This window comes from Lampris incognitus, chromosome 20 (assembly GCF_029633865.1).
Source record: "Lampris incognitus isolate fLamInc1 chromosome 20, fLamInc1.hap2, whole genome shotgun sequence".
NCBI lineage: Eukaryota > Metazoa > Chordata > Actinopteri > Lampriformes > Lampridae > Lampris > Lampris incognitus.
The window spans coordinates 29,425,282-29,486,883 of NC_079230.1; the positions used below are offsets into that span (position 1 = coordinate 29,425,282).

The following is a 61,602-nucleotide window of genomic DNA, read 5'->3' on the forward strand; positions in this document are numbered from 1 at the left end:
TTGGTGCTGGTGTTCTAGTTTGGGCTACCCACGCAGGGTTGGGGTTAGGCTACAGTTAGGGTTAGCTACTGGTAGCTCATCCTGTCAGACTAGTCTGATAAACTAAGCCTCTCATTATGATCTACCCTAGCAAGAAAATGTAGGGAATATCTATAAGAATGGACTACTATCTCTGTAAATGTGGTTATAAGCAGAGTAGCTAATTCTGTCAGGTAGGAAATAGTGGTGCTTGAAAGTTTGTGAACCCCTTAGAATTTTCTATATTTCTGCATAATCAGATTTTCACACACGTCCTAAAAGCAGATGAAGAAAACCCAATTAAACAAATGAGACAAAAATATGATACTTGGTCATTTATTTATTGAGGAAAATGATCCAATATTTCACATATGTGAGTGGCAAAAGTAGGTGAACCTTTGTCTGTGAATGCTCTCATTCATCCAGGTCATGGTTATCCAAAGGAATTGAATCGAGTGCAACTGGATTTGGTATATATCCGTGAAGACGTTTCGCCTCTCACCCAAGAGGCTTCATCAGTCCGTGCCTTTCTGACTAGACCAAGCTAGCAGACCAAGCTAGCAGACTAGCTTGGTCCGACTGATTCCACCGCAAGAAAGCTGGCTGGTTCTCGGCTAGCCCCATATTGCGACGCCACCTACTGGTAACCTTCCGTCACTCTGCGATGGGGTCATGTAAGCTTATCATAAATGGACACAAGGAATAAATCAAAGAGCTCTAATTTCAACCCGTCTTCAACCAGCTCCATTTCCAGAGGTATCATTGTGATTAATATTTCCACAGCCTCTGTTGATTTTAAGTTCGATTAAGGCTCCGTCTGCTGCAGGTATTTGCTGTGCATTACGGTATCGTAATGTAGCGAATTCGGGGGGACAACGCAACCACAGAAACTGCCGCGGCCGGGACGCGAACCCGTGTCGCCCGCACCGCAGGAGACATCGCCGACCGCTCGACTAAAGGGTCAGACCCGCCAGCCAGCGGCCAGCGTGTGTTCTTATCCATGCGCGTTACAGTACTAAGAACTTCGAAGATGGCTGATTGCAGCGGTCTGCTGCGTCTACGTTACCGTAACGTACGGCGTAGAAGTGCGGGATGTGTGGTTCCAGTTTTTGTTCTTCAGAAAACTGGCAAAAGAAGCAAAGCGGAAAAAAGGACAAACTCAGGTGTTTTTGAAAAGGACATGGGCCTTTCCTGCGGCTCGGTGGGTTCAGCTGTGGCGCATCCCAAGCCTAGTAGGAGCTCCTCACCTGCATATTACCACTGCAAAGTTCAGGTGGATTTGAGCAAAAGTCTGACCCCTGCTTCCGACCACCACAGGTCAAAACACACACGTTTGTACTTCTACCTTTGTGAGGGCGCCTCGTTGACTACATCCATTCCCTAAACCCAAACTTAACCATCAGAACTAGATGCCTAACCTTAACCCTACCCTAAACCCAAGTCCTAACCCTAAAACAGACCCTTGAAGACAGTGGTGGATCTAGAGATTTTTTCCTGGGGTGGCAAAGGGGTGGCAAGACTGTGTCCCAGAGGTGGCAGCTACCACCCCTTTGCCACCCTGTAGATCCGCGCCTGTGAGGGGGAGGGGGATTCTAAATCGGCGACTTCTGTTTGAGATGAGTTTGGTGCGGGTCTCATTGACCTTCACCATGCATGTACATAAAATATACTTTAAAAACATATTATCTGATTTATGAATGGGGTGGCAACAGGGGTGGCAAGACTGTGTCCCAGAGGTGGCAGCTGCCACCCCTTGCCACCCTGTAGATCCGCCCCTGCTTGAAGAAGTAAGGACTGGCAAAAATGTCCTCGTCCTGATGGTCAAAAACTTAAATTGGTCCTCACAAAGATACAAGTACAAGTACACACACGCGCACGCACACACAGGACCGACGACAGAATTGATATATTTGGCATAAATCACACATCTTTATTTGATATTTCTTTAACATACACCATTCTTATCTATCATGGCAACAATACACACCCGTGGCCCAGTGGGGTTTTCATAAATTCTTAAGATAAAACTAAAACAGGGGCGTGGGACAAATGAGACTAAACCAAACAGAATGAGGTGTGTCTGAACGTTGTCGGAACTAACGCAGTTGTAACCGTGTTACACCACAATATACACCATGCACAAAGAGCTGTGTCTTCAGAAGAAACAAAGTGTTCAAAACACCACCGTGGATACCTCAGGAAACCCATTTTCACAGTGCAACAACATTTGACCTTCATCTCAGTGTACTTATGTAATTCATCTGTGGCCCCCCCTACAGTGTAAATAGTGTGTTAGCGTACAGTTATTAGCCAGTTTAGCATTAGCGGTTGGTAGTTCCCCCATACACAACCAGAAGACGAATTGGCTCATTGGCGGAGACGCAGGGAAAGAGGAGCAGGGTGGGCCATGCACTTAACAGGGCACTGCACAGGGTTCAACTCTAGTTCAAGCAACATGGCAAAACTGGGTGGAATTACATTAAGGGATGAAGGGGTAACCTACTGCAATAATCACGATATAAAAAGTAAACAATAACAATGTAGCCAATAAAATTCACATAATTAGATCCTTATGAAAATATGATTTGACTTTAAAAGCATTCCAAGAATCAAATAATGGCCTTAAGTATGTATATGTACACAATATATCTATAGTTTACATTCTATCAGACTGTTTGTACACACACCTCTGTAAGGATGGAGGAAAACTCAGACGGGATAGACATATGTTCAGCTTTCACTTCCCTTTTGCACATGGACTCAAAGCTTCTAGTAATCATGTTTAGTCTCAACTGCAAACATAAACAACAGATTGGTCTGAGAACCTCGTTTGAAGAAGTTTAAATGGTTCCTCTCAAGATAAAACATGGACATAGCAGTTCACGTCAATCACCAAAATTGATACAGCACCAAAACAAAAGCAAGCTTGTGCCTAGAATCTTTATGGACTGCTATTTTGAAAAGATGAAGCCATTAAAAATAAGATATTGATATTGGTCATTGTGCCAAAAGGTAAAACATCAAAATATCTTGTCAGATGATACGCCGTCTGTAATATTTAAACAGAAAATTGTCCTAGTTGAAGACTGTAAGGTTTCAGTACACTGTTTCACCAGTCTGGAGGTCCAGAAGTTCTACTTAAAGAGCCTGATCATACAAGTGGGACGTCATCCCTGGCTCTTTTGAAACCTAGCTAAACTTAAAACACATCTAAAAACAGGCCATTACAACTTATTCAGATAAAACATGCTTCAGATCTTTATATCCTGTGAGGAAGCTGTAATTAAACACCACGCATTCTCACTATAAAATGATATTTTTAAGATTTTTAAGTATTCATTTTTTCCCCCACCAACGTTTACAGAAATCTTCAGTCCAGCAGCGACGATATGTAAACAACACTCTGAGAGGGCGGAGTTCTAGCGATGGGCAGGGAATGGATGAGGGGGTTGATAGACACTTGGAAGGGAGCAGGTCTGGTCAGCTGACTGATTTAGGCTGGAGGGTATTGGGGTCAAAGGTGGTCCTCTTAACTGAAACAGAGATAAAACAATTAAATGGATATTGATATACTGCATAATAAATCTCATTAACACTTATGTTTCCGAGTCTGTGCCTCTTACTTGTGGAGTGCCCCAGGGTTCTATCTTTGGCCCTGTTGTGTTTTCCTTGTACACTTCCCCTGGTCACTTGATTGGTAGTTTCAAACATATATCCTACCACTGTTATGCAGATGATACACAGATGTACGTCGCTTTTAAGAACTTTATATCTTCTTCCCAGCTTGACTGTTTGCCAGCTCTAAAAAACTCAATGTCTTCCAACTTCCTTCAGTTAAACACAGATAAAACTGCAATCCTGATCATTGGCCCAGAGGAGGTTTCTGATTAAATTAAACTGTTAGTCCGCTTGCTACACATGTCAAACTTACCTTACAACAACAAACTAGGTGTTGTTTTTGACCAACATTTGAGCATGTAAGGAAAGACCCTCAGTCTTCTTTTTTTTTTCAAAATTAAGAAACATTGCTGAGATTAAGGGATTGCTATATGTCAACAACATTGAAAATGTAATCCATGCATTTCTCTCTTCAAGGCTGTTGTAAGGTACCTCATGTTCTTCTTTGTCTCAACTTCAGCTTATTCATAATGCTGCTGCAAGGCTTCTGACAAATCCTCCACTGTGGGCGCATATCACACCAACTTTGGCTTTTTTCCATTGGCTTTCAGTGGAGCGTAGGTGTAAATTTAAAATTATTTTGCTACTTATAAGGCCCTGAACAAATTGTGACTAACCCATACTTCAGAGTTACTGAGCCCTTATTCTCCAGCAGGGTCCCTTAGGTCCTCTGACCAGGGCCTGTTGGATACACCTAAGACAAGGCTGCTATCCAGAGGAGACGGTGCATTTGCAATGGTTGATCCAACTCTCTGGAACAGTCTCCCGTCTAGTATTAAATCTGCCGTGTCTGTTTCAAGGTTTAAAATACCTTTAAAGTCCACCTTTACAGCAGGCACTTTCATGTGTAGCATTGTCTCTGCCTGTCTGTTTTGTGTCATACATTTGTCATATATTTTGTATTCCTACATTCAATTTCTTATTGTATTTGCATTTTTATCTGGCTTCAGTGCCTTGTAGCTTTTGTTTCAAATGGTGCTCTATAACCAAAGGCCTACTTACTAATATAATACAATAATAACTTTATTAATAATAATAATAACACACATATATATATATATATATATATATATATATAGATATATATAGATATACACATATATATACGTATATATAGCACTTTTCTAAAATAATGTTAAAAAGTGACTTGCAAAGAACTAAAACCAGACAAGACAGAAATAAGAAGGAAGACCAAATAAGTAAGAGTAAAAATAAAAACAAATATCAAACATTTGTAAAAGCTTTCATAAAAAGAAAAGCTTCAAAACGAGAGTTAAAAGAAGCTAGAGACTTGGTTAGTCTGGGGGTGGGGTGGGGGCTCTAACAGCAAAAGCCAGATCACCCTTTGTGATAAACCGAGACCTGGAATAACCAGCAGGGCTCCATCTGCAGGGGGCGTATACCAGGTCAATAAATGAATGGTGGAGGGGGGGTATACCAGGTCAATAAATGAATGGTGGAGGGGGGGTATACCAGGTGAATAAATGAATGGTGGGGGGGGGTATACCAGGTCAATAAATTAATGGTGGAGGGGGTGTATACCAGGTCAATAAATTAATGGTGGAGGGGGGGTATACCAGGTCAATAAATCAGAAATGTAAGTAGGTGCAAGACCGTTTAAGGCCTTAAAGGTGAGAAAATGTTTTTTTAAATCAATCTGAAATATAACAGGGGGCCAGTGTAGGGAGGCGAGCACAGGAGTGATATGGTCATGCCTCTTTGTCCCGGTAATGAGCCGAGCAGCAGCATGTTGTACCAACTGCAGACGGTGGAGGGAGCCCTCGCTGATTACTGAGTAAAGTGCATTGCAATAGTCAAGCCGAGAATAGATAAAAGCGTGTACAACTTTTTGCAGATCGGCAATTGATAAAAATGAACTAATGTTGGAGATCAGCTTGAGCTGGAGAAACATGACTGAACATGTTTGACTTGATGGTCAAACCCGAGGTTGGCATCGAATATTGCCCAAGATTCCCAGCAGCCTGCTTCATATGATATACTTAATATACATTCATATTACAAAAGGTATACATAGAAGTATACAGTGAGCTGTCTATATGGGAGTCATGACAACTTAGCAGGGAGCGTGCCTGGCTACAGGGGAGGTGGAGGAAGGACACCTGTATAGTCACCTTACTTGGTGGGCACGGTGGGCGATCCAGAGCGGTGGAAGTGTATGTTCTGCCACTTCCCGTCCCGGCGATGCCAGATGCGGGTCTCCTCGGACTGCATGGTGCATGGCTTGCCGCTGCTGTCAATGTATTGGGTAAGGCGGATGTAGGCGATGCATGCTGCCTCGTCGCCGATCAGGTGGACGTGGGGGTTGAGCAGAATGGTGTGGATGGGGTGCTTACTCTTGGAAAGAGCTGGCCATGGAAAACAAAATGGAAGAAGGTTGGGGGTGGCAAACAAAATGGAATTCTCAAAATTATAACCTACCAGTAGGCTGATTTGACGCTGGCACCAACCAGCCAACATCTGATGCCTGGTCTGAGTAAAGGTTCGGCACTACACATAAAGGTGGCCGCATGCAAGTTCCTAACCGTTCTCAAAGTAGAAGCGATGGAAATCAGTTCCCTCCACCAGGTTGCCCAGAGCCTCAGGCTCAAAAGATGTGAGGCCGGGGTCACAGATTTCCCTGAGGCGATAAAGAGAACACACAACATTAAAAGTGAGGCGAGTACTACTTTGTATAGGGTGGCATCATAGGAATTACTGACCGATATACCTACTCTGCAAGAGAAATGATCAGAATCAGTCAAAAGATAAGTAGAACTGAAGGGAACTAACATGTAGGCGTCCAAGTCTCCATTGTTGATGGCCTCAATAAGATGCTCCGTGACCTTGATGATTTCCTGCTTGCGAGCTGAGAGAGACAGAGAGGCGGAGAGAAAGAGGAAAGCTTAGGTTGGTAGTCAGAAGGCGTCAGCGACTCTGCTAAAAAGCGATAAAACCACTGGACGGGGTGATGAAGTGAGACGACGTGGGACACGAGGTCAACAGCCACCCAAAGTCACAACACCAGGAGACTCCGGGAGTTGGATTCAGACAACACACAGTAATGAACACACACATACAGACACTCTCACACATAAAGGGAGGTGAGGAATGACGTCTATGTTCCAGCCTGGGAGGTCAGTGGTTCACGTCATGACAACATCAACATTACCTTTTGCACTAAGTAGGTAAGCTTGAAACAACAAATGCAAAGAACAGATTTGTGGATTTAGCAAACTGCATCGAGTGGTGACAGCAAACTGCACACGTATGGCGGGCCTGAAGGCAATGATGCGCACACACAAATGCAACACAAACACAGGAATGCCGATCCTTTCCTCTTTACCTTCCAAAGCTGAGTCTGCACTACAGTTTGCAGCTAGCCGGACGCTTACAAGGCCACTGACTGTCTGAAGAGGCACCAGAAGAGCCACCAGAAGCACCCAAGAAGCTGCTGAGAGGTAGAACATGTTCCCTGCTAACTCTCCTGCCTTGCTGCAGCGCCCAACAGATGAACAACTCCGGCAGGACAGACTTGAAAGTGGTCGGGAGACTGTTAAGAGTCAATATAAACCCTGCTGCAGCCTGCTGTGATTGGCTATCTGGAGTCTGTAGCGTGCTGTGATTGGATATTTAGAGTCTGTAGATATTTAGAGTCTGTAGCGTGCTGTGATTGGATATTTAGAGTGTAGCATGCTGTGATTGGATATTTAGAGTCTGTAGATATTTAGAGTGTAGCATGCTGTGATTGGATATTTGGAGTCTGTAGCATGCTGTGATTGGATATTTAGAGTCTGTAGCATGCTGTGATTGGATATTTAGAGTCTGTAGCATGCTGTGATTGGATATTTAGAGTCTGTAGCATGCTGTGATTGGATATTTAGAGTCTGTAGCATGCTGATTGGATATCTGGAGTCTGTAGCATGCTGTGATTGGATATTTAGAGTCTGTAGCATGCTGTGATTGGATATTTAGAGTCTGTAGCATGCTGATTGGATATCTGGAGTCTTAGATATTTAGAGTCTGTAGCATGCTGTGATTGGATATCTGGAGTCTTAGATATTTAGAGTCTGTAGCATGCTGTGATTGGATATCTGGAGTCTTAGATATTTAGAGTCTGTAGCGTGCTGTGATTGGAAATTTAGAGTCTGTAGATATTTGGAGTCTGTAGCATGCTGTGATTGGAAATTTAGAGTCTGTAGCGTGCTGTGATTGGATATTTAGAGTCTGTAGCATGCTGTGATTGGATATTTAGAGTCTGTAGCATGCTGTGATTGGATATTTAGAGTCTGTAGCATGCTGTGATTTGATATTTAGAGTCTGTAGCATGCTGTGATTGGATATTTAGAGTCTGTAGCATGCTGTGATTGGATATTTAGAGTCTGTAGCATGCTGTGATTGGATATTTAGAGTCTGTAGCATGCTGTGATTGGATATTTAGAGTCTGTAGCATGCTGTGATTGGATATTTAGAGTCTGTAGATATTTGGAGTCTGTAGCATGCTGTGATTGGATATTTAGAGTCTGTAGATATTTGGAGTCTGTAGCATGCTGTGATTGGATATTTAGAGTCTGTAGCGTGCTGCGATTGGATATTTGGAGTCTGACACAGCGAAAACATTCAGGTCAACGTTCTTCAAAAAGGGATCTTTGCTATTTGCACAGGAATGTCCACATGTACAAACCTATGAACCCAGTAATGTTGACAAACCACGGCGCTGTGCTGTCTCGTCACCTACTCATCCTCAGGGGCTCAGTGAAGCCCTCTTGCGTAAGCAGCGCACTTTGTCCGTCTCTGAAACACTTGGCACAGACTGAAAAAATCATATCGTTCGACAGAAACGAGGGTCGATCGCTGAGAACTGGGATCTTTTCTGTCAGTTGGGTCAGTAAAGTGCTTCATGCCGTTTACCATTTCCTCCCGAGCGAATGTCAGTACCACTCAACGAGAAGCCAGTTACATCCGCTCTTATCGGCCGCCGCCGGCGGGCTGTACAGTGTCTCTGTGGGGTGGAAATAACCTACTGAGCAAGACAGGCAGCGTCTTTGTGGGCTGCACAATAGTCTCTCCATCTGGGGTCTTTCATGAAAGCATGGAAAAAAAGATGGAACACTGGCATGAATGCACGCACACACACACACACACACACACACACACACACACACACACACACACACACACACACAGTGGCAGAGGACTGAATGAACCAAATAGTAAATGATAAAAAAACTAAATGGGGGGGTCCGGGTGGCGCAGCGGTCTATTCCATTGTCTATCAATGCAGGGATCGCCGGTTCGAATCCCCGTGTTACCTCCAGCCTGGCCGGGCGTCCCTACAGACACAATTGTCTGTGTCCGCGGGTGGGAAGCTGGACGTGAGAATGTGTCCTGGTCGCTGCACTAGCGCCTCCTCTGGTCGGTCAGGGCGCCTGTTCGGGGGGGGGGGTAGCCTGATCCTCCCACGCACTACGTCCCCCTGGTGAAACTCCTCACTGTCAGGTGAGAAGAAGCGGCTGGTGACTCCACGTGTATGGGAGGAGGCACGTGGTAGTCTGCAGCCCTCGGCGGAGGAGGTGGAGCAGAGACCGGGACGGCTGGGAAGAGTGGGGTAACTGGCCAAGTACAATTGGGGAGAAAAAGGGGGGGCGCGCAAAATGGAGCCTAAAAGAAACAATGATAGTAAGTGAGTGGTTGTCAGTCCTGTAACTTCACTTAAGTCAGTGTTAATGACTATAATAATAATAATAATAATAATAATAATAATAATCATGCTGAAAGACTCTTGCCCTGCAACTCATACAGACACCGTGTCTGTATGAGTTGACATGACCCCACGAAGAGCTTTTTCAGGCTGGCAAAACAAACAAACAAATTCACCTTTTCAAAATGACTACGCATAATGAGCTCCCTGTTGACCCCAAGTCAACTCTATTCCCGACCATCTCTCTGACAGGGCTAGGAGGTGTCCTGACAGGCTGTGACCAGCAGAGGGCGCTACAACACAGCGGCAGTAGATGACACAGGTTTACAAAGGGGTGTGGTTCCACTGAACACACTATTTTTTTACGGCCTTTTTATTTTTTTACTGACTGTGGAGCCACTGGAGTTGTCACGTTGCTTTATCAAACATAACGAGATCTTCCAGGACTGGAACGACTTACAGATCACTACTGCCTTCCTTAAACAGCGGCTAGTGGACATGTGGGGGGGGGGGGGATGGGGCAGGGCTGTAGTTTGTAATGTTGTTGTTTTAAGCTTCAGAAGTGATGCAGCCAGCTCACGCTCAGTTTTTGTGAGAGGTTATTTTGTTTCAATGCGGTGATACAGCTTTTTCAACCAATGAGAGACTATCCTAAATGTAAATGATAATAAGTACACATGCATGATTATAACACTATTGCAATTTAAATATTGTGTGTGTGTGTATATATATATATATATATATATATATATATTATATATATATATAAATATGTAGTATATATTTATATAATATATAAATTATTTATTTATATATAATATTGAAATGTAGCATAATCAACACAATGAATCATAAGCATAAGTATTAAACATAAAACTACCACAAAGGTGCATTTTTGCCCGCCACGGTGACTGGTAGGAGAGCGGCGGGGCACTACAGTCGGGTGGCAATCTGGGAAGTAATCCTGCAGCCATTTGCCGAGCAACTGGGAGGACTTGCACTGTGGCTCGCTGAGCTTGGGGCCGGGCGGGGCCCTGGGTGTGGGTGTGATGGGGGCCGCGGCGGTGTGTGTCGGGGTGCGTGGAGAGAAAGACCAGAAAGGAACGAGTGAAGAAGAGGAGCAGGTTGCCAATGACCGGCGCCCGCAGGATGTAATGGCGGCACTCCTCCCCAGTGGGCAACGCGCTAGGAGAGTGCCAGCAGGAGGAGGAGGAACAGGAGGAGGGGAAGGAGGCAGAGGGATTATAATCAGGTGGATTTAGTCGGTAGGTTCGGGGACAGGCGGAAGGACACCATGCTGGGATGAGAAAGTAAGGGAATGGGTGAAACAGTGTGGATGGATAAGATGGATGAATGGACAGCTAGATGGATGGATGGATGGATGTATCCATGTATGTATGATGGATGGATAGTGGGTGGATATATAAAATGGATTGAAGGGCGGATGGACAGATGAATGGATGGGTGTGTGGGTGGGTGGACAGACATATGGACGGGGGGGCGGGTGGATTGACAGATGAGCGGGTGAATGGGGTGGACAGAAGTATAGCTTGAGGGATCGGAGGTGCAGGAATAACAGAAAAGACGAAATGGAGAAAAGAAAGATGAGTAGCACACAGGAAATGAGCATTTAAAGGCTGAGAACAAATCAAACCTGGGAGACGATGGCTGCTGGGAGACTCATCAGAGGGATAGTAAGGTACGATAACGGCGTGCGAGAGGCTCCTCTCCTCCGGCATGAGGCGATGATGTCATAGACTATTGATACCAGGTCTTTAACACTACTTCACTCACACTGGATAAAATGTCTCCCGCTAAACCCCGTACCGAGCTCCAGTTCTGTTCCAGCCACCAGAAGACAGAAACATCGACCCGCCGGCTTCTTTAATTGGTCTATTTTTAACCTCGGCCGCCTGACAGCAGTCGTGTATCGATGGACGCCGTATGGGAATGTCACACGAGCAGTCTGTGACATCATAGTATGTGAGCAGGATGTGCACGCTCTGCTTAATTGTTCAAGGAGAAAGACGCCCTGAAACACTAGAACAATCTAACCACTGAACGCCGCTCCTCCACTAGGAGGGGAAACGGTGCGACGCTTTAAAACTGCAATCGTAAGATTTTACATTCAGTCGTCCATTTGAAATTCAGCAACCATGTGGCGATTCTGTCGGACAGTCAGGCAGCGTCGCAGTCGAGCGGCGTTCCAACACAGTTGGACGCAGGAGGCAGAGACGGACATACCTGGTGACACTGATATTCCTGGACTACAAACAAGATCTGCTTCCGCTTCTTCCGCTTCCGGTGTGGGAAGGTGGCGGCGCGAATTCACGGCTGCTGCGGCGGCCTCACCCAGCACCGTCCATGCAGTGTCTTTGTCCACGTCTGCGTCCAAGTTTGGTGTCTTCGTTTGATGGCTGGGAGAGCTTGGTCTACTGCGTCCTGTGGGCCCAGGGACCACGGCCCTGCCTGGAGCTGCACCCGAAGAGGAAACACCAAGGGCGGTCTGACAGGACGCGGAAGCGGGGCAGGCTAAGCTAACTGCTAGCCCATGCAGATCGGCAGTTCTGATAACACCGAGGGCGGTCTGGCGGTGGTCTCACCTAGCCATGACTGTGTTTTCAGTGTTGTCGTGTGAAGTGCGGGGAGGTGTGTCGAGGGTGTCTGGCTGGGAGAGCTGGTGTTGGATCAGCTGAAGGAGCCTGGTCTGCTGCATCCTGTGGGCCCAGGGACCACGGCCCTGCCCGGAGCTGCACCCGAAGAGGAAACACCGAGGGCGGTCTGACAGGACGCGGAAGCGGGGCAGGCTAAGCTAACTGCTAGCCCATGCAGATCGGCAGTTCTGATAACACCGAGGGCGGTCTGGCGGTGGTCTCACCTAGCCATGACTGTGTTTTCAGCGTTGTCGTGTGGAGTGCGGGGAGATGTGTCGAGGGTGTCTGGCTGGGAGAGCTGGTGTTGGATCAGCTGAGGGAGCCTGGTCTGCTGCATCCTGTAGGCCCAGGGACCACGGCCCTGCCCGGAGCTCCACCCGAAGAGGAAACACCGAGGGCGGTCTGACAGGACGCGGAAGCGGGGCAGGCTAAGCTAACTGCTAGCCCATGCAGACCGGCAGTTCCGACAGTCATGCTGGCTGGCGTCCGTTCTCCTCTTTCTGCAGATGTAGCTGCCGCTGTGGCTTGCGTGCCCTCCGCTCAGCAGTAGTCCGCACCGCTGTAAAAATGTGATCCTCAGACCAAAGTCTAAACTTCATCAAACTACATCGTCTCACTGCGGTCATACTGATCGTCCGTCTGGCAGAAGCATCGCCGCAACGGCGTTGTTTTTCAGCCTTTAATCCTGTCGGAGTCGTTTCCAACACGTAGGCGTTCGCCGCTGCATCAGTGTTCGTCCTACCCGGTCAAAACATTCCAACAGCGGGACACGGAGACTGGAGCATCTCCAACCACGACGCTAAAGATGGCAGCTAGCGTTATGCAACCTGACTCCATGGACAGACTAATGACTCATCGCTGGAGACATGCTGCAGACGGCGGCTTTAAATGTAGGAGAACCCATTTTCTCTCTCAGGATAATACCTGCACTTTCACCTCCCCACCTCCTCCCACACCCAGCTCCTGTGTGAAAGGGACCGTTGTCGAATTTTACAATCCCGCTTTCAGCTTCGAGGGATTTATAACACTGTATATGAAGTAAAAGGGGACTGGTTAACTCTACTGGCCAAACTGACAGGCCGGGGAATGCGATGCGAGGCAGGGGACGAACGCCAGAAAGAAAGATGGTAAAATTATATTTCTTCCAAAACAAAATGAACAAATGCTACTGAACCCTGTCATCATCATGGCAGCAGCAGGTTGCAATGTGAAGGATGCTTATGATGACTGTCACTCAGTAATAAGGATGGGGCTGTGTACTGGCATAGCGGTGCGAGTGGCTTAATCACACCGGCTACAGGTGCCCGGAAACACACTGCAGGGAGACACACTGCAGGGAGACACACTGCAGGGAGACACTGCAGGGAGACACACTGGAGGGAGACACACTGCAGGGAGACACACTGGAGGGAGACACACTGGAGGGAGACACACTGGAGGGAGACACACTGCAGGGAGACACACTGGAGGGAGACACACTGGAGGGAGACACTGCAGGGAGACACACTGGAGGGAGACACACTGGAGGGAGACACACTGCAGGGAGACACACTGGAGGGAGACACACTGGAGGGAGACACACTGGAGGGAGACACACTGCAGGGAGACACACTGGAGGGAGACACACTGGAGGGAGACACACTGCAGGGAGACACACTGGAGGGAGACACACTGGAGGGAGACACACTGGAGGAGACACACTGCAGGGAGACACACTGGAGGGAGACACTGCAGGGAGACACACTGGAGGGAGACACTGCAGGGAGACACACTGGAGGGAGACACACTGGAGGGAGACAGTGCAGGGAGACACACTGGAGGGAGACACTGCAGGGAGACACACTGGAGGGAGACACACTGGAGGAGACACACTGCAGGGAGACACACTGGAGGGAGACACTGCAGGGAGACACACTGGAGGGAGACACTGCAGGGAGACACACTGCAGGGAGACACACTGGAGGGAGACAGTGCAGGGAGACACACTGGAGGGAGACACTGCAGGGAGACACACTGGAGGGAGACACACTGGAGGGAGACACACTGGGGGCGGGGAAACTTGTTTTAGCCTGAAAAAAGTGATTTCTAATTGATTTGGGGTAAATAGTCTCTAAAGATTTTTAACTTTTGCGTTGATAAAGTCTGTTTTCGGTTTGTCAAATGTCGATGTGAGGGGCGTCCGGGTGGCGTGGCGGTCTATTCTGTTGCCTACCAATACGGGGATCGCCAGTTCAAGTCCCCGTGTTACCTCCGGATTGGTCGAGCGTCCCTACAGACACAATTGGCCGTGTTTGCCGGTGGGAAGCCGGATGTGTCCTGGTCGCTGCACTAGCGCCTCCTCTGGTTGGTTGGGGTGCCTGTTCGGGGGGGGGGGACAGCGTGATCCTCTCACGCGTTACGTCCCCCTTGGTGAAACTCCTCACTGTCAGGTGAAAAGTAGCGGCTGGCGACTCCACATGTATGGGAGGAGGCATGTGGTGGTCTGCAGCCCTCCCCGGATCGGCAGAGGGGGTGGAGCAGCGACCGGGACGGCTCGGAAGAGTGGGGTAATTGGCCAAGTACAAAAAAAAAATGTCGATGTGAGTGTCTGTGATGGCACATACAAATGTGAACTCATAAAGACATGCAAAAACAGAGGGACACCCTGGGCGGGGCAGTCTGGAGAGTGGACCATCAGCGAAAATCCTCTAAAACTTGCACGTCAATGAACGAAACCTAAACATTCCCTCCCTCTCTCTCTCTCTCTCTCTCTCTCTCTCTCTCTCTCTCTCTCTCTCTCTCTCTCTCTCTCTCTCTCTCTCTCTCTCTCTCTCTCTCTCTCTCTCTCCCTTTAGCCCACATTGCTCACACTACTGTGTGTCCGGCTACAATGTTGCTAATGAGCAACAGTCCAGGCCGGCGGGTAGAGAACACAACACATGTTGAGCTGTTACACTGGGCTTCTGCACTGGAAACAAACTAACTGGAAAAAACCTGTCACCACGGCACCGAGCCTGGGAAACTACACCAGGAGCGAGGATTCATTTCATCCACCCACCCATCCAAACCGCTTACCCTGCTCTCAGGGTCGTGGGGTGCTGGAGTCTATCCCAGCTGTCGCTGGGCAGCAGGCGGGGAGACACCCTGGACAGGCTGCCAGTCCATCACACACACACACACACACCTAGGGACAATTTAGTATGGCCGAGTCACCTGACCTACATGGTCTTTGGACTGTGGGAGGAAACCGGAGCCCCCGGAGGAAACCCACGCAGACACGGGGAGAACATGCAAAGTCCACACAGAGGATGACCCGGGATGACCCCCAAGGTTGGACTACCCCGGGACTCAAACCCAGGACCTTCTTGCTGTGAGGCGACCGTGCTAACCACTGAGCCACCGTGCCGCCTGGTTCCTTTCACATCAGTTCTAAATCAAAATCAACACTTTTTGGTCTTTAGGATGAATTGTGACTTGTGTTCCAGTTCGAGACAAAGTCAACGCAGGGTGGATCGGCACGCGTTTAACACGACGGTGATATCTGAGCACGTGGTACCGTAACAGCCTCGTTTGCGAAAGAACAAAACCAACAAAGCGATACGGACAATGGAGATGACAGAACACATAAAGGGCATCAGGTACAGTGAATAACATGGACAACATCAGCCGAGATCTCCGTTCAGCATCAGACTGAAGAGTCCCGTAGAGCAGTGGTTCTCGACCTTTCTGGGGTCCTGGACCCCCCTGCGTATTTTTGATCTACCCTGAGGACCCCTCCACCTGATCTTGGGTGGAGGGGGGTTGCAATTTGATAGAAACAGTAGAAACTGCATTTTAAATTGCATTATAGCATTTATTCACTCTTTGGGGCAAAAATAAGAGCTTTCGGTTGTAACTTAGATATAGTTAACAAAACAGAATTCTTATGCAGTAACTTTCAGATATATGTAACAACACAGAATATGTATTCAGTAACTTTCAGATATATGTAACTAAACAGAATATGTATTCAGTAACTTTCAGATATATGTAACTAAACAGAATATGTATTCAGTAACTTTCAGATATATGTAACTAAACAGAATATGTATTCAGTAACTTTCAGATATATACAACAACACAGAATTCTTTATAGTTTAGGTAGATAAAGGTCTCAGTCACATTTGAGTAAAATAATCCTATTTCTACAAATGTCATAGGGTCTTTTTTTTAAAGCTATTTTATGTTCACGGACCCCTTGCAATTACACCACGGACCACTAGGGGTCCGCGGACCCCCGGTTGAGAAACACTGCCGTAGAGAGCCTGACATGAAGAGGACCCCTGGGGACCCACTCACCCTAAACCCTACTTATAACGTGTGTGTGAGTGCAACCCCGACCCAAGGAAGCCATTCACCTCAAGGGCAGGAGTGTAGATGATGCACATGGGCACCCGTGTTGTGTCGGTGAGAACCTCCCTACCTTTCACGTCCTCGTCTTCAATAGTTGTGTTGGCGCTCTCGCTGGACTCCTGCGAACCAAAGGAAGGGAGGCCCGTAAATAAACTCCACCCGGAACATTAACGAGGCAAATAAGCGGATTAAAACAGACACGGACAGACCCCTTCATCGGGCCACTTCCTCATCTTTCACATCAGCACCTGTTGAAATGGAATTTAAAATGGCGGGAAACGGCTTCCGGGGGTTCATCACTATCACGCCGCCGGAGAAAGGTCCCCACGCCGGGCGGGCGGAATAACAGACGTTCTTGGAAAGCTTTTTGGTTCGGTTCCCCTTTGGGTTTAACTGTTCCCGACTGCCTCTCCGTTCAGCAGAGACAAGGCCGTGGCGGACTTCGACACAGGGGAGAACTTTTGGATCGCGGCGACGGCTCGAGCCACGAGGAAATACCACACGTGGCCAAAAACTCCACTTTAACAGGACGGCGGCACGTGTTGGCAACGAGACGAGGGCGACGACGCGGAGCCACGCTGTCGTCGGCAGATCGTACCCGAGAACCCCGACCCACACCTCCTCTCAGGCGAGTCCGCTAAGAAACCAAGGTCTTCAGATCCTCTGCTGAGGACTGGTCTTCAGACAGGTTTTGCTCGCTTCATAACATGGCGGCGGTGACAGCATGCATAATCCTCAAGCCAAACAGCCGGAGCGCTGACGCGTCAGCAACGCCACGGGGACAAGGACAGAGCATGCCAACCAACGGATCAAGCAACGGCATGCAAGATATCATGAAAACAATAGCTTACCCCCCCTCCCCTCCCCCCCCCCCAAGAGAAACCATCGCAGGGCCTGGCGTGCGATGGCGGCTATACGGGATTACAGCTGGAGCGGCACAGTCGTAATAAAACACTCCAACCCCTCGGGCGGTGACGTCCGCTTCAAGCAAATGACCGCTCCTCGAGGCGCCAGAAACCTCGCCGGTCCACATACTCACACGAGGTCGCATGCAACGGCTTATGACAGCATGCGGTACTGGTTTAACATCGCCCACAGGCCACCGCTTCCCGACGTCGCGCCTTAACAGTAAAACGTTGCGAGACGTCCGAGGGAAAACGCACAACCAAGGACACACACACACACAAGGGACAACAACCAAAAAGGCTAATCACTCTAAATGGCACAAACAACGTCAACCGCGGCTTCGGACTGGCGGCCGATGTGCTGAGTACCTTGTTTCCATCAGCAGGGTTGTGGATAACAGTGGTTTGAGGCTCCTGATTTGGGGAAAGATGGTGAGCAAAAGAGAGGGAGAGAGAGACGGGTACAAGCCCAGAGCAAAGAGAGGTTAGACAGGAACAAGTTACGCTGAGTGCTTTGCGGGGTAGTGGAAAAGCATGGGGGGGGGGGTGGGGGGGACACACAAGGGGAAGGAGGGTAAGATTAAAGTAGTTGCAGCTGGAGGAACAGCGAGTCTTCCACTGGGGATGGAGTCACTGACGTATCGCCGTTACACACAAAATGTTATGGCGACTAGCAACCGTTTCCATGAGCACTGGACATTTCTGCTCAACATCTCGGAGCGCGGAGGGCTTTTATCGAGGCAGACAGCCGGGTCGCGCCCGACACGCCGCGCACGATGAAAACCCCCGGCAAGAGAGGACACACGGCTCGGGCGAACACGGCTCTTGGGGTGACGAAATGGTAGCTGGTCTATTGGTACGCTGCAGGCGGGCCTTCCCCGGCGAGCGGCCTCGGACCAGGGACCCGACGATTCCACGTCTCCACAAGTCAGGAAACGTTCACACCCGCGGACACAGGGCGACACGTTGACCCCTTACACACGGCCCTGATTTTGCTATACAATCACACTCCTTGGGGGGGGGGGCGGCGTCCGGCTGGCGTGGCGGTCTATTCCGTTGCCTAACAACAAGGGGATCGCCGGTTTGAATCCCCGTGTTACCTCCGGCTTGGTCGGGCGTCCCTACAGACACAATTGGCCGCACCTGCGGGTGGGAAGCCGGATGTGGGTATGTGTCCTGGTCACTGCACTAGCGCCTCCCCTGGTCGGTCGGGGCACCTGTTCGGGGAGGGGGGGTAACTGGGGGGGGAATAGCGTGATCCTCCCACACGCTACCTCCCCCCGGTGAAACTCTTCACTGTCAGGTGAAGAGAAGCGGCTGGCGACTCCACATGTATGGGAGGAGGCACGTGGTAGTCTGCAGCCCTGCCCGGATCGGCGGAGACGGGAACGGCCCAGAAGCATGGGGTAATTGGCCGGGTACAACTGGGAGTAAAAGGGGGGAAAGAAAAAGAAAAGACTGTGGCGAACTTCCTGCATGTTCCACCACACACGAGAGGGTATGCGGGTAGGACTTTTGCACAGTTGCATGAGTGCGACCGTGAGCCAAGTCAAGTGGATTTTATCTGTACAGCCCAATGTCACAAATCACAAATATGTCTCCTGTACCTACTCATGCATGGCCACTGACTTTGTAAAAGCCTCGAACGCGTGACAAACTCCGTGTTTTTGGTTGCCACGGTAACGGAGGGGACAACCATCAACCGGGATTTGGAAATGTGGGGAAAAGCAACACCCGCTAACGGCCACTGCAGTCATCGTCAACAAAACAGTAAGGGAAGTGCCGAGCGAAGGAGCAGTGGCGAGTCAACCCACCGACACTATACACATATATAAATATGTAATGCCGTGACAAGATGAGGTGGTAAACAGGAAGTCAGACTGGCAGGCAGGGGGAGCATGCATGGTGAGAGGCAGGCGGGCAGGCGGACAGTGTGTACCAGAGAAGGAGTGGGGACAGGCTCTTTGGGGCTGCTGACCACATTGGCCTTGTTGTTGATCTGGAGGGACAGAGTCAACAGACAGACAGAGAGACAGAGAGACAGACAGACAGGACAGAATTGACAAGGCTTAGTCTCCGAGAAGGCTGGTGCTGGAAGCAGCTGCTGTGGAGGAGAAGGCGGCACACACTCAGAGCTGATCGGCAGCCAAACAGCGGCGGAGAGACCGGTCCGGTCCGCAACCCACATGCGAGCAGAGAAACACAGCGGCCAGTCCGGCGCGGAGCACTCAAGTCAGGGCGGAAACTGTTCGGAAAACCATAAAACCCCTTCTCTCAGCTGGCGAGCCCTGAGAGTACACGTCGCCACAACCGGGCTCACCGCAGGAGACCTCTGATTACAGTGACCAGTCAGCTCACAAACTAGAGGTTTGTTGTGGGGCTGGAGTTCGAGTCGCATTTGGGCACGCCGTTTCGTTTGTCCGTTAAACTCAAGGCGTTAACAGGAGCCGTGAAGACGGTTCTGCAAGACCAGAATTAATCAGGTGACCGGCCCAGCTTCCCTCTCTCCGCTTTCGACCAACCGCATATGGTCAAACATCTGCACAAGTTACAGCGATGAAGTAGGTCAGGACCACAGGACATCCATCCCACAGCGGTCTGCGTAAGAGAATCCAGGAGGAGGGTAGTACTGTCAGAGGACCGCTAACGGAGCTGTTAGCAAACACAAAACTGAAGCTTGCGTGGGAGGAAACCGGAGGCCCCCCTGAGGAAAGCCACGCAGACACGGGGAGAACACGCAAACTCCACCCAGAGGATGACCCGGCACGACCCCTAAGGTTGGACTACCCTAGGGGCTCGAACCCAGCACCTTCTCGCTGTGAGGAATCAAATACAAATATTATTACAACGCTTCCATTGTGAGCTCTTCAGCTTACGGGGTTGAACTGTTAGAGCGGCCTGATGCAATCACTCTAAATCTACGCCCCGACCCACCGGGGCCTCGTGGGACCGGTTTGGCTTGTTCTGGGTTTCAAGCAGCCTCTGTTTCCCCGTGGGAACGGCACTAAAAGTTCGTTTAATACATTTCTAAAACGCCTCCCTTGAGCATCTGAGAGACACAAACGATGGAAGGGCAGTCACCAATTTTTTTGCAGGGAGTCAAGTAGGCCGTTGTGTGTTTTATCTTAGAACAACACAGTCAAAGCCTCACCGTGCACGGGCTGCAGCTGACACACACACACACAAGTGGCGTTTTACTGCTCAACAACTGTTTGCAACACACGCAGCCATGAGGTAATGCACCTTTTTGATGTTTTTCTCCCCAATTGTACTTGGCCAATTACCCCACTCTTCCGAGCCGTCCCGGCTGCTGCTCCACCCCGTCTGGGGATCCGGGGAGGGCTGCAGACTACCACATGCCTCCTCCCATACATGTGGAGTCACCAGCCGCTTCTTTTCACCTGACAGTGAGGAGTTTCTCCAGGGGGACGTAGCGCGTGGGAGGATCACGCTGTTCCCCCCAGCCCCCCCTCCCAAACAGGCGCCCCAACCGACCAGAGGAGGCGCTAGTGCAGCAATCAGGGCATGTACTCGCATCCGGCTTCCCACCCGCAGACACGGCCAATTGTGTCTGTAGGGACGCCCGACCGAGCCGGAGGTAACACGGGGATTCGAACCGGAGATCCCTGTGTTGGTAGGCAACGGAATAGACCGCTACACCACCCGGACGCTTGGAGGTAACGTATCTTTAACTGTGACTACGTATCCGGTCTGTGTGCCGCAAATCGTTTGGTCTGATTTCGCGGGGACTTCACCCCGGAGACAAGTAGTCAGAGTCATCGCATAGTAATAACGAACCTTCGAGCTCGTTTGATTAAGTCGGACATTTAGAGGTATCATCATTAAATGGGGACTGACCAGAGATAAAGTCCTTGTTGCAGCTTTAAGAGAAGGTGTAAAATGCTAGCCCAGGCTACCTCATGCATCTTTGGTACAACTTGCCAGCAAAGTTGAAGAGCCCTTCTCTAAAATATAGTAGCTCAGAGACTAAGGTACAAGCAGCAAGTCCTCAGTGGCGGTCATTCAACAAGTCCGCCAATGGTGTTAGATTTGGGACAACACGAAGAGAGGACCGCTATTACTTTCTAACAGCGGTTGCTCTGACACACTCTCATCTTAGGCAATGTTACTGGGCCATTATATGAATAGGGTTTTCCACTCCCAACTACACACTGCATTTGTGTGCATTGGCATTTAAAGTCTGCTCCGGGGGGCGACCGGGTTCCCGGCGGTATAACCGGGTGGGTCGATTGGACTCGTTAGCCTTGGTTGGCAGTTCACTTAGGAGAACTTCGATTTCAAACCTCCCCTGCCTTGCGTCTATGGGACAGGCTTCGGGGAGAAACCCTGAGGAAAAATCTGCATCCGTCACCGTCGCCGGTCGTCTCGCTCCGTCACGCCACTGGTAGTAGGTGGTCTCGGACGAGAGAGCGGGGTTGACGATGCGCAACTCTTCCTCACTTTAATCACTGCGCAGGTCACCGGTCATCCATCACGGGATGACTAGGTGGTCCTCGTCGCTGCGAGGGATGAATAACAACACACACTGCGTTTGCCAGATTGGGGTGAAAAGCAACAGCAAGCACAAGCCTACCCATAATGCTTCGGTATCATCGGGTTCCCTTTTCTGTATGGAGGCATCACCGTGCAACAAGACGGAAAAAGACAAACCACGTCTAACAGCCAGACCCCAAAACGTATGTACATCCCTAAAAGTTGACAGAGGGCTTGCAGCCATTTTGTTATGCACCGGCATGAAAGGAGGACACCAGAAGTTGTTGTGGAAAAATAAATCTAAGGACCCAATAATACAATATCACAAGGCTTAAGCTTGTCTGTTTCTGTAACACCTACAGTCTGTGTCTCTCGTTCACTCTCTCTCTCTCTCTCCTCTGAAGTATCATCTCTGGAACAGTAAGAAATCCAAGCTGTGATTGCAGTCGGACAAACGAAAAGGCGGCGGGAGCACAGGGAGGGAGTTGGCTCGGCGATGAGGGGGTGCATAAAAGCAAGAACACAACGTGAGGACCAGGTAGGGACAAACGGAGATCAGGTCGGGGGGGTTCACCGACATCCTAAACAAGGGTGAAACTGGAAGGGAAATTCTGAAATGGAGGGTCGCAGCAGAAAGAAGGCGTGTTCAGCGAGCATGTGCACGGTATCGTGGTGGATGTCGCAAGGCAGGAAGATGAGGCACGTCGTCCAGCCTTGAAAAATCATCTGCTGTTCGTTTCTGACGGTTCCCTGGGCTCAGGCTTCAACGCGGAGTGGGATTGTCATCAGGAAATGAGCCAGGCTTGCTTAGTGAATATGCTGCTTTGCGGGAATGCTTGCAAACTCTGTCTTTTTTGTTTTTTTGGCAAGAACTGTGAGTTACCAATGATCTAAGTATCGTCACTCGAGTTTACTGATGATGCTGGCAAAATCATAAGAGATGCAAAGTGAGCCCAGATCTTTGGAGGTATTGTGCAACTTCCTGGTTCCCACATAAGCATAACACAACAGAGCAAAGAAAGCAGAGCCTCTGATACGGGGGAGGAATAAAACCAGAATTGAACTTACTTTGACGCCGTCGGGTTTTTTGTTCAGCAGGCTCTTGGCTGCTGTAGAGGAAAGGAGGACATTATAACATGATCAGTGAGTTACGGGGATTCACGCACACCCACCCACACACACACATACACATGCACGAGCAAGCCGAGCACCATGTCTGCTGAAGGCTGGCCAGTCACTAGAAAACACTCAGCAAGTCCCACTAGAATGGAAGCACAGGAGATTACAAATTAAGTGGAGATGGAATCAAGACTCAGTGAATCATCAGTCTGGAACATGCAATTAGATACACCTGGCGGGCCTCGAGGAGATATTCACGCAAAGCCTTGAGAAGTAAGAGCAGCTGTGCCACGTTCAGCTCCAGGGAGCCGAGGTCTAGTTTTGTTTCTTTGCACCCCACCGCATTTTCTTTTCTCCCTTCACTCAAAGCCACACATGCACACAGACGCACAACCATGTGGAGATGTTAGATTTCTTGGTTTCTAGATGAAAAAAGCGAGCTTGGAGCAAGTTAAAGATGATCGTGCTTTTCCCTTGGGATTCCTGCAGCAAAATATTACAGTCTACTTGTCATTTAACATGCATATAGCCTAGGGCTGTGCGATATGACCAAAAGCTCATACCACAATATAGGTCATTCATATCACAATATCGATACATGTCACGATAGAGGTCACTCATATCACAATAACGATACATATCACGATAGAGGTCACTCATATGATAACGATACATATCATGATAGAGGTCACTCATATGATAACGATACATATCACGATAGAGGTCACTCATATGATAACGATACATATCATGATAGAGGTCACTCATATCACAATAACGATACATATCACGATAGAGGTCACTCATTTGATAATTATACATTTCACGATAGAGGTCACTCATATCACAATAATGATACATATCACGATATAGGTCAGCGTACTTCTCTGAACTAATATTGAGAAATAACCACAATCCTAAAGTTCTCTTCGGGGCAGTTGACTCTGTCAATAATGGTCCCTCCACTTCTCTGTTTGAACCTGATATTGAGTTGTCCGAAAAATGTCTCACTCAATTTGTTAACAAAGTGAATATTAGGTCCCAAATCCAGCCAGGCTCTTTTCGTTCCATTCCTCCCCATGTTAATTCTGCCTCTTTCACCCAATTTCAACCAATTACAATTTCAGTGTTGGAGACTACAGTCTCCAATATGAGCTACTCCTCCTGCATCCTAGACATCATCCCCACTAAGCTACTCAAGGAGGTATTTTCCACTATCAGCCCCGTTATTCTTCAAATTCTTAACAATTCTCTGGCCTTTGGTTCTTTTCCAGACAGTTTAAGCATGCCATCATTCACCCATTGCTGAACAAACCTAATTTAGACCCCCGGTCCCTAAGTAACTACAGGCGAATCTCCGAATTGTCTTTTTTATCTAAGGTTCTGGAGGGAGTACTTTCTTCTCAGTTGATTTCTTTTATGAACATAAATATTGTTTTTAATAGTTTCCAGTCTGGTTTTGAAGCGCTTCATAGTACTGAGACAGCTCAGGTTACTAATGATCTACTGCTGAGTGCAGACAGAGGTGACTGCTCAATTTCAGTTCTTTTGGACTTAAGTGCTGCCTTTGACACGGTTGATCACAACATCCTCCTACATCACTTAGAGACTTGGGTTGGCATCAAGGGCTCGGCTCTTAACTTATTACACTCTCGCCTCACCAACAGAACTTTTTCTGTTGTTCTGGGTAACTCTACCTCCTCAGTGGCTCAGTTGAGTTGTGGTGTCCCTCAAGGCTCAGTTTTTGGCCCCCTTCTCTTCTCTATATACATGCTGCCCCTTGGCCAGGTCATTCAAAATCACGATGTGCTCTACCATTATTATGCTGACGGCACTCAGTTATACATGCCACTAAAACCCACTGATCCTAGCACCCTATTAAATCTCGCAACTTGCCTCACTGACATTAAGTCCTGGATGTCCAAAATGTTTCTTAAATTTAATGATGATAAGTCTGAGTTCATTCTGTTCTGTCCCAAAAATTCCATCAGTCCGTTTGCTACTAATCTTGGTGGTCTGTCAGGTAGTCTTAAACAGGCTGCTAGGAATCTTGGGGTAATATTTGATGCTAACCTCAGTTTTGACAATCAAATTAAACATGGTGTTCAGTCATGCTTTTTCCAACTCAAGCTAATCTCCAAAATTAGGTCATTTTTATCAATTGCCGCTTTGCAAAAAGTTGTACACGCTTTTATCTTTTCTCAGCTCAACTGCTGTAATGCACTTTATTCTGGTATCAGCGAGGGCTCACTCCATCGTCTGTAGCTGGTACAAAATGCCGCTGCTCGGCTCATTACAGGGACAAGTAGGCATGACCATATCATTCCTGAGCTTGCCTCCCTACACTGGCTCTCTGTTATATTTCGAGTTGATTTTAAAATTTTACTGCTCACTTTTAAGGCTTTAAATGATCTTGCTCATTTATACATTTGTGATTTATTGACTTGGTATGTCCCCCCTAGACCATTAAGGTCTGCAGATGGAGCCCTGCTAGTTATTCCCAGGTCTCGATTGGTTACAAAGGGTGACCGGGCTTTTGCTGTTAGAGCCCCAACACTATGGAACGCTCTTCCTGCTGAGCTAACTGCTTTTAAATCTCGTCTTAAAACTTTTCTTGGTAACACTTTAGTATGGGGAACGTAGTCACCATTAATTAGGTGCTTATTAGCATGCAAATTAGCAACATATTAGCTCTTAATTTGTCATTATTACATACTCATTGATGCCTTATTCTGCATGGCCTTATTATACAACCAGTAAGCCATTAATAATGAGTTTTCCCTCTATAACCTCAGAATTATTGCTTATTAGTAGTACCAGCTCAATATGCTTTGCTTAGTATGGACTTTATAAGGTGGTAGTACCACAAGAAGAGTTATTCTCCCTTACTAACACTTAATGAATATGGGCTATCTTACATAACAAAACACAAAACTACAAGTGTTAATAGTGTGAATAAGTTTTTGTTACTTAGAATATGTTCCCCATACTAAAGTGACATCTTGATCATTACTAATTCACTAGTAATTAAGTTTTTTTTATGTTCCCCATACTAAAGTGTTATCCTTTTCTTTTTATGGGAGCTTTTACAAATGTTTGATATTTGTTTTTATTCTTACTGTTTTTATTTTTACTCTTAATTGACCTTACTCTTATTCCTGCCTTGTCTGGTTTTATCTGTTTTTTGTTTTTTTGTTTTTTGTGAAGCACTTTGTAACATTATTTTAGAAAGGTGCTATATAAATAAAATTATTATGTTATTATTATTATTATTCATATCACGATATAGCACATTTTCTGTAAATTCAATGAATAAATAGTTTATATAAAATGACCACATGGAAAGGTCTATTTCTTATTACATTTTGAATTATATACTTGACAAATAAAAGGTACTTAGCCATATTTGATTATTTTTCTCCTTTCATTTAGAACATTTGTGCAAATTTTCAATTAAGCGTGTAACAAAATATAAAATATTAATGTGTGAGGCTAGTGGTGTTTGAGCCTGTTGTGGGGACCGGCATGTGACACATTTGCAAAGTAAGGTTTTCTGGTCCGTGTCACACTTTTCATACCCAAACCACGCCCATACGATAGAAGTAGCCCCTCTTTTAGGTACAAGCTCCTCGTCTGGTCGGAGTCCTGTTCGGAATTACCCCATTCTGCAGTCACTATCCTCCATGTTTGTCTATACTGCCTTCATGCAAACTTCCTGCCTGCGTCCGTGCTGTTCAAAGAGCGGAAAGGGTCGCCCAAACGACGAAAAATATTGCTGTAAAGAGTGTGATTTGCAACACAGTGAAAGAAATAATAGAGCTCAATATGAAACGATAGACGTTTTCTATTGTCACTCAATATATATTGTCATATCGCACAGCCCTAACATAGCCTATATGTGGTTTGAGACATGAAGCAAGCTGATTGGTTGTGCAAAGAGCAGTGGTATATGAAGTCTTAATTGGTTGTAACAATCTGGTCAGTTATGAGATATCTTAGTGATCAGGCTTAGGGCACTCACGCCCTGAAACCAACCCATCAGCATGCTCTGGCACCCAAGAGACGTGCCGACCATGCCAAGAACTCTTACCTCGCAAGTGAGTTACCATACAGGGGAAGGGGAGGGAAGGGAAGAGAAATAAAAAGTTAATGCTAAGGGAGTGGTTCTTCTGTTGCCTGTGCACTGAAATTAAACTAATATTGATCCAACAAACAAAAAAAACAAACATACAACATGTCTGACATCCACATAGAAAGCATAACAACTGCTGGAATGTCATAACAAAACAGGGAAAGGGAAGGATCTGATGTTGTTCAGAAGATGTCTGTCTCAAACATAACATAGTTTGGGCAGATAGTGGGTGGGGATGGGTAAAAGTGATGACTGGCAATCAGTATTCATTAAAAGAGGAAGAAAGTGTAAAGGCTGAGAGAGAACCTGGTCTGGTCCTTGCTGGATTTGTCCTACCTGAAAAGTTGCGGGTGGCAAGCATTGTAGTCAGGATGGCGCCCTGCAGAGGTACAAATGGACTGAATGAAGGGTCACTCTGTAAACTGTTCAGAACAACTTCCGCACAAAGAATTGTTTCCTGAGCTGCTCACGACTCAGGAGGCGGCTGGTTTTGTCTTGGATTTGCCTTTTAGGTTTTCCTTTTGGAAATGTTTTGCAAATTCCAGCTAACATTTTTCGCTATCATGCGTTTCGGTATCTTGTCTAATTGTATAGGACAATACAAACATGGCTTCTGTTCAGTCAAACAACACCTGAAGTGAAGATCAATGCCAGGTAACACGACCAGTATTCATTCTTCTAAAAGGAGATAAACACATATTGTACACCGTCTCCTGCTGGTAAGAGGCTCCTCCTCACCTTGAGTTTCCTCCTAGCGTTGAATTTCTTCAGGCACTCCACAGTCTCCTGTCTGTGCATCATTGACGCTACAGTTGAGCGTTGCTATGGACACAAAGGGAGACGACAGTGATTCAGCGGGGTGTGTTTGTGGCAGACCCAATGCGTTTTCACATGTTGCATCGACCAACTACTATGTAGAGCACGCGTTGATGTGGAACATCTGGTGTTGTGTAGTTATGCATGTGTATGAGGGAGAAGAAGCGATACATACGCAAATCCAAGGGTGTTTGAGTGCGTCCGTGGCAGTGACCCGCTTGGCCGGGTTGATGGTCAGCATTTTGTTGATGAGGTCTTTGGCCTCCGGGGTCACTGTGTCCCACTCCGGGGAAGGGAACTGCCAGAAGAATCAGAATAAGAATCAGAATCAGAAACACTTTGTCATTTCATTTCATGTGGCATCATTTCCTCCCGCCCACAGCAGCGCAACACAAAGACAAAAACACACAGCCACAAACTAAAAGAACACATATTTCCAAACTAACACATATATCTAAACTAAAAAAAATAAAAAAATCACTGTCCAGGAGAACGAACGCCAGCCAGGATGACTGTCGGAACGGCCGGTCTGCATGGGCTAGCAGTTAGCTTAGCCTGCCCCGCTTCTGTGTCCTGTCAGACCACCCTCGGTGTGTCCTCTTCAGGCACAGCTCCAGGCAGGGCCGTGGTCCCTGGGCCCACAGGACACAGCAGACCATGCTCTCCCAGCCGATCCAGCACCACCTCTCCCAGCCATCAAACCAAGACACACTTAGACGCAGACGTGGACAAAGACACTGCATGGACGGTGCTGGGTGAGGCTGCCGCAAACTACCATTCATACCTGACTGCCACCTTATACAAATGTTCCCCTGTGTAACAACTGCACAGTCCATTTGCACAATTCTTTACTTGAGCTCTGCTCTTTTCCCAACTATCCTCCTGCAGTCACATCTCTCCATCCATTCCGCAATCGTTGTGGAAAGCAGCAAACAAGATGAGTCCGTCAAAACACCCTTAGATTATTCCCCAGATTAAACAAGACTTGAATATGGAATTTATCCATTATTTTATTTATTTATTTTTATCCCCCCCCCCCCATTTTTTTCTCCCTAGTTGTACCCGACCAATTACCCCGCTCTTCCGAGCCGTCCCGGTCACTGCTCCCCCCCCTCTGCCAATCCGGGGAGGGCTGCAGACTACCACACTCAGACTACCGCTTCTTTTCACCTGACAGTGGGGCGTTTCACTAGGGGGACATAGCGCGTGGGAGGTTCACGTTATTCCTCCCAGTTCCCCCTCCCCCCTGAACAGGTACCCCGATCGACCAGAGGAGGCGCTAGTGCAGCAACCGGGGCACACACCCACATCCCACAGACACGGACTGTAGGGACGCCTGACCAAGCCGGAGGTAACATGGGGATTCCAGGATCGGCCTGGATTTGGACCACTGAACTGCAAGTTTTTCCCCCTCCTTCCATCCATCCCTTTACTTCATTTCCTTTTCTACCTCGTCTTGCCTGTCTTCCCTCTTCCACCCTCCCTCTCCTGCTACCCCCCCCTTCCTCCCCCTCTTCCTCCCTCTCTTTCTCTTCTGCTCCAACCGACCAGGCTGTTCAAGCAGAGGGAGAAGCTCATTTACACAGCTTCAGCAGACTGTTTGGCTTTTGGCAGCTGTCCCAGTGGTCTTGAAAATAAACTTTAAAATTGGGACAGGCAATACAGATGGGAATACAAACAGGAATACAGACAGGAATACAGACAGGCAATACAGACAGGGAATACAGACAGGCAATACAAACAGGAATACAGACAGGAATACAGACAGGAATACAGACAGGAATACAAATGGGAATACAGACGGGAATACAGACAGGAATACAGACAGGCAATACAGGCGGGAATACAGACAGGCAATACAGACAGGCAATACAGACAGGAATACAGACAGGGAATACAGACGAGAATGCAAATAGGAATACAGACAGGGAATACAGACGGGAATACAGATGGGAATACAGACAGGCAATACAGACGGGAATACAGACAGGAATACAGACAGGGAATACAGACGGGAATACAGACAGGAATACAGACAGGCAATACAGACAGGCAATACAGACGGGAATACAGACAGGGATACAGATGGGGATACAGACAGGCAATACAGACAGGAATACAGATGGGAATACAGACAGGAATACAGACAGGGAATACAGACAAGAATACAGATGGGAATGCAAACAGGAATACAGACAGGCAATACAGACAGGCAATACAGACAGGAATACATATGGGAATACAGACAGGCAATACAGACGGGAATACAGACAGGAATACAGACAGGGAATACAGACGGAAATACAGACAGGAATACAGACAGGAATACAGATGGGAATACAGACAGGAATACAGACAGGAATACAGACAGGCAATACAGACGGGAATACAGACAGGAATAAAGGGATTAAAAAAAAGACGAGGGAACTAAAGAGTTTTAAGAAGAAGAGGAACTCACATCATAAGCCCCGGCTTTAATCTGCTGGTAGAGTCTGTGTTGGTCCTCGTCCCAGAAGGGAGGGTAGCCCACCAGCAGGATGTACAAGATCACACCTACACACACACACACACACACACACACACACAGAGTTAATCCTGATAGACACTGCAGTGACACGGGAGTCAAGAAGAGCCTGTTGGAGCTGACAGGACATAATCACGAGGAAAAGGAAGTGCAAATTACAAATGACCGACACAGCCATCACACGTGTCAGATTTACAGCAGCTGTTAGTTTGCAAGGTGTGAAACACCCCCCTCCCCCCCCCCCAAATAAATAAATAAATAAATAACTTACTAACGTGCATCTGTTTTAAGCATCGGGGGGATTTTTTTTTTTTAAACAAATGACTGCTCAGCATCCGCATCGGGGGGCTTCTGGTTTATGACTGAGAAGTGGTTCACCGGGAAAATATGAAAAACACTGACGATGAAACTGACTGACTGGAAAACACAACGCTGCCCCCCGTCCCTGTAGACCCCGCCGCACAGGTGTGTCCGCCGTACCATGCATGTGTGTGTGTGTGCATTTGCAGTGTCTTTGGTATCTATAAGAAGTTACAATCCTATTCTATTCAACTTCCTGGCACCCGCGGCGATAAGGGATGGGTGCTGAAACCCGGTATTAAAAGGGCACCGGTGCTAACTCGTGACCTTGCACCTTTTATCTCAGCAGCTGTGTTTCTAATGTGCAGCAAGATGAAGACGCTTTCACCGTTCCCACCCCAGACGAGAGCTCTCTGCAGCCCGTTGTATATGCGAGCCGAGGGGGCGGGGCCAGCTCTCTCTGCCCCGCCCCCCCCCCCACACACAAAAACACAGCCTGCTCTTAGTGAAAATGACGGAGAGAAGTAAACGGTCATAACTCGGATTATATGGGGGCGTCCCGGTGGCGAAGTGGTCTATTCTATTCAACACAGGGATCGCCAGTTCAAATCCCCTGTACCATGGGGGACCGGACTTTCAACGTCGCTGCCCCAAACTCTGGAACGCCCTCTGCCCAGCGACCCGCAACTCAGACTCCATCACCACCTTCAGAAACGAACTCAGACTCCATCACCACCTTCAGAAACGAACTCAGACTCCATCACCACCTTCAGAAACGAACTCAGACTCCATCACCACCTTCAGAAACGAACTCAGACTCCATCACCACCTTCAGAAAAAAAATCAGACTCCATCACCACCTTCAGAAACAAACTCAGACTCCATCACCACCTTCAGAAACGAACTCAGACTCCATCACCACCTTCAGAAACAAACTCAGACTCCATCACCGCCTTCAGAAACAAACTCAGACTCCATCACCACCTTCAGAAACAAACTCAGACTCCATCACCACCTTCAGAAACAAACTCAGACTCCATCACCACCTTCACAAACAAACTCAGACTCCATCACCACCTTCACAAACAAACTCAGACTCCATCACCACCTTCACAAACAAACTCAGACTCCACCACCACCTTCAGAAACGAACTCAGACTCCATCACCACCTTCAGAAACAAACTCAGACTCCATCACCACCTTCAGAAACAAACTCAGACTCCATCACCACCTTCAGAAACAAACTCAGACTCCGTCACCACCTTAAGAAACAAATCAGACTCCATCACCACCTTCAGAAACAAACTCAAGACTCCATCACCACCTTCACAAACAAACTCAGACTCCATCACCACCTTCAGAAACAAACTCAGACTCCATCACCACCTTCACAAACAAACTCAGACTCCATCACCACCTTCACAAACAAACTCAGACTCCATCACCACCTTCACAAACAAACTCAGACTCCATCACCACCTTCAGAAACAAACTCAGACTCCATCACCACCTTCACAAACAAACTCAGACTCCGTCACCACCTTCACAAACAAACTCAGACTCCATCACCACCTTCAGGAACAAACTCAGACTCCATCACCACCTTCAGAAACAAACTCAGACTCCATCACCACCTTCACAAACAAACTAAGACTCCATCACCACCTTCAGAAACAAACTCAGATTCCATCACCACCTTCACAAACACACTCAGACTCCATCACCACCTTCACAAACAAACTCAGACTCCATCACCACCTTCACAAACAAACTCAGACTCCATCACCACCTTCAGAAACAAACTCAGACTCCATCACCACCTTCAGAAACAAACTCAGACTCCATCACCAACTTCAGAAACAAACTCAGACTCCATCACCACCTTCAGAAACAAACTCAGACTCCATCACCACCTTCAGAAACAAACTCAGACTCCATCACCATCTTCACAAACAAACTCAGACTCCACCACCACCTTCAGAAACGAACTCAGACTCCATCACCACCTTCAGAAACAAACGCAGACTCCATCACCACCTTCAGAAACAAACTCAGACTCCATCACCACCTTCAGAAACAAACTCAGACTCCGTCACCACCTTAAGAAACAAATCAGACTCCATCACCACCTTCAGAAACAAACTCAAGACTCCATCACCACCTTCACAAACAAACTCAGACTCCATCACCACCTTCAGAAACAAACTCAGACTCCATCACCACCTTCACAAACAAACTCAGACTCCATCACCACCTTCAGAAACAAACACAGACTCTATCACCACCTTCAGAAACAAACTCAGACTCCATCACCACCTTCAGAAACAAACTCAGACTCCATCACCACCTTCACAAACAAACTCAAAACTCTTCCAGGCTGGCTTTCCCCTCAGAGTATTACGCTCCTTTACATATATATTTACTATTCTCATATATAATATTCATTTTCCATGTTTGTGTTACTTTTATTTCGTTTTTCATTTATCACCAACACCGTTTCTTGTTCTGTACTACTGTTCGGTGTCCTTGGCTTTCCTGAGAGGTGCTTTAAATCCAGTGTATTATTATTATCAGTGTAGGAGGCTGAAGCCCTTGTGCTAACTAGACAACTAGGAGAGACACACACACACACTCACACGCCTCAGTAGTCTCTTCTCTGCTTGGACTGATTATATCACACATTGACTGGAAAACAGGGATAATTCCCAAGTATAAACATTCAATATACCGAAACCTAATTTGTTACATTGAAACTGATGGCTCATCATTTTGCGAGCAGACCCATCACCAGCATGACTGGCCTCAGCGACGTGTTGCAACATGGTGTACATTCTTCACGGTCACTTGATGCTCTGCAGCGTTGGCCTCTGAAAGGATGTTCCAACAATGCCGTCTACATCCAGGCTTCATCTGACCTGCCCCAGTTCAACCAATCAGCACGGCCCTCATGCTGCCACAACCCCCCCGCCCGCTTTTCTTCGCAACTGTACTTGCCCAATTACCCCAGTCTTCCGAGCTGTCCCGGTCCCTGCTCCACCCCCTCTGCTGATCCGGGGAGGGCTGCAGACTACCGCATGCCTCCTCCCATACATGTGGAGTCGCCAGCCGCTTCCTTTCACCTGACAGTGAGGAGTTTCACCAGGGGGACGTAGCACGTGGGAGGAACACGCTATCCCCCCCCCCCCGATCAGGTGCCCCGACCGACCAGAGGAGGCGCTAGTGCAGCGACACATACCCACATCCAGCTTCCCACCCGCAGGCACAGCCAACTGTGTCTGTAGGGACGCCCGACCAAGCTGGAGGCAACACGGGGATTCGAACCGGCGAGCCCTGTGTCGGCAGGCGACGGAATAGACCGCCACGCTACCCGGATGCCCCCCGCTGTCACAACTTTGATTCCATCCAATGACAAACAGGGTTATAGGGAGGTAATCGGGGTGCGGCTGTATCTTACCACAGGCCCACATGTCCACCGGCTTGCCGTAGGGATCTTTCCTCAGCACCTCGGGAGACAGGTACCCTGGAGTTCCTGCAAAGCCTGGGACAACAGACACACAGGTACATTAACACACACACACAGACACACACAGACTAACACTTACATTAATAGAAACAAATACGTGCCGTGCAATGCTAACATAACACCTATGCCACTCGTCACACGGGGTAGTTGAGGAGAGGTCACACTTTTTGGGCCAAGGTGAGCAGCACCAAAAACCTTCCTCTCCACAAATGGTAGTTTTTGCACATCGAGGGGAGAGAAAGTAATCCAAGTTCTCGAGTGGCCTCAAAGTCTCACCGCGGGTTTGGTTACGAAGCCCCGCTAGCTCCTCAGGTGACGCCTTGTTCTGGGGATTAGGCTAATTACGCCTCGGTTCTACAGGGACCGGGGAGGAGAAATGGGCCTGAAATCCATGTCATCTCAGTTTGATGTAAGAGCCCTCAGCGGCGGCCCACCTAGTCCCACATTCAGGTAAACGGGCTCCCGGAGATGACCCGGGGCTTCGCGCGATGACGGGGTGTGGCGCCAGATAATCATTCGGTAGGGAGTTTTCTTCCCCAAACGCAGAAGCAGCACACACAGTGTGCTATTGAGTTATTGTGAGGTGTTGTGTGTAGGGAGATCTAACAACCAGACTGGCAGGATGTTACAGGTACATCTTCATCTGACGTCTCATTTAAGCGGCTCGTCCAGTACCCGACAACCCAGAAGACTTGCCGTCTGACTTGTAACCTGACTGTATTGATTTGTGCACCCATGTAGCGACGGACAGGATGTTGTGTTGCCGTAAAGCCTCCCTGAGGCAAACGTGTAATTTGTGATACCGGGGCCAGACGAATAAAATCGACTTGACTTGACGGACGGCATGTGTGTGTGTGTGTGTGTGTGTGTGTGGGTCTGCAGGACTGTTGGCATGCACTCACCGAACCATGCTTGCTGGTCTCCCTGCACCTCGATGGCCAGGCCGAAGTCCGCCAGCTTGACAGCCGCCCCCTTCAGCTTGCTAGCTAGGAGCAAATTCTCAGGCTTGGAGTGGGGAAATACAGACACACACGGTAAATACTGGTTCCCCGACACGCGGCGCTGCATGACTGACTGCAGATTAGCATTTCTGAGGGAGGACACTTCAGTCCTTTTAGCGGAGGCTCGCAGGCAGCTTTTAATAGGCAGGACTCTTAACGCGGAGTACCAGGGACAGATATCCATGTCGTGTGTTTTGACCAATGGCTGAGCTCGAAGCCAAGTGTCACAACTAGCCAGTCCATCCGTCCGTTATCCAAGCCGCTCACCCCGATCGGGGGTCGCGGGGATGCTGGAGCCTATCCCAGCAGTCATTGGGCGGCAGGCGGGGAGACACCCTGGACAGGCCGCCAGGCCATCACAGGACACACACACACACACACACACACACACACACCTAGGCAGAATTTAGTATGGCCGAGTCACCTGACCCACATGTCTTTGGACTGTGGGAGGAAACCCACGCAGACATGCAAACCCCACATAGAGGACGACCCGGGACGACCCCCCCAGGGTTGGACTACCCCGGGGCTCGAACCCAGGACCTTCTTGCTGTGAGGCCACCGCGCCACCCAACAACTAACCAGTCTAAAAGGTATATGCTTGCTGGGGGCTGGCATGGTCACCGTCAGGCTCTATGCCCAGGGGTAACTCAACACACACACACACACACACACACACACAGACACACACACACACACACAGACACACACTCGGACTGTCATGCTGCACCATTGCAGTCCAAGAGGCTGCTGCCGTGTAACAGGCCCGTTTCCTTCAGCCAGTGGCCACGGCTGCTCTCGGCCAGGCAGCACGCGCCTCTCTAATTGGACGAGATGACGGCAGGCTGTTGCCTAATTGGCCGTTGCCTAATTGGCTGCTGGGAGGACGCCGGGCGAGAGAGGCCGACGGCGACTCACGTCGACCCCGGCGGCGGCGGAAAAGGGACGGGAGACTGGGCGGGGCCTCCGTAAAGGTCTCTCAGCTTGGCCACGGTAAGTGCCCGTGTGTGAGATGACATTTTCAGACTAATCGCCTTTAACGAGCCGAACAGGAAGTTCCTCACAGCGAGTGGGCCCTAATGTAACGACACCAGAGCGGGGGGGGGGGGGCGCCCATGATACCGTAGCCTTTGAAGGGAAGTGGGGGGGGGGGGTTTTCCCTCCCAAATAGCGCGCATTTCCTGCACCGTATCGATCCCAACCCACCCACACCCTTGTGCCAGATGGGATTAGTGCGTTATTTACTCCGAAAGCCATCGGTCACGCCATCCCTCCAACCCCCCCCCCCACCCCCACCCCCCCACCCACTCTTAAACACAACACACTTCATGGCTGCTTGTGGAGTTAGTAGAGCATTTGTGAATCAGGGTTTGTGCAGTTCAGGAGGACATGCTACGGAGGAGGAGGAGGAGGTCGCTACGGAGGAGGAGGAGGAGGTTGCTAGGGTGGGTGCATTCAACAGTGCCATGCAGTCATTGCAAACCCCCACCCCCCCACCACCACCACCACCATGACACCAATGCCCTATCCCAACCCTGGAAAAGGACTTTGTGACCCCTTTGGGGCGGGTGGAGAGGAACCAAAGGAGGGAGAGAAGGAAGTCGGAAGGCAAGAAAATGGGGGACAAAGTTTGACCGGTGAAACTGTCCACATGGTTACCATCAGGTCACACAATCTGGTCACACAATCTGGTCACACAATCAGGTCACGACACACAGTAGCAAGACAACCATTGTTGGTCCAAGACTTGTTATAGCCCTCTTTTCTGCATCCCTGGACGGTCTTAAAATGCTTCATGGTGTCCTCCGTCACGAGTCGTGGGACCACAAGTACGCCTGGAGGGACGGGTCCTGCATCGCTGGACCTGCCGTTTGTCATCACTAACCTCTAACCCTACACACACTGTAAGCCCAGCTTCCGTTACAACTGTGTGTAACTTTCAGGCTTGACAATCAGGATGCATAAGACATATTGACACACAGCAAGACAAAGCGACTGACATATTCCATTGCACACACACACACGCATACGCACACACACACACACACACACACACACACACACAAACATGCAAAAATATGCACACACACACACACACACACACACACTACACAAACATGCAAAAACACACACACACACACTACACAAACACGCAAAAATACATACACACACTACACAAACATGCAAAAATACACACACATGCACACACACACACACACACACACACACACACACACACACACACACTACATAAACATGCAAAAATACACACATACGTACATTACACAAACATGCAAAAATACACACATACACACACGCACACTACACAAACGTGCAAACACACACACACTACACAAACATGCAAAAATACGCAAACACGCACACATGCACAAACACACACACACACACACACGAACACTACATGAACATGCAAAAAGACACACATACACTACACAAACATGCAGAAATACACACATACACACATACACGCACGCACACTACACAAACGTGCAAACACACACACACACTACACAAACATGCAAAAAAACATACACACACTACACAAACATGCAAAACACACGCAAACACACAAACAAAGTTTTGCCGGGAGGCTGTGTGTGTGTGTGTTTTGCATGTTTGTGTAGTATGTGTGTGTGTGTGTGTGTGTGTGTGAGTGTGTTTTGCATGTCTGTGTAGTGTGTGTGTGTGTGTGAGTGTGGTTCATTTCAGAATGATGAGGATTTATGAGGCTTCTGGCGGCTGGTGTATGATGGCAGTAATTGTGTTGTGTAACACAGACCGCCATAAAGGAAATGTGATTACTGGCCTGCTAATCTAGCCTGGCAAGTCCGCCTCAAACCGGGGGCTTCTATCGTTACCCCCCCCCCACACACACACACACACAAACACACACACGGTACAGTTATACAGCTGAGGCCAAAACAGCAGAAACCAACACCCCCCCCCCCTCCGATCTGCACGCTATCTTGGCGGCGACACGCCACGCTATCGATGAAGGGCTGACATGTGGCCTGGTTCCACTGAGAATGGAGGGCAGTAATAAAAACCAAAAAAAAACAAAAAACGAGGGGGTGGGCCTCGGACCTCATGCAGTCATGCAGCATTTACATGAAACACAATACCATGTGGACGGTCACAAGAGGAGGGACGAGGAGGGAGGAGCGGCGACGGAGGGAATTAGAGGAGGCGGAGAACAGCGACCGGCGAGCCACCCAGCAGAGAGCAGCACGGCCGGGGGGAGGGGGGGGAGGAGGGGGAGGAGGGGGTCTTTGGTCTGATACAACCTGGCCCCGCTGCAGTCACACGTCTTGGCCATCTTCCAAAATAAAACGCCACTTTAGAAACACATCTAACGGGCGTCCGGGTGACACGGCGGTCGAGTCCGTTGCCTAGCAACACGGGGATCGCGAGTTCGAACTCCCGTGTCGCCTCCGGCTCGGCCGGGCGTCCCTACAGACAGAACCGGCTGGGTCTGCGGGTGGGAAGCCGGGCGTGGGTATGTGTCCTGGTCGGGGCGCCGGTTCGGGGGGGGGAGGGGGGGGGGCAGCATGATCCTCCCACGTGGTGAAACTCCTCACTGTCAGGTGAAAAGAAGCGGCTGGTGACTCCACGTGTATGGGAGGAGGCGCGTGGTCGTCTGCAGCCCTCCCCGGATCGGCAGGGGGGGGGGGGGGGGGAGCAGAGACCGGGACGGCTCGGAAGAGTGGGGTAATTAGTATAACTGGGGAGGGGGATTTTTTTTTTCTTCTAAATAACTCAAAGCACATCTAAGCTGGTCACTTGTTTCTGGGCGAAGACAACCCTGTGGTACCTGAAGTGTGCGTTTGTGTGTAAAATTGTTTATCGGGCAAATGTTGCTACACACTGTGAGACGGTATACCGGATCTACCTGCCCAGACAGAACGCAGACGTGCCGTTTTTGTGGAGGTAAACCGAGCCTCCGACACACCTGGCTCATTTGGTTAGCAAATCCGAGGCGCGCAAAAACCACAGAAACTGACACGAGGACTGGAAATGGGAACGTCCGGGGGGGTGGGGTGGGGGGGGGGGCGTCTCAGCTCGGGTACGAGGACAGGAGCTCCCGTTTTCAGGTCCGTTAACACGTTCATGAAGCTGCGGCGGGGGCGGGGGCGGCGCCGCTGAGTAGCGTGAGTATCGTGCTATTTTGAAAGCTTCCTCCATCCATCCCATTACCCACGCCGCTTCTCCTGGTCAGGGTCGCGGGGGGTGCTGGAGCCTATCCCAGCAGTCCTTGGGGCAGCAGGCGGGGGGACACCCTGGACAGGCCGCCAGGCCGTCACAGGGCCGGGACACACACACACACCTGCACGTCTTTGGACTGAGCACCCGGAGGAAACCCAGGCAGACACGGGGAGAACATGCAGACTTCACCCAGAGGACGACCCGGGACGACCCCCCTGGACTACCCCGGGGTTTGAACCCTTTATAAGATATAAAAAAAGAAAAATGGTTGTGATTGGGAAACTGGGCAAGACACGTTGAGAGGTGCAACCACGCAATGACTCCGCGTCCGGCTGATTTATGGTGGATTAGGGAAACGAGGAGGCCTACAGAAGTCTGGCAGTGGACCAGAAGAGGGCTCAAGGGAAGCGGACCAACTGTAGAGATACAAGTGCGGAGACGTGGCCGAGGGGCTGCTTTCGACAGGAGGCGGAGCAAAGAGGGAAGAGAAAAGGGGAGGGGGGGGTGATGAGGGGGGAAAGAAAATTGGGGTACATTTGAGCTCGTGTTTTCTCCCCCACCGCGTCTACTCACCTTTAGGTCGCGGTGGACCACACCCATCTGGTGGCAATGGAGCACAGCCTCAAGGATCTGCTGAATGCAATGACTGCATGCAAACACCAGGGGGCGTGAGTTAGTGACAAGCTTCCACACACTCTCTGCAGCTCTTGAGCTCACGTTGAGACTTGGGGAGCAGCGGGCCCACCGCTGACCGCGTTAGCGGGAGTAATCGACTCCTCCTTTGCAATCACCATTGCCCACCGTCCCTTGACTATTGCACTAATGGGCCCTAAGGGCGAAGACAATGTGCGGAGGCCGAAGTGAAGCCCGGCTTGAAATTTACCCGATGATATGTTCCAAAATGGTGTGATTGATGCCATGGCGGCCAACTGGCGTGAGATTGCTCGTTACAGAGCAGAAATTGACTGGCGGTGGCAGCGTCGTACCCCCGGCAGACGCGTGGCCTCTGTTCGCCCCCCAAGTCTCAAGACAGAAGTGGTGTTAGCTCCTGGCCAACCGGAAGCCTGACCCTAGGAGGCAGAGGAGGGAGATGGAGGAAACAGTGGCAGGTGGCGAGGCAGAGGAGGGTGAGCGGTACATCCTGGTCCATATTCCTAATACCGGGGCGGGGGGGAGGGGGATTAACAACCCCCTGATCGCCAGGCACCTCCCTCCTCCTCCTCTCTCTCCAGCCTCCCTTGGGTCGTGGCCTCACAGCTGCTGTTTCAGAGTGTGGTTTGTGACAGATGCTACATGCACTTTGTGCCCTGGAATGGGGGGCGGGGGGGGGCGGAGAGTGGAGCCGGATGGGATCTGCCACCTCCCCCAGGCACTACCAACTCCTCCCCAGGTAACCCGCCACACTGCCCTCTGGTGCCACCTTTGACCTGGGGCAATTTTACAAGAAGCAGTGGATGGCTGTGGGTAATAGTGACTAGTGGAGAAGGTAGGGGTGTGTGTCTGTGTGTGTGGAATAAGCAGCGCTTGGTTACTGGTTAATAGATTAGGAGGCAGAGGAGCAGGGTGAGGTGCCGGAGGTGGGCAGGCCTGTTGCTGTTGCTGTCGCTGTCATTTACTAACCTTCAGATCCCTGTGCACTATGCCATTTATGTGGCAATGATTAACACTTTCTAGAATCTGCTGTATGCAGTGACTGTGGAGGAGAAAGAGACCAGAGGCCAGAAGCAAACAAGGGAGGAGAGGAAGAGGGAAATCAGGAAAAAATGAAAATCAGAAAACAAACAAAAAAGGAAGACAAACAGACAAAATGATGGCAAAACAGCAAAACCCTCCCAGTTGAGAATGGGGGAAAAAAACCTAAGCGAAATGCACCTTTAACGCTTTAATATGACAGAACTATAAAATTCATACAGACTTAACAGATGAAGAACATTTAGAACAGGAAGTCTACCGGTCAATTTGTGCCCGCATCGGTTACTCTATGTGGGCCTGTTGAGTCTGGATTTGATCGGTCTAGATTTAGTAGGTCTCACGGAAAGCTAAAATAAAGAGAGCCAAGAGGGAGAAAATGCTGCTGTATCTCCAGTACCTGAGAAGGAAGAGGACAGCTCTTCCTCAGAGCGAGCCACAACGGCGATATTAAACTATGTTGACTCAAGAAGCTTGTCAGCCAAAATTAGGTCATAATTTCACCGATATGGACTCCAGATTACATTAAAAGGTTAAATCAGAATCAGCTTTACGGGCCAAGTGTGCGAGCACACCAGGGGTTTGACTCCGGTACTCAGCAGCTTCTAGCACCTGCAGAAATCACCCGCACAGAAATAAAGAAAAAACAAAACAGGCCTCGGCTCTGTGGTCTTTAGATTCTGGGGAAGGGTGGATTTTGTTCAGAAATAATCATTAGAAATCTGGGGAAATGCCACATGGAGTCTTGGTCCCAGCGGGTATTTAAAAGCTGGAAGAGCTTGTGGTAACCAGACCAGAGGGCAGAGGAAGAAGAGCTAGGATTGAGGTGTGAGGCATATCGAACACACAATATATGGATACGAGAGGGAGGAGAAACTATAGAAACAGTTATGTAACGCAATAACACGTACACCACAAATGCAACAGCATGAGGGGGCTGCGTATACTTATAGATATATGTGATTCATGCAGAACTTCTGTGCATGTTTATATGTGTGTATCTGCAAGTGCACACATACTATTGTATGTCCTGTTGAGATGTGGGTCTTTAAATATGTCTTAAGCAATGGCAAATTAGACGTATTTAACGGGCAACGTGTACATAAACATCCAGGACCTGAGATCTCTGCGGCCCAACTCTATGTTCTACTGACCTGGCATCAGCCTCACTGTAGTACTCCCTGGCCACGATGTCCTCGAACAGCTCACCACCAGTAACCCTGAGAGGAGGATGGACAGAAAGAGGAAAAGAGACGCGGGACGAGAAGAGAGAGACAGAGAGACGGAGAGAAATTCCAAATAAATAGGCATGATCATCTCTGTGGGGGGAAAGCTGGAGAGCGCAGGAATATTGCAAAATGACAAAATCTCATGAAGGCTCCATTTTATCACCCAGAGGTTGTTGTTTTTCCCCAAAGCAGCCAAGACAATGGAAGTAAAACTGTCTGTATGCGGAAATCAGTACGGCGAGAAGCTTTACCCTTTCTCTGATCGTATGACAGATTGAGCTGAGAACACGTTTCTTGTGGGACGATGGTGGCGTGGACTCACGCTTGCAGCGGCTTCACCCAGTACCGACTATGCATTTTAAAAGTCCAGTTTTAGTCGGACTGACGCAATAAATCCACTTTTTTCTAACACCACGTAAATGTCTATGTCCATGTGTACATCTGCGTGGGAGAGCTGGCGCTGGACCGGCTGGGAGAGCTTGTTCTGCTGCGTCCTGTGGGCCCGGGGGACCGCGGCCCCTGCTCGGAGCTGCTCCCGAGGAGGAAACACCGAGGGCGGTCTGACGGGACGCGGAAGCGGGGCAGGCTAAGCTAACCGCTAGCCCATGCAGACCGGCAGGTCCGAGTCATCCTGGCTGGCGTTCTGGACCAGTAGTGGATCTAGAGATTTTTCCTGGGGTGGCAAAGGGGTGGCAAGACTGTGTCCCAGAGGTGGCAGCCGCCACCCCTTGCCACCCTGTAGATCCGCGCCGGGTGAGGGGGAGGGGGGATTCTAAATCGGCGACTTCTGTTTGAGATGAGTTTGGTGCGGGTCTCGTTGACCTTCACCATGCGTGTACATAAAATATACTTTAAAAACATATTATCTGATTTATAAGTGGGGTGGCAACAGGGGTGGCAAGACTGTGTCCCAGAGGTGGCAGCTGCCCCCCCCCTTTGCCACCCTGTAGATCCGCCCCTGTTCTGGACAGTGGGGTTTTGGACTGTGCTGCACTAAGTGGACTGTGTTGTTAACCGGTTGTCGTTTGTCTTTCTTTGTTCTCTCTGTTTTTGTTTTTTTGTGGCGTCGTTTTTGGAAATGTTGGACACGTGTTGCGCTGCTGCGGGCCGGGGGGGGGGGGGGACGACATTTCATCTCTTTTGTGTTCACAAGTACGCAAGAGAAAAGACAACGCCACTGCTCCCGACTCCTGATTTACCTCCGGCCCCACGCGTTACTCCAGGGAGTCGAGCGACGCAGGCAGAGAACGCCGTTATGTTTGGACCGGGGTCAAAGGGTAAAGCGGGTCGACCGTTTCGCCGCCGTGCCCCTACCAGCAGCGGGGCGCTGTAAGCCATTACGCCATGCCGTGAGATTTAAGGGTATTTTTAGGGCGGCGTAAAAAAAAAGCTGACACTTTCCCTTTGCTCAGAAACTGCCGGAGGCCCTGGCTGCCGGGTTTGTCAGAACCCGCCGCTCGGCGAGCGCCCCTAGTGGCCAAATGTTTCTCCCCTCTTCTGCTTGTGGTCAACTCCATTTCCCCCTCACTGCAGCCTGACGGAGCTGTCACCATTCCAGACAGGGTTTCTTCTTCTTCTTCTTTTTTTACATTTGAAAGGCAGCAGTACCTTTTGTTCTGGCCGGGCCCCGTCCCCCTCCCCTCCCCCTCCCCTCCCCACGCCACAACCTTTTTTTATAGCTCATAATCAAATTAAATGCAGTGTTTAAAATAGGTTGGAGGCCATTTCTCTTCCAGCTGTCAAAGAGAAAGCAAGGAATAGCTGCTAACACACAGGAGAGAATGAGAGAAGGCAGCAGAGGGAAGGGGGATGACGGGGGGGAGGGGGGGAGGAATACTGATCTGCATTAGAGAGAGAGACGTGTATTATGTTCCCTGCTGTAAAGAGAGAATATTGATTGCCGTACTAACAAACTTGGATGGAAAACAGAATGGCGACTGGATGTACAGAGACGGGTTACAGGGTCCAACACTGATATCCTGTTTATCGTCTTCGAGTTAAACTTTTCTCTATTTAAAGCCATAAATCTATAAAAACGAAAACCGGGGCGTCCGGGCGGCGTGGCGGTCTATTCCGTTGCCTACCAGTATGGGCATCGCCGGTTCGAATCCCCGTGTTACCTCCGGCTTGGTCGGGCGTCCCTACAGACACAATTGGCTGTGTCTGCGGGTGGGAAGCCGGATGTGGGTATGTGTCCTAGTCGCTGCACTAGCGCCTCTCCTGGTCAGTTGGGGCGCATGTTCAGAGAGGGGAAGACTTGGGGGGATAGCGTGATCCTCCCACGTGCTACGTCCCCCTGGTGAAACTCCTCAACGTCCGGTGAAAAGAAGCAGGGATTCATTCAACACATTCCTCGGCTCAATGGGTGTTCAGTCTCATGCATCTTTTTCAGTAGAGTTCAATGAGAAATGGGTGCGGTGATCTGTCCAGGGGACGGAAATGAAGCCTCGACTATTTTTGTGTGTCCAATATCCACAAATATTCAATCAATCAATCAAACTTATTGAACTTGTTAAAAGAAAAACATAAGCAATAAAAACCAATAAATAAAATCAGCAACTTATAAGCAATGGGTAATTGTTGATTCATTGCTCTGTGCATAATTTGAATAGCTTTAAAATCAACAATCTCTTTAAATTTTAGCGCTTTTAGTTTGATAAAACGTGGATGTGTTCAGTCTCTCCAAGTGGTTTTATTTCCAATTCGTGCGGCTCTTTTTTGGAGGTTGGAGATTGGATGTGTGTTTGTTTTGTGTGTGTTCCCCCACACTTCCACACAGTAGGTAATGTATGGGAGAATGAAAGAGCAGTATAATAATAATAATAATAATAATAATAATAAACTATTTATACAGTACCTTTCAAAACCATGTTACAAGGAGCTTTACAATACAAGATGAAATAGTACACAGTCAAGATTAAAAAGAATAAAAATAGAAAAAACAAAGCATACGACCTGATCTGCTTCACAGAACAAGGTAAAACAGTCAGGATAAAGATCAGAAGAACGTAAAACATAGACCACTGAACCTGATAAAACAGAGTGTATAATTAAATCAAGTGAAATAAAAGCGATAAAAGAGAAATATAAAATTGGACAACAACATATTTACTCTAAAAAGCCTTCCTGTAATAGTAAGTTTTGAGAGGTGATTTAAAAGAAGACAGCGAGTTTGTGATGCTTGATTTAGTACAATGTTTATACGGACGCTTGATTTACTGGATCTTTGACTTTGTTCAGTATTGCAACTGATTTGGATAACCAACACGCGTCCTCCGTGAAAGTGGATCATCCCTTCAATAGCGAGTGCTGGCAGCGCTGTTGAATTGAGACTGGTCTGGCTGCAGCACTGGCACTCAGTGTTATCAGGTCTGAGAACACCGTCTCACGAGAGTCAGCCTAGAAAGATCTTTATATGAGCTTTATTAGTTTGGCAGACCGCTTCTTCTCCGATATTGTGACCAGTGTGTGGTCTTACACATCAGAAGCACATCCGCTCACGGTTCAAGCTCACCGCGGTGTTGTTGAACGTTTCGGGCTCCACCCTCTCCAAAACGAGAGCAACCACAAAACGCGTCCACAGTTTGGATTTTGGTGGATCAGCTATCTGAAAGTGATTAAAGGCGTCAGAAAAGACGCGTATTTGTACGTAGATATTGAGGATCGTATCTTTGGAAAGGGCGAAATAACTGTGCAAATAATGATTCCCCCTCTTTGTTTGTTGTCTCAGTGACGAAAAACAAAGTTGCCGCTTCGAGTGTATACGTTGTTGCACATTTCAGGAAAAACTCAAATCTGTTAAGGCTTATTATACCCCTCTCTCACCGAGACGTGTGACTCATTTTTTTTTTGTTTTACATGGTGATGGTGGTCGCCTGGTTCAGGTCCCCGGGCTGTTCCGATGGCATCTGGACACTGCTTGGCATCCTCCTCATCATATTCTCCATACATAAGTCCATCTGCCATCCTCTTTCAGTGTTGTATTGCGTAAATTGCGTACACACAACGTCCATTGCATGTTGTGCATCGTGGGAGAGAGATCCTCCTGCGTTGCTCTCCCTGATCTTTCCTCCCGGCTTTCCTCCCTGTTACAGGTTTTTCAGGGAGGTGCTCCTTAACCGACGCGAGGGTCTAAGGACAGGATGCTGTGTTGCTGTAAAGCCCCTTGGGGCAAATTTGTAATCTGTGATATGGGGGCTATACAAATAAAACTGCCTTCCACATCATATGACAAAATCCTTAAACTTAAGATGGTATTAACGTGTCAGTGTGCGGAATCTTCTAGTTCTTATAAGAGAGCGGTCATGATGAAGACACAGTGGACACAAACAAAGAAATCCACTTGGCACAACTGTTAGCTAGCATGGCTTTAAATCTAGAGAGCCCAAAGACGTGTGGAAGACACACAAAAGACACACAAAGGAGCATGAGCACACATTCACACCCAGCACCAACAGCTGCTCAAAAGATGCGTAACACTTCTGGAACAAAGCCAAAAGCATGTTTGTCCACACAAAAATGGACTACGATGGATTCACTAAAACGACTACAGGATTTGTTTTTCTATTTTTCATTGCATTATTATTATTATCATTATTATTATTTACTACTTTATTAATCCCCGTGGGGCAGCTCTTCCTCTGCATTTAACCCATCCTAGCTTTGTGGCTAGCAGCAGCGGGCAGCCGCCGTGCAGCACCCCGGGACGAACTCCAGTTCGCATTACCATGCCTTGCTCAGGGGCACAGGCAGGAGTATTAACCCTAACATGCATGTCTTTTTGATGGCGGGGGAAACCGGAGCACCCGGAGAAAACCCACCGCAGACATGGGGAGGACATGGAAACTCCACACAGAGGACGACCTGGGATGACCCCCGAGGTTGAACTGCCCCGGGGTTTGAACCCAGGACCTTCTTGCTGTGGGGTGACAGCGCTAACCACTGCGCCGCCCTGTTATAGCCAGTACCATACAGATTACTGCAGTATGCCCTGTTTTTTTTCATCATAAAAATACAACAGCATACAAACACAACTTTATTTCTGTGTGTAGAAAGCTTTTCACATACCGGTTCTCAAGGTTTTCCTGCAGCACTGCTATAGAGACGCTGTAGTACACTGCACACAATGTTTGTGTGATGAGAACCCCCCCCCCAAAAAACACAGGCAATAGTATGGTCATTTTTCCTGTGTTTTAACAGAGTCCATTTCGTATGAGTGTGCGCGAGTTAAATTTTGCACGATTTTATGCATACATGACGTGTGAGTGTGCGACACGTGTGAGGCGTCGTTAGGTAACGCACTGGCACACGAGGCGTGTTAGCGTTTATGGAGCGGAGCAGACGAACTCGGTGAAACAGATGGGGAAAATGAGCGCCGTGGGAACATAACACTTCCAATCTCCCATCATGCCCCACTGACCGGACATCAGGTCAGCAGCGTGGGAATACCTCTCTGGACTTGTTCACCTCACCTGAGCATGCTGATGCTGTGTGTGTGTGTGTGTGTGTGTGTGTGTGTGTGTGTGTGTGTGTGTGTGTGTGTGTGGACTTGTGCACTTACAAATCGAACACGAGGTAGTGGAATCCCTCCTCTGATATGCTGTCATGGAGACGCACTGTGGAGATGAGAGAGAGAGAGAGAGAGAGAGAGAGAGAGAGAGAGAGAGAGAGAGTTTTGTTAGAGATAATCCCTCCCAGAAAATACTTCCACTCATTTGGCCGTCTACATCAGTGTTTCTCAACCGGGGGTCCGCGGACCCCTAGTGGTCCGTGGTGTAATTGCAAGGGGTCCGTGAAAATAAAATATCTTTTAAAAAAAAGATCCTATGACATTTATAGAAATAGGATTATTTTACTCGCACTGCTGTTGGCCAGCGTGAGATAAAAACCAACCGTTTGAAAACAAGACCAGCTCAAAACCTGGTATGGATGGGCCGTGCTGGCCTATGTTAAAAATTGTTGCCAATTTTCTTTTTTTTTCTTCTAACTCCTTTGCTTTCTCTTTCTTCTATCTTTTTTCTCTTTTTTTTCTTTCTTTCTGGCTTCATTTTTTTCCCTCTCTTCTTTTCATTTTTTCTTTCCTTTTTTCTTAAAAAAAAGCAAGAAAAAAGAGAAGAAAAAGAAAAAGTAAGTAAAAAGTAAAAAAGAAAAAATACGAAAAAGAAAAAAATACAAAAAGAAAAAAGATTTAAAAATACAGAAAAAAGAAAAGGAAAGAGAGTAAAAAGAAAAGAACAAAGAAGAAAAACAAAAAAAGAAGAAAAACGGTGGCGTTTGTTGCAGGGATAGTCAGCGAGGGTGTTTATAATGTGAATTCCTGGATATTAAATGTTCATCTGGAATTCTCTGTAGTGGTCCCAGTAATACTTGTTATAAAGTGTACTTAAGTAGCATATCACGTGACACGGTTAAGCTACATTCGAGTAACACAAGAGGTTATAAATGCAGTTGCAAGAACAATACTCTCCACTTACATCTTGGGATGTTTGATTTGAAAGAGGGTGTCTTGATGCATGCTCAATAATGCAGGTAAGGAAGTCCCAGAAGGTTGAATCAGTTCATCTGGACACAACGTTTATTGAAACGTTTCATCACTCGTCTAAGCGACTTGGTCAGTGTCAGCTGACTGCAGGTATCCCCACCCCTTATAAACAGCACAGTTGCATAACGACCGAAACCAGCAATCAATTTCATATGAAAATTGCTGAAACAGGTCACGTGTACTATTCACAGAGCATTGAGGAATAGCTGCAATCACAGCGTTGTAAGATGGCGACAGATGTACTCTCAGCACCTAGCACCTCCCTTCTCGGTTCAATTCAAATCCATTCAGTTTACTGTCATTAAAAACAATGTGCAGGCACATGTTAAAAATGAAATGAGGGCTGTGGCTTCACCAAACAGTGCAAGACAGACACAGACAAACACAACAAACACAGTATAAGATATACACACGTGAAGACCAAAAGCTAAAAAAAAGAGCAAGAGTACAAAATATTTAAAAATATCTACAGACATTCAGTGGGTGGCCAGGTTCAGGTGGGCAACAGCTTGTGGAAAGAAGCTGTTTTTGAGCCTGGTAGTTTGGGCTCTGAGGCTCCTGTAGCGCCTCCCAGAGCGCAGGGGGGAGAACAGTCCATGGTTGGGGTGGGTGGGATCTCTGCTGATGCTCAGACTCCTTCGAAGGCAGCGTTTGTGATAAATGTCTTTTATGGCTGGGAGCTGGGTACCGGTGATGTGCTGGGCCGCCTTGACGACCCGCTGCAGAGCTTTCTGGTCTATTGAGGTGCAGTTGCCGTACCACACTGAGATGCAGATGGTCAGGATGCTCTCTATGGTGCAGTGGTAGAAGTTGGTGAGAATTTTGGGGGATAGACGGGCACTCCTAAGCCTCCTCAGGAAATGCAGGCGTTGTTGGGCCTCTTTCACAAGGGCCTGGGTGTTTAATGCCCAGAAAAGTTCCTCACTGATGTGGACTCCAAGGAATTTAAAGCTGGAAACACGCTCCACTTCCACCCCCATTGATGTGTATGGGGGAGTGGCTGCAGCTTCTAGACCTCCTGAAGTCCACAATCAGCTCCTTCATCTTCTGCACATTGAGGACAAGATTGTTGGTAGTACACCATGATGTGAGGTGCTGAATCTCGTCTCTGTAGGCCGTCTCGTCGTTGTCGGTGATACAGCCAATGACTGTGGTGTCATCTGCAAACTTAACTATAACATTTGAAGGGTGAGTTGGCAGGCAGTCGTGGGTAATCAGAAAAGGAGGGGGCTCAGAACACAGCCTTGAGGGGCATCTGTGCTGAGGGTCAGGGTGGAGGAGGAGTGGTCACCTAACCTAACAGACTGAGGTCTGTTGGTCAGGAAGTCCAGAGTCCAGTTACAGAGGGAGGGGTTGAGGCCAAGGGAGAGGAGTTTGGTGGTTGTGTTGTTAAGTTCAAGGTGGGTCAGAGCAAAATGCAGGGCAGTGGCAATGGCATCCTCAGCAGACCTTTTGGGACAGTAGGCGAACTGATGTGGGTCGAATGTGGGGGGGGGTAATTTTTGATGTGAGCAAGAACCAGTCTCTCAAAGCACTTCACGGCAATGGGGGAAGAGTGCTATGGGTCGGCAGTCATTCAGACATGTGGATGTTGGTTTCTTGGGGACAGGAATGATAGAGGTGGTCTTAAAGCATGTCGGAACTATGGATTGGGACAGTGAGAGATTAAATATAGTTGTTGTGAAGACCTCAGTCAGCTGGTCAGCACATTCCCAGAGGACCTGACCCAGTATGCCATCCGGTCCGGCAGCCTTCCGTGTGTTCACTCTGCGCAGTGATTCAGGGATTGTCGTTGCCTCTTCATATAGATGGCCATGTTGACGCCCCTTTCAAACCAGCATTCCTCCGTGTTACGGATGTGCACATCCTCATCCATTTTGACTCATTTTTCGGAGGATTGCCTTAAATTTGCACATGAATACGAGCAAACTACTTGTAAGAAGGCAGACTACAGGAACCACCTGAGATCCAGCCTCAGGTGCAGACAGAGCGGGATTAACACCTAAGAGCCTGCAAACGAAATCTTCTGTCAAGGGTCACCAAGCTAGCAAGATCCTCCAGAAGGCACAGAGCCAGCTCTTGAACAAATGGTTGAGACAAACTAATTTTAACATCAATGCTTTGAAAGCCAGAGAGGAACATATCCAACAGACTTACATCACATCTAGATGAAACCACTTTCCAACACGTGATTGAGTTAACAGAGAGGGCTCATCTAGCAAAACATGGAAAGTCGAAAACCAGGCAGTAAAAGAAGTTCGACCAATTTGCTGCACGCCAGACATCAGCAGACAATGGACGGCTCCCTCAATGGCAGGCAGAGAGACAGACGCCAGACACAACCCAGTGATGTGGACAGGTGGGTGAAGAATCTGTCTGATAGACAACTCACCCAGGAAGAGAAATATATCTTTGCTAAGGGGCTGAATTTTGCTGTCAAGCAACTGGAACTGATCACAGCCACGGAATCGGTGATCCGTAACAATATCATGAACCCAGAAGCAGAGCAACTGTGGACGAAAGTTTCAGCCTGCCCCAGCAATGCAAAGGCGCCGCTGTCCAACATCAGCACAGATGAGAGGAATGCACTCACGACTCTCAGTAAGGACAATAACATCATAATCCTTCCGGTGGACAAAGGTAGATGTATTGTTTTATTAAACCAGACAGACTATCATGAGAAAGTTAGGACTGGAGAGGAGCTCAATCAGGAGTCGTGACAACTTTATCTTTCGGCTACACAACGTGCACAATTTATTCCTTCCACCTAACGACAACAACAAAAACCCGCGCAGTGGAAGTGTGACACTGTAAACACGAACCGAGAAAACAGCAGCTGTAAACAAACGTTCCTACTCGCTCAATAAGGGGAATTATGTATCCCTATAACCACTACAGGACGTTACTTAGCAACATAAATATTTATGAGCCCCTGAAATGAGATCCAGGTAGTGGTTACAAGAAAAGGGTGATAGATTGTCTGAAGCTTTTAGAACAGGAAAATGCTATTGACAGAATTTTGTACACTGTCCCAGCCAATCTCGACCAACACCAGTTTGCCTACCGGGCAAACAGATCGAGTGAGGACGTCATCTGTGTAGCTCTCAATACAGCCTTATCTCACCTGGAAAAACCCAACACCTATGTCAGGGTGCTCTTTGTTTACAGCTCAATGTTTAACACCATCATACCAAACAAGCTGGTTGACAAACTCCACAAACTAGGACTAACTCCCTCCATATACAATTGGATACTGGACTTCCTCATCAACCACCCCAGACTGCAAGACTGGGCAAGCACACATCCTCCAACCTCATCCTGAGCACTGGCATCCCCCAGGGCTGTGTGCTGAGCCCCCTCTTTTATGCCCTGTTCACACATGACTGGCAACCCATCCACAACTCGAACACTATTGTTAAGTTTGCGGATGATACGACAATCATCAGGTTCATATCAGACAACGAAGCTGCGTACAGGGAGGAGGTTCAGAATCTGACAATGTGGTGTGCTAACAACAACCTACTCCTAAACATCAAAAAGACCAAGAAGGTTATCGTGGACTTTAGGACCTCCAAGATGATCACACACAGTCCTGTCAACATCAGCAGAGGCTATGGAGAGAGTCCTGCAGTTTCAGGTTCCTGGGAGTCACCAACACAGAGGACCTCTCCTGGGCTGGCAACACCTCAGCAGCGGTGGGTACAGCACAACACCTTTATTTTCTGAGGAGGCTAGGGAGAGCCAACATCCCCCAAAACCTGCTTGTCAACTTTTATAGATGCACCACGTGCATCCTAACAAAATGCATGACAGCCTGGTACAGCAACTGCATAAAGCTGACAAAAAAAGCCCTCCAGCATGTTGTGAAAACAGCACAGGGCATTGTTGGCACTGAACTGCCATCACTAAAACATCGTCACAGCACTCACTGTGTGAGGAGGGCCAAGAACATCATAAAGGATATTACACACCCTGGACACCATCTATTTTAGCTCCTCCCATCAAGTAGGCACTTCAGATCAATCCACATATGCACAAATAGACTGAAATACAGTTTCTTCTAAAACAAGTGGTGCTACTGAACTCAGACATCTCCTCAGTCTGACGACACTGATGTGCTGCCACCACTGGGCATGTGAAATATTTGCAATATTTACTCATATATCACTTTAAGCCACTTCATATCTGTCCACTGCACCTTTACTGCATTTTTGCTGATTGTTTTTGCACCTCATAAGTTGTATTTCATTAACTGTATTGCATTTCATACTTTATATTGCTGAGATTTTGTACTTATATTGTTTAGACTGTACTTTTTATTGCTGATATATCTCTTTTCTGTCTTATTTATTGTTTGTATGCACCATTTGAGGTTGACACAACTGCAGTTTCATCATGCTTGCACAATGATAAGTTCTTGAATATTGAATCGAATTTTGACTCTAACTGCATGTGGCTGTTAGCGCTGTCATTTGTGAATTGAACAGTTTTGCAATGAGGCTCATTTGCATAGAAAGGGGCCAATTTTGCGCTAAATGTATGCATATGACCTCATACGTACAAATAGCACCAGCACACCAAGACACTATGGCAGCACAGTTAGGGGGTGCATTTCCACCTTTGCAGGTGCTTTGAGAATTAAACCGTTTCTTTTTCTCTTATTTGTGCATGCTTACAGGCCACAAAAGCCACTCAACCTTTTTGTGAATTCCCCAGTGAGTGTTTTTTAGAGTGATTATTATTTGGGGCGCTTTAACTTTGCGCTCTCCCTAATGCCTCTCGGTGCTCGGTCGACCAGTCGTGTAACTTTAATGATTTTGGTGGTCACCTGATCACACTGCCAAATCGTGTCAAACATGATCACTCAGTCGGTCACTCTAAACGCGATCACTCAGTCGGTCACTCTAAACATGATCACTCAATCAGTCACTCTAAACGCGATCACTCAGTCGGTCACTCTAAACATGATCACTCAGTCGGTCACTCTAAACATGATCACTCAATCAGTCACTCTAAACATGATCACTCAATCAGTCACTCTAAACACGATCACTCAGTCGGTCACCCTAAACATGATCACTCAGTCACTCACCCTAAACATGATCACTCAGTCACTCACCCTAAACATGATCACTCAGTCACTCACCCTAAACATGATCACTCAGTCAGTCACCCTAAACATGATCACTCAGTCTGTCACTCTAAACACGATCACTCAGTCGGTCACTCTAAACATGATCACTCAGTCTATCACTCTAAACATGATCACTCAGTCAGTCACTCTAAACATGATCACTCAGTCATTCTAAACATGATCACGCAGTCACTCACCCTAAACATGATCACTCAGTCACTCACCCTAAACATGATCACTCAGTCAGTCACCCTAAACATGATCACTCAGTCACTCACCCTAAACATGATCACTCAGTCTGTCACTCTAAACATGATCACTCAGTCTGTCACTCTAAACATGATCACTCAGTCAGTCACTCTAAACATGATCACTCAGTCATTCTAAACATGATCACGCAGTCACTCACCCTAAACATGATCACTCAGTCTGTCACTCTAAACATGATCATTCAGTCTGTCACTCTAAACATGATCACTCAGTCTGCCACTCTAAACATGATCATTCAGTCTGTCACTCTAAACATGATCACTCAGTCTGCCACTCTAAACATGATCACTCAGTCTGTCACTCTAAACATGATCACTCAGTCTGTCACTCTAAACATGATCACTCAGTCTGCCACTCTAAACATGATCACTCAGTCTGTCACTCTAAACATGATCACTCAGTCTGTCACTCTAAACATGATCATTCAGTCTGTCACTCTAAACATGATCACTCAGTCTGTCACTCTAAACATGATCACTCAGTCTGTCACTCTAAACATGATCACTCAGTCTGCCACTCTAAACATGATCACTCAGTCTGCCACTCTAAACATGATCACTCAATCAGTCACTCTAAACATGATCACTCAGTCTGCCACTCTAAACACGATCACTCAGTCGGTCACTCTAAACATGATCACTCAATCGGTCACTCTAAACATGATCACTCAATCAGTCACTCTAAACATGATCACTCAGTCAGTCACCCTAAACATGATCACTCAGTCACTCACCCTAAACATGATCACTCAGTCACTCACCCTAAACATGATCACTCAGTCTGTCACTCTAAACATGATCACTCAATCAGTCACTCTAAACATGATCACTCAGTCGGTCACCCTAAACATGATCACTCAGTCACTCACCCTAAACATGATCACTCAGTCACTCACCCTAAACATGATCACTCAGTCACTCACCCTAAACATGATCACTCAGTCAGTCACCCTAAACATGATCACTCAGTCTGTCACTCTAAACACGATCACTCAGTCTATCACTCTAAACATGATCACTCAGTCTGTCACTCTAAACATGATCACTCAGTCTATCACTCTAAACACGATCACTCAGTCTATCACTCTAAACATGATCACTCAGTCAGTCACCCTAAACATGATCACTCAGTCAGTCACCCTAAACATGATCACTCAGTCTGTCACTCTAAACACGATCACTCAGTCTATCAGTCACTCTAAACATGATCACTCAGTCAGTCACTCTAAACATGATCACTCAGTCTGTCACTCTAAACATGATCACTCAGTCACTCACCCTAAACATGATCACTCAGTCACTCACCCTAAACATGATCACTCAGTCTATCACTCTAAACATGATCACTCAGTCAGTCACTCTAAACATGATCACTCAGTCAGTCACCCTAAACATGATCACTCAGTCACTCACCCTAAACATGATCACTCAGTCACTCACCCTAAACATGATCACTCAGTCACTCACCCTAAACATGATCACTCAGTCTATCACTCTAAACATGATCACTCAGTCATTCTAAACATGATCACGCAGTCACTCACCCTAAACATGATCACTCAGTCTGTCACTCTAAACATGATCACTCAGTCTGTCACTCTAAACATGATCACGCAGTCACTCACCCTAAACATGATCACTCAGTCTGTCTCTCTAAACATGATCACTCAGTCTGTCTCTCTAAACATGATCACTCAGTCTGTCACTCTAAACATGATCACTCAGTCTGTCACTCTAAACATGATCACTCAGTCGGTCACCCTAAACATGATCACTCAGTCTGTCACTCTAAACATGATCACTCAGTCTGTCACTCTAAACATGATCACTCAGTCTATCACTCTAAACATGATCACTCAGTCTGTCTCTCTAAACATGATCACTCAGTCTGTCACTCTAAACATGATCACTCAGTCGGTCACCCTAAACATGATCACTCAGTCTGTCACTCTAAACATGATCACTCAGTCTGTCACTCTAAACATGATCACTCGGTCTGTCACTCTAAACATGATCACTCAGTCTGTCACTCTAAACATGATCACTCAGTCTGTCACTCTAAACATGATCACTCAGTCTGTCACTCTAAACATGATCATTCAGTCTGTCACTCTAAACATGATCACTCAGTCTGTCACTCTAAACATGATCACTCAGTCTGTCACTCTAAACATGATCACTCAGTCTGCCACTCTAAACATGATCATTCAGTCTGTCACTCTAAACATGATCACTCAGTCTGTCACTCTAAACATGATCACTCAGTCTGTCACTCTAAACATGATCATTCAGTCTGTCACTCTAAACATGATCACTCAGTCTGTCACTCTAAACATGATCACTCAGTCTGTCACTCTAAACATGATCATTCAGTCTGTCACTCTAAACATGATCACTCAGTCTGTCACTCTAAACATGATCACTCAGTCTGCCACTCTAAACATGATCACTCAGTCTGTCACTCTAAACATGATCATTCAGTCTGTCACTCTAAACATGATCACTCAGTCTGTCACTCTAAACATGATCACTCAGTCTGTCACTCTAAACATGATCACTCAGTCTGTCACTCTAAACATGATCACTCAGTCAGTCACTCTAAACATGATCATTCAGTCTGTCACTCTAAACATGATCACTCAGTCTGTCACTCTAAACATGATCATTCAGTCAGTCACTCTAAACATGATCATTCAGTCTGTCACTCTAAACATGATCATTCAGTCAGTCACTCTAAACATGATCATTCAGTCTGTCACTCTAAACATGATCATTCAGTCTGTCACTCTAAACATGATCACTCAGTCTGTCACTCTAAACATGATCACTCAGTCTGTCTCTCTAAACATGATCACTCAGTCATTCACTCTAAACATGATCACTCAGTCAGTCACTCTAAACATGATCACTCAGTCTGTCACTCTAAACACGATCACTCAGTCTGTCACTCTAAACATGATCACTCAGTCTGTCACTCTAAACATGATCACTCAGTCTGTCACTCTAAACATGATCACTCAGTCTGTCACTCTAAACATGATCACTCAGTCTGTCACTCTAAACATGATCACTCAGTCTGTCACTCTAAACACGATCACTCAGTCTATCACTCTAAACATGATCACTCAGTCTGTCACTCTAAACATGATCACTCAGTCTGTCACTCTAAACATGATCACTCAGTCTGTCACTCTAAACATGATCACTCAGTCTGTCACTCTAAACATGATCACTCAGTCTGTCACTCTAAACATGATCACTCAGTCTGTCACTCTAAACATGATCACTCAGTCTGTCACTCTAAACATGATCATTCAGTCTGTCACTCTAAACATGATCACTCAGTCTGTCACTCTAAACATGATCACTCAGTCTGTCACTCTAAACATGATCACTCAGTCTGCCACTCTAAACATGATCACTCAGTCAGTCACTCTAAACATGATCATTCAGTCGGTCACTCTAAACATGATCACTCAGTCTGTCACTATAAACATGATCACTCAGTCTGTCACTCTAAACATGATCACTCAGTCTGTCACTCTAAACATGATCACTCAGTCTGTCACTCTAAACATGATCATTCAGTCTGTCACTCTAAACACGATCACTCAGTCAGTCACTCTAAACATGATCACTCAGTCTGTCACTCTAAACATGATCACTCAGTCATTCACTCTAAACGTGATCACTCAGTCATTCACTCTAAACATGATCACTCAGTCTGTCACTCTAAACATGATCACTCAGTCATTCTAAACATGATCATTCAGTCTGTCACTCTAAACACGATCACTCAGTCTGTCACTCTAAACATGATCACTCAGTCTGTCACTCTAAACATGATCACTCAGTCTGTCACTCTAAACATGATCACTCAGTCTGTCACTATAAACATGATCACTCAGTCTGTCACTCTAAACATGATCACTCAGTCTGTCACTCTAAACATGATCACTCAGTCTGTCACTCTAAACATGATCATTCAGTCTGTCACTCTAAACATGATCACTCAGTCGGTCACTCTAAACATGATCACTCAGTCAGTCACTCTAAACATGATCATTCAGTCTGTCACTCTAAACATGATCACTCAGTCTGTCACTCTAAACATGATCACTCAGTCTGTCACTATAAACATGATCACTCAGTCTGTCACTCTAAACATGATCACTCAGTCTGTCACTCTAAACATGATCACTCAGTCTGTCACTCTAAACATGGTCACTCAGTCTGTCACTCTAAACACGATCACTCAGTCTGTCACTCTAAACATGATCACTCAGTCTGTCACTCTAAACATGATCACTCAGTCTGTCACTCTAAACACGATCACTCAGTCTGTCACTCTAAACATGATCACTCAGTCTGTCACTCTAAACATGATCACTCAGTCTGTCTCTCTAAACATGATCACTCAGTCTGTCACTCTAAACATGATCATTCAGTCTGTCACTCTAAACATGATCACTCAGTCGGTCACTCTAAACATGATCACTCAGTCAGTCACTCTAAACATGATCATTCAGTCTGTCACTCTAAACATGGTCACTCAGTCTGTCACTCTAAACATGATCACTCAGTCTGTCACTATAAACATGATCACTCAGTCTGTCACTCTAAACATGATCACTCAGTCTGTCACTCTAAACATGATCACTCAGTCTGTCACTCTAAACATGATCATTCAGTCTGTCACTCTAAACATGATCACTCAGTCTGTCACTCTAAACATGATCACTCAGTCAGTCACTCTAAACATGATCATTCAGTCTGTCACTCTAAACATGGTCACTCAGTCTGTCACTCTAAACATGATCATTCAGTCTGTCACTCTAAACATGATCACTCAGTCTGTCACTCTAAACATGGTCACTCAGTCTGTCACTCTAAACACGATCACTCAGTCTGTCACTCTAAACATGATCACTCAGTCAGTCACTCTAAACATGATCACTCAGTCTGTCACTCTAAACACGATCACTCAGTCTGTCACTCTAAACATGGTCACTCAGTCTGTCACTCTAAACACGATCACTCAGTCTGTCACTCTAAACATGATCACTCAGTCTGTCACTCTAAACATGATCACTCAGTCTGTCACTCTAAACACGATCACTCAGTCTGTCACTCTAAACATGATCACTCAGTCTGTCACTCTAAACATGATCACTCAGTCTGTCACTCTAAACATGATCACTCAGTCTGTCACTCTAAACATGATCACTCAGTCAGCCCCACCAACATGGTCGCTCAGTCGGCCGGTCAGTCAGTCAGTCCGTGACATTCACGTTTGTAAGGCTGGCTCCAGCTGGTCCAGTCAAAACTAAACAAAACTCATCCTTTATGCCAAATTACAGTTACTCTCTAAACAGAACCACACACACAAAAAAAGAAACGACATTGAGCCTGATGCTAGACACAGATCTAGCTCAGTCAACAAAATTTAGTAAAATGTCTGTATCAGTGACAGAACATTTTATTATAAAATTGATTTTCTTAATAAACTTATTTAATACAAGCAGATTAATTTAGCATTACATCATATCTGCATCAATAAAACCAGTATTGTGTCCTGACCCAATACATTTTTTTTTCCTTTTTCTCCTCAGTTGCACTTGGCTAATTACCCTATTTTCCAAGCTGCCCCTGTCGCTGCTCCACCCCCTCTGCCGACCTGGGGAGGGCTGCAGACCACCACACGCCTCCTCCCATACATGTGGAGTCACCAGCCGTTTCTTTTCACCTGACAGTGAGGAGTTTCGCCAGGGGACGTAGCATGTGGGAGAATCACACTATTCCTCCCAGTCCCCCTTCCCCCCGAACAGGCGCCCTGACTGACCAGAGGAGGCGCTAGTGCAGGACAAGGACACATGCCCACATCCAGCTTCCCACCCACGGACACGGCCAATTGTGTCTGTAGGGACACCTGACCAAGCCAGAAATAACACGGGGATTCAAACCGGCGATCCCCGTGTTGGTAGGCGACGGAATAGACTGCTATGCTACCTGGACGCCCTGAACCCAAGCCGTATACTGCATCAATCTATATGATCTCTTTCTTGATTGAAAAGATACTAGTATAAATTATTGATGATATTCACTGCATAAAAATACTCCTTTCCTCTCGGTACTGTGCGTGAAGCCCTGGACACAAATGCATCTTCACCAGTGTAACATTTCTGTTGAAATATTAACTGGGGACCTCAGGCTAGGCTACGTACAGAAAGTGCTCACCTAATTTTCAACTTCAGTGTATTCCATACGTTGACTGTACCAAGGTAAAGCTAGCATCTAGATGCTAACCTTTGCACACATCTGACTTACCTGGTTTTCCTTGTATCCTTTTTTCCCCCTTCTTTTTTTGAGGGGGGGGGTTTCCCCTTTTATCTCCAATTGTGTCTGGCCAATTACCCCACTCTTCTGAGCCATCCTGGTCACTGCTCCACCCCCTCTCCCCTCATCCGGGGGAGGGCTGCAGACTACCACATGCCTCCTCCCATACATGTGGAGTCACCAGCCGCTTCTTTCCACCTGACAGTGAGGAGTTTCGCCAGGGGGACGCAGCACATGGTAGGATCACGCTATTCCCCCCCGGTTCCCCCTCCCTCCCTGAATAGGCACCCCGACTGACCAGAGGAGGCGCTAGTGCAGCGACCAAGACACATAGCCAGATCCAGCTTCCCACCTGCGGACACAGTCAATTGTGTCTGTAGGGACGCCTGACCAAGACAGAGGGAACAAGGGGATTCGAACGGGCGAGCCCCATGTTGGTAGGCAATGGAACAGACCACTACACTACCTGGACGCCCTTCCCTGTATTCTTAAACCATAGAAACCACAGCAATATGCATAGACACCACCTAGGTTACTGAAAATATATACGGTTACTACATCTCATTTCTGCTTTATCTGCATGTACATAACATGCAGACATGTTGTGTGGTTTCCTGTTTCTGCCGGTTTCACATCGCGCGACAACAGCTTTGGCCTCTTCATTTGCCGGATGAAGCATCCGCAGATGTCATGTGCTGTTCTATTTTAGCATCCAGGTCTTTTCAACCTGAAGGACAAGACAAGGTTGTCTCATGCCCTGATTTGTGAACAAGTGGGATACAAGGGTGCCGGGGGGGGGGGATTCAGTACCTCTATACGGTTGAGGTTCCATGGAGGCAATTAGCCCGTTTAAAGAAATGCCGTGGGGCGGAGAACGCCGGAATAGGTTAAGAATATCAAACTACCTCTGACAAGGAGAAGGTGAGCGCGAAGGAGAAACCGCGAG

The 61,602-nt window shown here is 47.7% G+C and overlaps 1 protein-coding gene across 3 annotated transcripts; it reads right to left on the reverse strand.

Annotated features, from left to right (window-relative positions):
- Positions 1–1,925: 1,925 nt before the first annotated feature.
- Positions 1,926–47,986, reverse strand: LOC130130907 (calcium/calmodulin-dependent protein kinase type II delta chain). 3 transcript variants are annotated; one of them, XM_056300767.1, is made up of 15 exons: positions 47,937–47,986; positions 42,302–42,367; positions 40,032–40,104; positions 35,136–35,238; positions 34,165–34,248; positions 30,344–30,438; positions 28,061–28,183; positions 27,808–27,891; positions 27,406–27,448; positions 22,887–22,924; positions 16,490–16,538; positions 6,487–6,562; positions 6,240–6,334; positions 5,829–6,062; positions 1,926–3,551 (listed from the first exon to the last, which is right to left on the reverse strand). In XM_056300767.1, the coding sequence occupies exons 3-14, from the start codon at positions 40,056–40,058 to the stop codon at positions 5,830–5,832; spliced, it is 1,050 nt and encodes a 349-aa protein (XP_056156742.1). In that variant the 5' UTR covers positions 40,059–40,104; positions 42,302–42,367; positions 47,937–47,986; the 3' UTR covers positions 1,926–3,551; position 5,829. The 3 variants fall into 3 exon arrangements, with proteins under 3 accessions (XP_056156742.1, XP_056156741.1, XP_056156740.1); XM_056300766.1 differs by having other exon boundaries at positions 5,834–6,062; positions 22,887–22,927; XM_056300765.1 differs by having other exon boundaries at positions 22,887–22,927.
- Positions 47,987–61,602: the final 13,616 nt, after the last annotated feature.

Excerpts from the sequence above, each read along its gene's own strand:
- LOC130130907 (XM_056300766.1), bottom strand. The coding sequence starts at position 40,058 with ATGGGTGTGGTCCACCGCGACCTAAAG. Across the intron at positions 30,439-34,164 it reads GGTGGACATGTGGGCCTGTG|GTGTGATCTTGTACATCCTG; the intron begins GTAAGATACAGC and ends GTGTGTGTGTAG. Across the intron at positions 6,063-6,239 it reads TCGCTTCTACTTTGAGAACG|CTCTTTCCAAGAGTAAGCAC; the intron begins GTTAGGAACTTG and ends TTCCATGGCCAG.